The 61,215-nt window shown below is 39.1% G+C and overlaps 2 protein-coding genes and 1 long non-coding RNA gene across 6 annotated transcripts; 2 read left to right on the top strand and 1 right to left on the bottom strand.

Annotated features, from left to right (window-relative positions):
* Positions 1–13,343: 13,343 nt before the first annotated feature.
* LOC131221558 (cysteine-rich repeat secretory protein 38-like) lies at positions 13,344–14,351 on the bottom strand. The gene has a single exon (XM_058216842.1). It carries the CDS (start codon positions 14,282–14,284, stop codon positions 13,424–13,426), a length of 861 nt encoding a protein of 286 aa, XP_058072825.1. The 5' UTR covers positions 14,285–14,351; the 3' UTR covers positions 13,344–13,423.
* A 22,209-nt stretch (positions 14,352–36,560) lies between these two features.
* On the top strand, positions 36,561–41,597 carry LOC131221560 (uncharacterized). Of its 4 annotated transcripts, none has more exons than XR_009159414.1 (5): positions 36,561–36,778; positions 38,975–39,121; positions 40,449–40,536; positions 41,115–41,184; positions 41,321–41,597. XR_009159414.1 is itself a non-coding variant. In XM_058216851.1 (5 exons), the coding sequence occupies exons 2-5, from the start codon at positions 39,105–39,107 to the stop codon at positions 41,471–41,473; spliced, it is 315 nt and encodes a 104-aa protein (XP_058072834.1). In that variant the 5' UTR covers positions 36,561–36,778; positions 38,975–39,104; the 3' UTR covers positions 41,474–41,597. The 4 variants fall into 4 exon arrangements, 3 of the variants coding, with proteins under 3 accessions (XP_058072834.1, XP_058072835.1, XP_058072833.1); XM_058216851.1 differs by having other exon boundaries at positions 40,462–40,536; XM_058216852.1 differs by lacking the exon at positions 38,975–39,121 and having other exon boundaries at positions 41,115–41,200.
* A 120-nt stretch (positions 41,598–41,717) lies between these two features.
* On the top strand, positions 41,718–54,366 carry LOC131221563 (uncharacterized). Its single transcript, XR_009159418.1, has 3 exons — positions 41,718–41,951; positions 51,050–51,116; positions 54,350–54,366. It is a non-coding gene; the product is annotated as an uncharacterized LOC131221563 (long non-coding RNA).
* The last annotated feature ends 6,849 nt before the right edge of the window (positions 54,367–61,215 follow it).

Genomic DNA, 61,215 nt, shown 5'->3' on the forward strand with positions numbered 1-61,215 from the left:
TATGGACTTTGAAAGTTTTTAATTACGGATTAAATCTGTACTATTGATGCTACAGATTTAATTCGTACCTAAAACTTAATTAATCCGTAGCTAAAACCTACATCCTCACCAAATCCATATTAGATATTGATGGTGCTTAAGAGGCTCCAGGGGGCCATTGGAATATAAGTTTTTGATCTAAGCCATCCATAAATTCTAATATATAATTTTAGTGGATGAGCCGAAAAATTATGGAGATTAAAGGTATAAGTGACCACACCATAAGAAATAATAAAAATTAAATTTTTATTGTTAATATGTTGTATGGTCTTTTTGCAGCTTAGATCTAACTCATTTTTTGCATGAACCTTTAAAATAATACTTTAAAATTAATGGACGGAGTGGATAAATAACATATATCACGGTGGGCCCCACGGTCCTAAAACCCACGGCTTAAAGGGCCGTCTGTCACGCGCCCTTCCCAAAGATGAAATCCAAATCCATCCACCCTTTTCTCCCGCGCGCAGACCTCCAAAAACCCCATTTCCATTGCCTTCTCTCCATCTCTCTCTCTCTCTCTCTCTCTCTCTCTCTCTCTCTCTCGCTTTCCCTCCCTCTCTCTGCCACTCCCTCTCCCTCTCGCGCACTCTCCCTCCCTCTCTCTGGCTCATGGAGAATCCAGAGGTTTGAAATTGGGATATTTGTGAGAGAAACTTAGAGATTCAAGGAGTTTATGTATAGCGAAGCTCTCTGCGGCTTTAATGGCGGACCTGCCGCATCCTTATGCAGTTCTTTGAAGGGAATGCTTGCAGATTTCAGATCTCTCGTTTCTTCTTTTAAAGGTATGTTCCTCTGTTTTTCCTTTATCTTGTTACGGCCGTGTATTTCGAATGAATGCTAGTGAAGATATCTAGATTTGGAGCATTTTTCTGTGTTATTTTGAGCTTTCAGCGTCGAAATTTGAACTTCGGCTGTAGTAGCTAACGCTTGAAGATTTTATACAAATGTGATTAATTATCACAAGGAATATATGGTACTGTTACACCGAATTTATACAAATGTGGCCTTAATTCGCTAATCCAGAATGTAGATTTTATAGGACCCACCACAGATTTGGGGTGAACGGAAACTCTTCCTGATTGGAAGATCCTAGCCCTAACTGGAGTGTCATCCCTGTTTGGTAGCATTCTCCCCTGTTTTGCTGCATCCTCTGATTGCTTCTGGTATTGGTATTTGAAGATGCCTATTCTGCCAATATATGCTATTGTGGGGTCGATTGCTTCAGGGCTGGTGGTGCTATCTGCTGGTGGCTTGGTTTCTAGTGTTTCACTAGTAGAGGTGTGGCTAGAGAATCCAATGCTCTCGAGGAAGCCTGGCTTTTCCTGCTTTCGGGTTTTTGGTGCAACGGAGAAGGCTTGTTTGGGTGACAAATTTGTTAGTAGACCCTTCCCATCATCCAAACCTCTTTGAGGACAAAATTTCCTATTTTGTGTTAGGGCTGGAGCTGCTGAGTTTTGGTTACATCCTTCGAACTGGTGCTAATCGGAGGATTTAGGATTTAGAGTCTAATGGAAGGTTTTTGGTTAAATCATTGGCTCAATTGTCCAATGGCAACTCGGGTAGAGCCATAACATTCTCAAAGATCTAGATTGTTGCTACCCCATTGAAGGTTAGAGCTTTTGTTTGCACAACTTGACTTGATACAATGCTGTCAACCACCTCACCAAAAAAAGGGATGATTATGCCAGATAAACACTTGTTTTGTTCCACCAATGAACAGTCGGGCAATCATCTCCCTCTTTACTATGACTAAGCGAGAGAATTACAGTTAGTTGTCATCTCCAAGTTTAGGATGGTTTGGTTCTTTCCCAATACTATCCTGGATACAACCAACAGCTGTTCCACAATGGCTTAGGGCCCTATTGGTCACATCCTCAGGAGCACGGCTGCTCATGCTGTTTTGTGGTTTCTATGGAAAGCTGTCAACTAAGCCTTTCAACCTCATTACATCTGGGCGAAGGCTGACTCCAGATTCACAAGGATATTCCTCTGCGATGTTGAAAGCTAGTTGGACTAAGGTGTTGTAATTTAATTGGAAAAAATCAAAGTCTACTACTTAGAATCCTCCACCACTCAGGCTCTTCAAGGAAAACTTTGATGGAAGCCCACTAGGCAAACCTAGGCTTGTTGTTGTGGGGGTTTAGCCCGCAACAGTATAGGAGTGGTTCTTGTGGATTTCCCCAGCCCCATTGGCTTCAACAATTCAAACTTAGCCTAATTGTGGATGGGCTTGCAAAGCTTAGGGCTTTGAGGAATGAGCTTCATGACAACAGGAGATGATTTTTATGGCCTATGGGTGTTTTGCATGGGTAGCTTGGTGTTCTTTTAGTTGTTGTTCTTGCTCATAGAAGGCTTGGTTTTGCTTCTTCTATTGTATCCCTCTTTATTCTTTTAATAAAGTTCTCAGTTTACTCATAAAAGTATAAATAATAATAATAATAATAATAATAATAATAATAATAAAAGGAAGCCTGCATTCAGTAAGGCCATAAAGATACCGATCTTAACACCCATCACCTTTGTTGTGAAAATCCTACAACATACGATCATATTGTTTCGTCATTAAAAAAAAAAAAAAGGTTTGCACTGAACTTGAGTCCTAATGATAATTAATATGTAAATTTGGCATAGTTAAGTTTTTTCTTATGATGATTAAATAGTTTAGGTTAGTGTTATGTAAGAGACTAAAAGGCTATAACATGGAAATGCAGGTACCATAATAGGATTGGCCTATTTCTGATGGCAGATTGGTCTATGTTGTCCTATTGCCATGAAATGTTATGATTTGATTATAATTATTATTTCTAACAGTAGAATGTTATTTATTTGAAACTATATTACTTTTCCATGGCATTGACATCATTGCAATTTGTAGCCTGTCCCAGCTATTTGGTATCTTATTCTGCCCAAGTCAAAACAAGAATTATCATGATTGCTTGCTGATAGTTCAACAACCAGCTGCACACCTAACATTAACCATCCTTTACCCAGGCTGGGGACCAGCTGATGCAATCACTGCCAGGTGGAGTTTGTGATTCAAGTAGTTAACCATTTCAAAGACTAAAGCCACCTTCATTATTCTTGGAAACTTTTGTGGAGGAATTGTAAAGCTGTGGAGAATATGTACAGTTTACTCAGGTTCTTTCAGCTTATGTGTGAATTATTTAAATTGTTCTACATGTTAAGAATCATTTATCTTTCTTCCTTTCATCATCATCATCACAATCAACATCATAGCCTTATCTCTTTTGCTTTATTTTCCAAAAAATAAAATAATTTTACAGCTTACAACATGACTTAGTGATTAAAACAACAGGTTGGCAAAAGGTTTTCTGACCTGATTTGAGTTTATGAACATTAAGGATCATACAAGCATAAGACCACTATGAAATGCAACAGGTGTTATCCAAATATGTCAACAGGGGACCAGAAAATCCCACAAAAGAGAATCCTACGACATAATCATATCAAAAATACGCCAAAGTGTTAAAAACAAGGATCAATCACGTCTATTAATAAAAAAAATCTTAGACTCGTAAAAAAAAAAAAGAACTGATATTCAAATGAAGAACTTAGTTGGATACTTAGCTCCCACATGCACCTCACTCAATAAATGCTCTCATTTCAATATTATTCTCAATAAAGAATAAGGATAACACCGTTCAAGTTTAAAATTATGATAAAAGTCCAGTCGACCTATGATGAGGCTATAATCATAAGAAAGGCATAGTGGGGCCTAAACAGTTTACCAACCAAATAGGATTATGCCTTAGTTTGCGATGAGTACTTGTGCCATGGTGAGATCAGGTTTGTCAATAGTGGAAATAGTCTGTTTCTACATCTGCCCTCTACTCATTCGATAAAATGCCTGAAAAGGATGTTTCTTGTTAATGGTTGTTGCTAATTGAAGCCATGCATCGGTCCAACTGAGGATCCTAACTAGCCCTAAACAAATCTGAATAAATAAATAAATAGTTTTGTATTGGTTGGAAATGAATTTCCATTGTACTCATAAGGCTATTCAAGTGGTTTGCTCACTTGCACAAAATCATTTACGACTTAAACCATTTACCACCATCCAAACAACCACTTAGGTATTGTTTCAAATTTTCAGATATTTGGCATGGAAACCTACCCGTCTTGTCAGGTTTTGTAGACGTAGTTTGTTAGAATGCAATCCTTTATCTAGACCCCCGTTGGTTCCAAAGCCCATTTTTAATTGTAGGTTTCAATATGAATCTTCATTTTTGGCTTTTGGTTATGGAAATTGTTAATACTTGTCGTTAAAACCTCAGTTTTAGAAGTCTTACAATTTCATGTCTGCATTTTGTTTGCTGATTCTCACTATATTTTAGCTTCTCTCTTCTTCTTTTTATGGACGGTGTGAATAAAACATCATTGTGGGTAGGTGGACGATGTGAATAAAACACATACATCATTGTGGGTCCCATGTGGGGCCCACCATAATGTTTATCTAACATCCAATCTGTTGATAAGGTCACGTAGACCCAGAGAAAGAGGGAAAACAAATTTCATGCTGATCCAAGACTTCCGGGACACCCAAAAAGGGGTGCAATGGCAGACGTCCAATCCCACTATTTCCTGCCTTGTGGGCCACCTGAGCTTCAAGTACGGCTGATTTTGGGGGTGGCCCACTGCCCTAAGGGTCAGATAAAAATGGACGGTGTTGATGATCACAACACATCATGGTGATGCCCACGGCTGGGACCGTGGTCCCTACTATCCGTCCGCCAAAACGTAATAGTAGGCGTTGCCTGTTTATTTATTTATTTTTTTTTGAAATCATGTTTTCTCACTGTTTTTCGTGCGTGGGACCCGCATCGGAAGAGTCCACCCCGCCCATTAGTTCCCATAATTCAAGACAAGCCAAACAAGCCCAATATTCGATATATTTTAGCGTATCAAAACATTAGGGTAAATTTCAATGGTAGTTAGACACACTATTTGTTATACTATGGCCCACCAGAAAATTAGATTAGCTTCACTTTTCGGCTCAACGCCTAAAATGAGCTGGGGAACAGAATAGACGGTGTGGATTGGATCAATGCATCAGGGTGGAGCCTGTGTGAGCGGCCCACCCAAAAGCCTTAAAAATCCTTTTTTTTTGTTGCTCTGTGAACTCACGTCCAGCGTCCCTGGACGCTGGACGGACGGCGTGAATATGCAAATTCTTCAAGGTGGGTCCCACATGGACGTGGCCCACCTAATAGGATCCATTTGATATTCGTGTCATCCCATCACCCTAAGGTAAGGCCCACATGGTTTAGACGGTGTAGATCCTACACGTCCATTAAGTGGGTCCCACAAAGGTGGATGACTTGGATAAAATGTATACATCAAGGGGCTAAAATCAAAAGGGCTAAAATCAAAAGAAAAGGAAGAGAGAAAGAAAAAGATCAAGTGATGGAGGAACCCCTACACTATGGGCCCTCCCTTCCATAATTTAAAACATACATCAAGGTGGGTCCCAATACATATAGGCCCACCGATCAAAATCAACGGTGGAGATCCTTTCTCCACCAAAATGTATAGTCTAGATGATCCTATTTATGTAAGGAAGATAAACATCATGATGGGGTCCAAGGAGAATGGCCCCATCATGGAATGATTATGAGGATCAAGGTGACCCATCGGCCATATGTAGGGTCCAAAGTGAGATCCATACCATCAATCGGTAGGCCTTACTTGGCCCATCATCAAAACATGAAAATCTAGCCTATAAAAGCACCCACCGTTCGATCTTCTTGGTCCGATGGAATGCCGATCTCCTTGTGCTTCACTTTGATGGAAGGTGATGAGAGTTGAATGGCTAAGATGAAGGATTTGGGATGGGAAATTGGGCCACACACAACTCACTTTCTCTCCATGGGAAGGCTTAGACGTCCACTTTTTTTGTGCTTGAAAAATGTGTTTGAGAAATGACAGAGAGAGGGTTGTAGGGAGAGAGAGGTGAGTGATGGATGTGAGGTGAGTGATGGGTGAGATGAGAGCTTGGTTGACTTGGTGGTTGCTTGACTTGTGAAGAAAGAAAGTATGGGTGCTCTTGTACTTGACATGAGGTGATTGATTGATTGATTGATGGGACATGATGTAGAGATTCTCTTTGGATTGCAAACGCGTGGCGTTTTCTTCGAAATAAACGCCAGCCCACATCTCCCTGCCAGGGTATCGAATCGGTATGCAAGACGCGGCGTTGGAACCGTGGCGATGGTGTGGTCGCAATGGTATAAGTCTCAGATTAAGCTAACTCAAATATAAAGGATACGACTCAGGGTCGTGCACAAACATCGATTATAAGTTGTAAGTTGCCGGAATTCGACGGAAATGATCGCGGGAGTCGACGAAATAGTACGGACTAGCATACGGGTCTTACACAAACTTTAACCTATAACCTATAACCTAAACTTATAACCTATAACCTAACCTTAACCTTAACCTAAACCTAAAACCTAAACCTTAGCCTATAACCTAAAACCTAAACTTAAACCTAAAACCTAAATGTATTCTCAAATCTCTAAACCTAAACCTACACCTAATCCTAATCTCAACTCCCTAACCTAAACCTAAACTTAAACTTGAAAACCCAAAACCTAAACCCGAACCCGAATTCTTAAACCTAAACCTTAACATATTCTCAATCCCCTAAAGCTATAACCTATAACCTAAACTTAAACCTAAACCTTAACCTAAACCTAAACATATATCCTTAACCTAAACCAAAACCTATAACCTAAACCTTAACTTATAACCTATAACCTAACCTCAACCTAAACCTAAAACTATAACCTAAAGCTATAACCTAAAACCTAAACCTAAATCTAAAACCTAAATGTATTCTCAAATCCCTAAACTTAAACCTACACCTAATCCTAATCTCAACTCCCTATTAAACCTAAACTTAAACTTGAAGACCCAAACCTAAACTCGATCCCAAACTCGAACTCAATTGATGTAATAATGTAGCCTAATCACATGGCAACAAACAAGAAAATCTTACTTTGTTGGCAAGCATACTCAAACTCAAGCATCACAATGCATCTATTTCCATCTCCATTATCTCTTATAGCATAGATTATTTGAGATTTGCATTTATCTCATTTTTAGAGTCATGTCCTAACAAAATATGATAATATTAATAGACAACGTGGACTTGTCACCAACATTATTCCAAGACCCATATAACTTCTCCTTATAGGAAGTTGGGTAGGGCACATGCAGCTTGAATCCATCAAAGGAGATAAGGATCACCTCTCATATGTTCTCTCTCTTTTCATTAGTTTGGGTTTAGATGGATGTGAATATGATGAAATATATTATATAACAAGTGGGGGAAAAAAATAAAGACGTTTTTTACTTACAAAACATTTCGTAGGTAAAAGTCTCATCTACGTTTTTTACCTACGAAAGTTTTTGTATGTAAAAGTCTTATCCACATTTTTTACCTACAAATATTTTCGTAGGTAAAAGTATTATAAAATATTTTTACCTACGAATGAATTCGTCAGTAAAACTCTTACCGCAAACCTTTTCAAGGTAGTGGGAAAACCCCTAGAAGTAAATTTTAAATCATTATTCCCGACGAATGTTTTCGTCAGTAAAGATGGCTTTTACCTACGAAATTATATTTCCTAGGTAAAAGTAAGCTTTTCGATTTTATTTTTTTTGGTTTTTCAAAAATTCAAAACACCCTGTACCTGCGAAAATGGTCGTCAGTAAAGATGGCTTTTACCTAAGAAATATAATTTCGTAGGTAAAAGTAACCTTTTCGATTTTTTGTTTTTTCAAAAATTCAACACACCCTTTACCTACGAAACTTTTCGTAGGTAAAGATGGCTTTTGTAAACATAGCTTTTACCTACGAAATCTAATTTCGTAGGTAAAAGTAACCTTTTCAATTTTTTATTTTTTCAAAAATTTAACACACCCTTTACCTATGAAAATTTTCGTAAGTAAAGATAGCTTTTACCTACAAATAATAGTAACTTTTTCAATTTTTTTATTTTTTCAAAAATTCAAAACACCCTTTACCTACGAAAATAAAGATGACTTTTACCGGCAAAAAATTCTTATAGTGATAGCAAAGGTGACACCCATATGATGGATGACATACGTCAAAGGTAGGCCCACATGATGAACAACCCATATTGAAGGTGCCCCCCACATGATGAATGGTCCACATGGTGGACCCACACAATGCATGGTTCAAATCAAAGGTGGACCCCAGATGATGGATGACCCACATTAAAGTGTGAGCCAAAATGATGGACTCTCCACGTTAAGTGGGCTCCACTTGATGTATGGTCCACATCAAAGGTGGGACCAACATACTGGATAGTGGACATCAAAGGTGGGCCCACAGATAGACAATTGGCATCAAAGGTGGGCCCATATGATGAATGATCCGTATTGAAATGGGGGCCCACATAATGAATGGTCCACATCAAGGTGGCCCACATAATGGATGGAGTGGGCCACACATGATGATGGCCCACATCAAAGCGTGGCCTTTTGTGATGGACAATCTGCATTAAGTGGGCCCAACCTAATGGACGGTCCTGTCGTCCACATCCAAGGTCTCGCATGATGGATGACTCATATCAAAAGTGCCCAACATGATGGACGATCCATATAGAAGGTGGACCACACATGAGGGATGGTGGACATCAAAAGTAGGCCCCACATGATGGAAAACCCACTTCCAAGGTGTGGCACACATGATGAATACATTTAATGTGGGTTTCACATGATGGGTAGTGGACATTGATATAATGGAGCTGTAATATTTAAAAAAAATATCAATTACCGTTAGAAAAAACTCTCATTTGAATGTTTTACCAAATGCGCTTATTTTATATAAGGTTTTTTTTTTTTTTTTTTTGAAAACCTGATTTTATTAAATAAACTTATTTAAAATAGGAGCTAAAACAAAAAATAAAAAAATAAAAACTTATTAGAGTAACTCTTATTTGAAAAGCTCTCTCATTAAATCAGAATAGAGATGCCAAACGAGCCCTTACTGTTGACTAATTTTGTATCCACCATCCACTGGATAATAACAAATCAACCTATTAAGACATCATATCAGTATACTTTTGGTTTCATAAAACATAAAAAATGGTGTCCGCCATCCAGACGGCTCAATATGAGTTTCCCAAATGTGAAAATTGTAAGTTCCTTGGAATAAGCTATCACCGTCTAGTACTAGCATAGAAGTTTTCGTTGTCCCTGGGACTTCCACATCCACAAGGGTTCTTTCCTAACCAAGACCATAGGATTACTACCACGGAAATGGGAACCGATTGGCTACTCCCCCTGACACCAGGCAATGGCTGGTGGTCGGTGCTCCGTGGGCCCCACCATGATGTATGTGTTTCATCCATGACGTACATCTATTTTTACATATCATTTTACGGTATGAGACAAAAAATGAGGTATATACCAATCTCAAGTAGACCGCATTATAGGAAACAATGTTGAATGAGTGTTGATCATTAAAAACATTTTGGGGGCCAAAAAAGTTTTGGATCAAGCTGAACAGTACAGTGACCTTAGGAGGATTTTAATGGTGGATATCCAATTGCTATTGTTTTTATATGGTGTGGTCCACCTGAGATTTATATCCCTCTCATTTTTTGTATCAAGCCATAAAATGATCTGTAGCTCAACTGGCAGACTAAGTGGAGATACGTTGTTTCAACACTTGAGGTGTCACGCCCCAAACCCGGAAATCGGATTCACAGGAATCCTGATCACCGAACCCGGTGCCGACAGCCTCCGTAGTACCCCATTCTCGGCCCCCAGCGTACATATGCCAGGTTCCGATCCTGGGATCCTACAAGAAAAATTTTCCAACATACATTTGTCTCATGAGAAGCATAACCACAAGTATACCCAAATGATAAAGGCGACATCATCATCAGATATCCACTAATATAATCATTTGGATACAATGCAGAAAGGGAAATACATATATATCGAAATCAAAGCTCCAGAGGACAGCTGTATACTCCAAGCTTAATGCTGTTGTAACCTAACGCCACCTGCACGCATCTATTGTGCATAAGCTTACAAAAGTTTAGAGGGTGGTAAAAGTGTGTGCACAGGATAAGTGCCAAGTATACTATAAAGCCCATAAATCATACATCATCGGAATAAGCGAAAATACTGACAAGACATGAATCATACGGTATCAAAGTAAGCGAAAACACTGACAAGACATGAATCATACGATATCAAAGTAAGCGAAAATATACTGGTAAGTCCATGAGTGCTATCAGTCGTACGAAGGCTATGCGATGCAAAACATAATAAGACAATAACAGATGCTGGGGATGCAATGCAATATGCAAATCCTGACGAGCTACGAATACCATCAACCTCATCTAGGCCATATAAGTGCAAAAATATAGTAACACAAAATGCTAAGTACTGCAGATGCAATGTAATATGCGGTGCGAATGAAATGACCATGCTAAAATGTGAAGTCGGGATGATAGTACGTAGTATCCCAGGCTATGGGGTCCACCACAATGGACTTCTATCCAAACCAGTCTCATACCTAAATTTCGATAGTTCGACTCAATGTGGTAAACTCCTGATCTTAGGTTAGTCGTTCACCCAATAAAATTTGTAGCCATATGATGGTACACGTAACAAATAGTTATGCACCACCAATATGTTGATTAGGCCATAGAGACCCAGAGGAAGGGAAAAAATAAAGATCAGCTTGATCCAAAACTTTTATGGCCCCCAAAAAGTTTTTAATGGTTGAAATTCATTCAACACTATTTTCTGCAATGTGGTCTACTTGAGATTGGGATATACCTCTTTTTTTTTTTTTTTTTTTCTCATGCAATAAAATGATCTAGAAAAATAGATGGACATAATGGATGAAGCAAATACATCATGGTGGGGCCCACAGAGCACCGACCAAAGGCAGATTTCCAGCTAAAGCCTTTAGGGTGGGGCAACCGCATCTGTGAGAAATTTACCTCGCTCGTTTGTCTTTCGAGCTTATTTTATAATATTTTACCTGACGTTCGGTGATGAAAAACCCAAGTGTGCTACGCGAGGCAAACTTGGAGAGAGAAATATGTACCGTTGAAACCTTACTGAGCTCCACCTTGATTTTATATGCCATCCAAACCGTTTATAAGGTCATTAATACTGGGATGATGGAAATTATAAAAAATTTAGACTAAGTAAATCTTTTATGGCCACAAGAATGTACAACGGTTCTCACTGAATACCAACTGTTTCCTCTCGTGTGGTCCACTTGAGTCTGGATCCACTTCCTTTTTTGTAAAATATCTTAAAATGAGCTTGAAAAACGGATGAACGGGTAGATTTCTCACAGACATGGAAGTAGGCTCCACCCATCATCCTTGCGCAGGAACTTCCTTGCAAAAGGCTTTTACAGCAAATCCGCGTCCGCCATGTGCGCCTCACCGTCGGCTTTTAAAATCTCATTCAACGTATCTGTCAGCATCAACTTTTAAAAGTGTTTTGTCGTTCAACGCATCCTTCAGCTGTGAGCGGAGCATTGTCGAACGACCGGAACAGATGAGCTTATCCATCCAGAGTCCGGATCCTCTGTCATCAGGTCAACAGAGAATTCCTGATACCCAAATTCTCATTGGTCCACGTCACCACTCACTAAAAATATAAAAAATATATAAAACAGCTTCAGACGCCAAACCATTAGGGTAACAGGAATTCTCTGTTGACCTGATAACAGAGGATCCCGACTCATCCAACTGACATCAGCGTTGAATTTAGATAAATGACTCGTCTGCCCGTTTCCAATTTTAGGTCATTTTGACAAAACATGTAATCGCTATTCTTATTTTTACCATTACGGTAAAGGGATCTGCCCGATTCCACCGTCATGTTGACCCGTATCAATATAGAACACCTATTACAGATCGAAATTTTCCATATTCAAACGAAGGTTACATCTTCTCTAACAAAAGTCAGAAATTTCAGGTAGCCCACCATGAACAAAGTAAACTGTTGGTTAAAACAAGTTCTTCTAATCGTCTGTTTGTTTTGAATGATATGGCCCACCTTAGTTGCGAAATAGCCTGACGCTAGACCTGAAGATCTAAACCATGTAACCCATTTGATGGAAAGATATAATGTCACATATGTGTTCCACATGGATAGGTGTATTTGCCTGTGGATGGACAGGGCTCTCTGAACCCGTGAATCTGGAGAAAACATACCGTTAGTCTCAGATTTAAAGATTCTAAACATATGATATTTCGTTTGCATTTTGTTGAAATTAGCCGTTTCTTTCATTATTAACCAAAATCAGAGGAGATTTCTTATTGTGATTACCTATCTGCCGTGGGGTCCGTTAGAATAAACAAACCACATACCCCAAATTTAGTCGGCTTGTTTGCAGTTTAAAAGACTTCAACTCATTAGATTTGGCCATGACTCTCTTGAGTCAGTCTCAAGAAATCAACAAAAATTGATATGACTCTCCAACAATCTAAAACATTAATGTACCATTGTTAGCTGGATCATCCACAAAACCTTGACCTACAACACATTTTGCAGGGCTACTGTGATGTGTACATGACATCCAAACCGTCCATTTTGTGCACCCCCTCATTTACCATCCAAAATCAGATTGAACCGAAATTCAGGTGGGCCAGATCATCAGAAACTGTTGGAATGAAAACTCCCTCCATTAAAACCTTTTAATTGTGTCAATCCAAAATGCAGGTGGGCCATATCATGTGATGTTTGAGGTTTTGAGGCATGATTTTGTATGGTGTGGCCCAACTGAGTTTTGGGTTGGCTTGATTTGCTATGATGGACTGTTAGATGTTATGCACACATAACAGTGGTCCCAAAATGGCGATGTGGGCTAAGAAACATAGCTTCTTTTTTTTCTATTTCTTTTCTTTTCTTTTTCTTTTTTTTTTTTTTTTTTTTTTAATGTGGAAGTTTAATAAAATGCATCCCAATAAATTGTAATGCCATACGTAGGAACTTTAGCCTTAGAATATGGGTAATCTTTGAAAATTAGAGTGGTGTTAATCCCATCTAATACAACTTGATACCATTTAATCCCATAGACCAAACAAGCCCTTACTTTCTAAGGTGGATGGAGATAAATAAAAAATTTCAGTTTGGTTCTTCCAAAACTTCAAAATTTGGGTCAGTTGTTTTGAACATGGACGGTCGCAATGATCTTTTCGTATTGATCAAAGGGTTGAAATATTGAATCTGAGAGTTTTCTTCTCTCATAGCCTCATTTCATTGAAAGAATCCCATATGCAGCAGCTAGAGTCCACTGCGCATCTAAATTCTCTACAAAAAAATATAAGAGTGATTGCATATGTAAAATTCTCTACAGAAACATACCCTTTTCATCTCCATTGCGAGTATCAGTTTTGCGGTTTGTCTCTGAAGGGGGTGTTGAAGGAGGCGTTGAAGCTGGAAGGGGTGGCGGAGAGATCTCTGGTGAAATATCAAAGAAAAGGTATGGATCATACCTTATGTTACAACTCACACTGTAGATATTCCCTCCTGTTTTGTTACCACAACAGACAGGAATCTGATTGATCATCACTTGCAGACATGCGGTGCAATCGCTTTCCGATAAATCTCTGGTACACTGAGCTAGACCATATAAGTTTTGAAAGTCGGTCAGATCGACGGACCCAGTCGCGAATTTGGACGGCTTTGAAGAGGCCTTGAGTGTCAGATCTTTCATCAGACTTCCTAATTGCTGATTAAAAGTCGTTGCATTGGTTGTGTTCTCAACACGGTAAAGCAAAAGCCTAAAGGTAGTATCACGTTCGGAGGGGATGGACTGATATGAGTAACGTAAAATGCAATTGTAGTATCGGATGATGGCTTGCCTTTTGTTGGGACAGCGCTGGATGATCTCAACCGTCGAATTTTTTAGGCATGCTCGGCAATCTTCTTCGGTTGCACCGGTCATGCATTGAGAGTAGCCATAGACGATGTTGGGGTCTTCCCCGTAGGTAGCGTTGTAGTAGCCTGTGAGATTGATGGACCCATTTGGAGATAACGAAGGGAGTAGACGGTTGAGATTGGTTTCGAATTGGCTCCCGGAAGTGTAATTTGAAGCATCGGATGGACAGACGGTGAACAGTGGATCTACGGCTGTGATGGGATCTTGAGAAAGAAGTAGTAGGGAAGAAATTAGAAGTAAATGGAAGGATTTTGATACAAGAAAATGCATTTTGGAGAGAAGTGCATTGAGGTGTGGGGATTGATAAGAGCTTTATAAGAAGCGTTGAGGTTTCTCCGTGTTTGGCACGTCCAAGAAAAGGAGTGTATTTCAGTCCTCACGCGCTTATGGTCGCACGCGGATTTCCTGCCTTTTCCTGCGCAAGGATGCTAGGTGGGCCCCACCGAGATGTTTGTGAGAAATCCACCCTGTTCATCCGTTTTCAAAGATCATTCTAGGATATGAAACAAAAAATTATATGTACCCAAAACTTATGTAGGTCACACGAAAGAAAACAGTATGGGTTGAGTGTTGATCGTTGAATCCTTCTTGTGGCCATAAATTTTTGTGTTAGGCAATTTTTTTGTTTTTTGTTTTTTTTTAATTTTTTGTTGTATTTTCAGTTCATCTCAATGGTAATGACCTTATAAACGGTTTGGATGGCATATAAACATCAATTGGAGCCCATAAAGGTCTCAACGGTAGATAGTTATTTCCCCAATTTTCCCTCTCTAGTGACTCACTTTAGTTTTGGATTCACCTCATTTTTTGTCACATGTAGTATAATGATTTCTAAAAACGGATGGACGGGGTGGATTTCTTACAAACATGTCAGTGGGCCCCACTCAGAATCCTTGAACAGGAACTTCAGGAAATCCACGTCCTTCTTACAGGGAGTGGGTTCAGATTCGGTAGTGACCCCTCACAGTACCGAGCTCCCTGTGGTTAAGTGCTTGAAAAACCATGTGAGACCCACCAGGATGCGTGTATTCGATCCATTTCGTACATCCATTATGAAATCCCATATCACGGCATAATCCAAAAACTGAGGCAGATCCAAATCACAGGTGAACCACACCATTGAAAACAGTAGTGATTGAACGCTTATCATTAAAAAAATTTAGAGGGCCACAAAATTTTTGGATCCAGTTGATATTTGTGTTTGGCCTTCAACAAGGTCTGTGTGACCTAATCAACAGGTTAGATGGCAAATAAGCATTATAGTAAGCCCTATCAATGGTTGGCATCCAAGTATCACTGTTCTCATAGTGGGTCTCATATTCGAGATTTAGATTTGCCTCATTTCATGACACATGCAGTACCATGAGGTCCTAAAATGGATAGACAACATAAATAGTACACATATATCATAGTGGGGCTCACAGAATTTTTCCCCACCAACAAGTATCCAGCTGGGTAGAGGAGGGGTCACTAAGTGGAGTCGGGCAAATTCTTAAAAGAAATATTAGTTTTGCATTCCACCAACTCTGTTTAGGCCACTAATTAATATTGTAGCTGAAATAAGTGCTCTTTATGATAGGCTAGGATATGTGATTCTTTATGCATCAACCCTGTAAATTTCCAAATTAGATCGACTATGGTAGTGAATGGCATTCTATGATCAGGAGTGTTGAATCCTTGGGTGGTGAAGATTTAGCTGAAGAGAATCCAAAGGGCCTGTCCGAAACATAAGATTAAAGGGCATTGAATTGCATTAGGTGAAATTAATATTATTTTTGTGTAATGGCTTTGTTAGAAAATATCATGGTATGTTGCCAGTTCAATATGATATTTGGGATCAAATTCTACCTTTAATTAAAACCCATATTAAGTAAAACTTTTATTTGATTGTGGATCATGCAATGTATTTAATGGGCCAAAATTCACACAGATGGTAGTCACCTATATGCATATGAAATCGGTTGCATAAAGGGCGTATATGAACGTATTAAAACACATGCATCCCTGTGGGGCCACAGATGTAGTACACTTCAAATTCCACCAAAAATATTCCCCCGTAGCAAGAAGTTATCTTGTGCTGGGATTGGATAATGTAACACATGGAGTCTAATCCCTTTCATCTCTTTTTAAACCTGAGAGGCAATTTACATTTGAACAAATGCAATTGTAAACCACTTAACCCTACAGTACGGCTTTCATCCATCCATCGATTTTGCCATATCATTTAAGTTTATAATCTAAAAGATAAGGCAGATCTAAAATCAAGTGGACCACACCACAGGAACCAGCATTGGCAATGATGCCCACCCTCGGTACCTTCCTATGACTCACCCTGATGTTTATTTGCCATCCAACTGGTTCATAAGGTCACATAGACCTAGATGAAGGGAAAACACAAATCTCAACTTGATGTAAAACATCAGTGGTCCTCGAGAAGTTTTCAACGGTAGGCATTTAATCCCCACCATGTGGTCCAATTGGCCCTTGGATCTTATTCTTTTTTGGGCTTACTTTCTAAAATGATATGGAAAACTGGATGGACGGTGTGGATAAAATCATACATCACGGTGGCCCCTCAAACCCTGCTTGGGACAGGCGGGTACCCAAACTGCATACGCTCTCACCTTTAAGGAAAAAAGTCAGGCACGGGTGGAATGTTGGTGCACCAGCTTTTAGCCATACGTGATCCTCTTTTACAGGACAAGATTTACTGAGGCCCCTCCCATGGGGAAACAACACGTGTTAAAGATTGCAACGCATGTGAAAGATCCATGCCACACGTGGGCCGTACCATGAACATCCCAAATATCAAAGGTCAGGATAGTAAACGCATTGTTTAAGCCAAAATGTACCAAGAATATGGACCGTCGCACTTCTTCGGAACCCTCTTCTTCTAGTAAGTTTGACTTGACTGGTCCAACATTTGTACATGGAATGCTCGATTTACACTTGCGCGGTGAACGGTCAGGAATCTAACACGTGTGGCGTGCACCCGGATCTCTGAAACGTGTACGAATGGCACTCGTTGAACGACGATAATTTTGAAAATGCAGTAATATTTTCAAAGATTTTGTTTTTGCATGGGACCCACCTTCCGGAGTCATCCAGGACGCGGATTCTATTCGAGACAGTGTCGCGGAAAGTTCATTCACTCAAATGCTAGGTGGGGCCTAACATGTCGTCTGCAAGAAATTCACAACGTCCATCTGGATTTTCTGCTCATTTCAAAAGATAAGCCAAAAGTTAGGTGGATCCAAACCTCAAGTTGGCAAATCGAGAGGAAAGAGTGAAGATGAAGGACCTGTTTGGCCGCGTGAATTATGGTCGATTACATGGGATGGAATTATAGTCATCCCATGATTTATGACTTGCAGTGGATTGTCGGTTGCATATGGTGTACACCTCTATCCCATGTGCCGCCGGTGAACTGTTTGCGTTTCATCGGATATCGAAAACGGCGTCCCTCCTCACAATTTCACCCACTGTACGGATAACTATGTGAGACCTACCTGATTTATGTCTTTTATCCGCTCCGTCCATCCATTTTATTAGATAATTTTATGTGTTTAGCCTAAAATTAAAGCACACCCAAAGTTCAAGTGGACCACACCATAGGAAACAGTATGAATTGAACTTCTCCTGTTGAAATTTTTTTTGGGGTACAGAATTTTTTGATCTATTTGATATTTATTTAATTTTCCCTTTATGTCTTTTAGATCTTATGATCATTTTGGATGACAAATAAATTACACTGTGGGTCTTAGGAAGAATTCAACGGTGGGAATCATTATTCCCACTCTTTCCTATGGTATGGACCAGTAGAGCTTTTGATATGCTTCAAGTTTTGACTCAATGCCTCAAATTAGCTGGAAAAATGGATGGACAGTGTGGATAAGCTGCATACATTCGCTATGGGCCCCAGTACATGAAAAAAACATCTTAAATTCATAAGCAGCGTATCACGGTGGGATTTCAAAATCCCACCAACTCCATCACACGTACAAATCCCTCTTAATATGCCGAGAGATAGTCGCCATCCAAACACCACTCCATCCGTCACATTAGGGATTAAAGAATCCCATCCACCGTAATATCGATTAAGCCAACTACCCAAACTGGCCCTAAAGGACCATGTTGAAACAATCATATGGCTAAAGAAGTTACTTATCATACTATGTTTTTTATTTACTTATTTATTGTTTTTCATTTGGGGTTCAGTTAATCTGACATAGGAAGGACATGTAGAGGTCAAGCATGGTCTTTCCATAGAGTTTCTCTGGACTCCTAATAGAAACTTTTTAAATCTACGATTAAAAAATAGTAAAATAAAAATAAATTCTAAAAAATTCATAATTTGACTAATATTTGAATAAGCGAGTTTACACCCCTTTAAATAAGGGTACTAAGCCATGAAATAAGTTTCAGAATTAAACTTCAACTAAAATTCTTAGAATTGGTGACTTAATATAAATAGTAATCTTACTACTTATGGACAGTGGTGATTCCTATTAGTGTGCATGGATTTCGGTGAAAAATAGTAAGTGTCCTATTTGGCTTATTATATGCACTTCTAATGTTGTGCACAACTTTTAATTAATGCTGAAGAGTTATACTAAAACTTACTATAAATAGTAAAAATGAAAATAAAATAGGAATTGGACCATCGATCTAATGGCATTTCATGGGGGCAACCTGACATAGTGGGGTTGGGTAGCTAAACTAACACGTCCTACCTAAAATTATATATGGTATGTCTGGTAGCGCATTCTAATTTGCGAGATACGATCCATTTTAAGTTCTAAAAGTACGGATCACTTCTGTTGTCGACTAAGCCTTTTCTGATTCATCTTAGCTATGAAACTGTCTGCAACCCGCTTTACATCATAATCCAAATGGAAATGACCTTATGAATGGTTTGGATGGCTTATACATATCAAGTTGCACCCAATTAAGTTATTCATCTAGGTGCACACAAATAGGTTTGAACCAAAGTTATTTCCCTTCCCACTTTTTCGTCTTTTGCCCCACTTGAGTTTTATACCGGCTTCAATGTTGGTCTCATCTCTCAAAATGAGATGGAATAACGGATCCACAGCTGAATTTCTGACAACCATCACGGTGCGCAGCCTCTACTTTTTCAATAAAGAAGTATAAAAAATAAGGGAAAATAAGGTAGTGACCACCATTTTTCTGCCAAAATGTCACACGTTAAATAAATTTAAGTCGTACAAAAGGTGATATTTATAATGAAAATTAGTTCTTTTTAAATTTTGCTTATTAAAGAGGTCGTATATTGAAATAAATGGACGGATAACATTATAATGGAATGTACAAGACAGGCTCACGTGATAAATGGATCAACACAATGTTTCTTCCAAGTGTTCTCCATTATCTATAACACATTTTTTGCGGATGAGAAATCCTTGTAAGACAGCTTCACAGAAAAATGACGCAAGATCGTATGCTTGGTATGCAGCCTTGACCTTTTTTAATAAATAAATAAAGTAAAATGCATGCAGCGCATTGGACCTGTCAATTCCAAGGTCGTGGTCAAGAGGCGACCGCAGCTTTTCCAACTTTTGTTAGGTGTGGAATAGGGACGTGGCTTCGGTGGATACCCGACCTTAAAACCTACATTGATATCTGTGATGCCGCGTTCCGGTCGTTCATGTCCCGTCGGATAGCTGACAAGTAATGGAGAACACTAAAGACTCAAGAAGTGGTGGGTGATGAGTGGGGACTCTTGACTAAGTCAGATGTACAAACTCATAGTAGACTCATTGTGTGCCTAACACGATCAGGGTAGTTGTCCATACCTTGTTCCCATAGTAGGGGTTCAATTTATAAGTCTTATGGGTCAATTAAGTATTAGGGTGAGTTTGATGGAGGGACCTGTATCGTAGAATCAACCAGCCTTTGGATATTTCTCCGATTATGCCTCAATGGGCATGATCCTCGGTTGAGATCTTGCTGGGCAATCCCGCCCATATACAATGGGGATCCTCTCCGGATGTTTTCTATTCTGAGGTTGTGGTTAGTATCCAAGGCTGAGGTCGGTACCAGAGGCTGAGGTCAATGGTCAAGGCCGACTTCCAAGGTTGATGCCCGAGGCCAAGGTCGGTACCCAAGGTTGGTGTTCGAGGCCAACCTTCAAGGTTAGTGGCCGAAGATCGAGGCTAACCTCTAAGGTTGGTGGTCGAGGCTATCGCGTGGGGTTGAGGTTGGCAGTCGAAGTCGGGATTTGTGGTTGCCACTTGGGTTGGTCCCAGAGGTCGGGGTCGATGCCTGAGGTCGAGTTAGTGCCCCGACCCTTCTTAGGGAGCTTCTCGTGACAATGGCCTTGCTATTTCCTAGACAATAGGCCAGTTCAATTTTACCCATAACAACTGCCTCCTTATTTTTGAGTTCGACTTTTGTGAGCTCGGGAAGTAATGAGGTCTGGATTGATGCGTGAGTGAGATATTTCGAATTTTAAGGGAGGCTAGCTCACCTTCCAGGTATATTTGGACTTTTCAGTTTCCATTTAATGCTGGAGTAGGATAGAGACGACGCTTGTTATGATAATTGAGGACAATATCATGACCGCGCTCCGTACGAGGAGATGTGGGAGTGGTGAGCGCCAGATATTCCTCAAGCAAGTTATGAGCTAACACCGGTCGACCCAAAATTAATGCAGGCTGAGGATGAACCCCTTGCTGCCGCATGGACAGGAACGTGCGCTAATGCATCTTTTCACATTTTGGCAATTAATGCACGCATTTAATGCTTCTGCTATGGAAGCCTTATAAATAGGGAGGGGTTGCCCTCATTTCCTTTACTTGCTAGCTTACGTGACTCCTGTGCCGATTCCTTCTCTCCTTCTCTTCTTTTCTTCTCGCCGGATCCGGTCATTAGGCGATTTTCGGTATGTTTTCTTCTTCGCATTCTTTGTCGTGAACCTTCCTCTCCGATTTTCTCTTGTTCTTCTCCTTCATTTCTCCCATTTAATGTTGTTGGAAGGTTTCGATAGAACGTCTGTATAAGGGGCTTTCCATGGGGAATTCATCACTGAAAAGCGTGGATTCCCAGTTAGGTGCCTCCTCAAGCAAACCATCTCTAGTGATGGCAGCTCGGGAGTAAGAAGTTATATCTACTCCATGAGCTTAGCATTCGCTAGGGGTCTGCCTTTGGAGGTGGGACCTTTTGGATCAATGCTTCGGGAAGCAGACCTGGCCTTGTTGGGAAACAAGGTTGAAAATATCCTCCAACTCGACAGTCTGCTCCCCGGAAGCCTTGTACGCTTCCACAGCCACCACCTACACTGTAGGGATCAAAGACTCGACCTCCACCAGTTTGGCCTCCACCTCAGCTAGCGCAACCTTGACTATTCTCTTTGGCCTGCCAGCTCGGCTATCTTGTCTCGTTCCTCGATTAGTAGAGCAACAATTGTAATGACCTGGATAAAATGCAACCAATCTATGCATGCATGTCAAACCACATACACCATGCACCCTTCATATGTTGCACACATGTGACACACATGCGAAAGACAAAAGAAATAAATGGGTATAAACGTAATTTTTTCTTTTTTTAAAAGAAAAAAATGTGTGATATGTGGGAATACTGCCAAAAAAATTGAGAAAAAGCTATGGACTTTGAAAGTTTTTAATTAAGGATTAAATCTATACTATTGATGCTACAGATTTAATTTGTACCTAAAACTTAATTGATCCGTAGCTAAAGTCTACATCCTCACCAAATCCATGTTAGATATTGATGGTGCTTAAGCGGCTCTATGGGGCCCATTGGAATATATATTTTTGATCTAAGCAATCCATAAATTCTAATATATTATTTTAGTAGATGGGCCAAAAAATTATGTAGATTAAAAGTCTAAGTGACCACACCATAAGAAATAATAAAAATTAAATTTCTATTGTTAATATGTTGTGTGGTCTTCTTGCAGTTTCGATCTAACTCATTTTTTGCATAAACCATTAAAATAATACTTTAAAATTAATGTACGGATTAGATAAATAACATACATCACGGTGGGTCCCACAGTCCTAAAACCATAAAGGGTCGTCCGTCACGCACCCCTCCCCAAGATGAAATCCAAATCCGTCCGCCCTTTTCTCCCACGCGTGGACCTCCCAAAACCCCATTTCCATTGCCCTCTCTCCATCTCCCAGGCTCCCTCACCCTCTCTCTCTCTCTCTCTCTCTCTCTCTCTCTCTCTCTCTCGCTTTCCCTCCCTCTCTCTGCCACTCCCTCTCCCTCTCCCTCTCCCTCCCTCTCTCCGCCTCAGGGAGAATCTAGAGGTTTGAAATTAGGATATTTATGAGAGAAACTTAGAGATTCAAGGAGTTTCTGTGTAGCGAAGCTCTCTGCGGCTTTAATGCGGACCTGCCGCATCCTTATGCAGTTCTTTGAAGGAAATGCTTGCAGATTTCAGATCTCTTATTTCTTCTTTTAAAGGTATGTTCTTCTGTTTTTCCTTTGTCTTGTTACGGCTGTGTATTTTGAATGAATGCTAGTGAAGATATCTAGATTTGGGGCATTTTTCTGTGTTATTTTGAGCTTTCAGCATCGAAATTTGAACTTCGGTTGTAGTAGCTACCGCTTGAAGATTTTATACAAATGTGATTAATGATCACAATGAATATATAGTACTGTTACACCGAATTTATACAAATGTGGCCTTAATTCGCTAATCCAGAATGTAGATTTTATAGGACCCACCACAGATTTGGGCTGAACGGAAACTCTTCCTGATTGGAAGATCCTAGCCCTAACTGGAGTGTCATCCCTGTTTTACTGCATCCTCTGATTGCTTCTGGTATTAGTATTTGAAGATGCTTATTCTGCCAATATATGCTATTATGGGGTCGATTGCTTCAGGGCTGGTGGTGCTATCTGCTGGTGGCTTGGTTTCTAGTGTTTCACTAGTAGAGGTGTGGCTGGAGAATCCAATGCTCTCGAGGAAGCCTGGCTTTTCCTGCTTTCGGGTTTTTGGTGCAACGGAGAAGGCTTGGTTGGGTGGCAAATTTGTTAGTAGACACTTCCCATCATCCAAACCTCTTTGAGCACAAAATTTCCTATTTTATGTTAGGACTGGAGCTGCTGAGTTTTGGTTACATCCCTCAAACAGGTGCCGATCAGAGGATTTAGGATTTAGAGTCTAATGGAAGGTTTTTGGTTAAATCATTGGCTCAATTGTCCAATGGCAACTCGGGTAGAGCCATAGCATTCTCAAAGATCTAGATTGTTGCTACCCCATTGAAGGTTAGAGCTTTTATTTGCACAACTTGACTTGATACAATGCTGTCAACCACCTCATGAAAAAAAGGGATGATTATGCCAGATTGACGCTTGTTTTGTTGCACCAATGAACAGTCGGGCAATCATCTCCCTCCTCACTATGACTAAGCGAGAGAATTACAGTTAGTTGTCATCTCCAAGTTCCGGATGGTTTGGTTCTTTCCCAATACTATCCTGGATACAACCAACAACTGTTCCACAATAGCTTAGGGCCCTATTGGTCACATCCTCAGGAGCACGGCTGCTCATGCTGTTTTGTGGTTTTTATGGAAAGCTGTCAACTAAGCCTTTCAACCTCATTACGTCTGGGCTAAGGCCGACTCTAGATTCACAAGGATATTCCTCTGCGATGTTGAAAGCTAGTTGGACTGAGGTGTTGTAATGTAATTGGAAAAAATCAAAGTCTGCTACTTAGAATCCTCCACCACTCAGGCTCTTCAAGGAAAACTTTGATGGAAGCCCACTAGGCAAACCTAGGCTTGTTGGTGTGGGGGTTTAGCCCACAACAGTATATGAGTGGTTCTTGTGGATTTCCCCAGCCCCATTGGCTTCAACAGTTCAAACTTAGCCTAAGGGTGGATGGGCTTGCAAAGCTTAGGGCTTTGAGGAATGAGCTTCATGTTGACAACAGGAGATGATTTTTATAGCCTATAGGTGTTTTGCATGGGTAGCTTGGTGTTCTGTTAGTTGTTGTTCTTACTCATAGATGGCTTGGTTTTGCTTCTCCTATTATATCCCTCTTTATTCTTTTAATAAAGTTCTCAGTTTACTCATAAAAGTATAAATAATAATAATAACAATAATAATAATAATAATAAAATAAAAGGAAGCCTGCATTCAGTAAGGCCATAAAGATACCGATCTTAACACCCATCACCTTTGTTGTGAAAATCCTACAACATACAATCATATTGTTTCTTCATTAAAAAAAAAAAAGGTTTGTACTGAAATTGAGTCCTAATGATAATTAATATGTAAATTTGGCATAGTTAAGTTTTTTCTTATGATGATTAAATAGTTCAGGTTAGTGTTATGTAAGAGACTAAAAGGCTATAACATGGAAATGCAGGTACCATAATAGGATTGGCCTCTTTCTGATAGCAGATTGGTCTATGTTGTCCTATTGCCATGATATGTTATGACTTGATTATAATTATTATTTCTAACAGTAGAATGTTATTTATTTGAAATTGGCAATTTGTAGCCTGTCCTAGCTATTTGGTATCTTATTCTGCCCAAGTCAAAACAAGAATTATCATGATTGCTTGCTGATAGTTCAACAACCAGTTGCACACCTTACATCAACCATCCTTTACCCAGGCTGGGGACCAGCTGATGCAATCACTGCCAGGTGGAGTCTGTGATTCAAGTAGTTAACCATTTCAAAGACTAAAACCACCTTCATTTTTCTTGGAAACTTTTGTGGAGGAATTGTAAAGCTGTGGAGAATATGTACAGTTTACTTGGGTTCTTTCAGCTTATGTGTGAATTTTTTAAATTGTTCTACATGTTAAGAATCATTTATCTTTTTTCCTTTCATCATCATCATCATAATCAGCATCATAGCCTTATCTCTTTTGCTTTATTTTCCAAAAAATAAAATAATTTTACAGCTTACAACATGACTTAGTGATTAAAACAACAGGTTGGCAAAAGGTTTTCTGACCTGATTTGAGTTCATGAACATTAAGGATCATACAAGCATAAGACCACTATGAAATGCAACAGGTGTTATACAAATATGTCAACAAGGGACCGGAAAATCCCACAAAAGAGAATCTTACAACATAGTCATATCAAAAATACGCCAAAGTGTTAAAAAACAAGGATCAATCACGTCTATTAATAATAAAAAAAATAAAATCTTGGACTCATAAAAAAAGAAGAACTGATATTCAAATGAAGAACTTAATTGGATACTTAGCTCCCACATGCACCTCACTCAATAAATGTTCTCATTTCAATATTATTCTCAATAAAGAATAAGGATAACACTGCTCTAAGTTTAAAATTATGATAAAAGTCCAGTCGACCTATGATGAGGCTACAATCATAAGAAAGGCATAGTGGGGCCAAAACAGTTTACCAACCAAATAGGGTTATGCCTTAGTCTGCGATGAGTACTTGTGCCATGGTGAGATCAGGTTTGTCAATAGTGGAAATAGTCTGTTTCTATATCTGCCTTCTACTCATTCGATAAAATGCCTGAAAAGGATGTTTCTTGTTAATGGTTGTTGCTAATTGAAGCCATGCATCAGTCCAATGGAGGATCCTAACTAGCCCTGAACAAATATGAATAAATAAATAGTTTTGTATTGGTTGGAAATGAATTTCCATTGTACTCATAAGGCTATTCAAGTGGTTTGCTCACTTGCACAAAATCATTTACAACTTAAACCATTTGCCACCATCCAAACAACTTAGGTATTGTTTCAAATTTTCAGATATTTGGCATGGAAACCTACCTGTCTTGTCAGGTTTTGTAGACGTAGTTTGTTAGAATGCAATCCTTTATCTAGACCCCCGTTGGTTCGAAAGCCTATTTTTAATTGTAGGTTTCAATATGAATCTTCATTTTTGGCTTTTGGTTATGGAAATTGTTAATACTTGTCGTTAAAACCTCAGTTTTAGAAGTCTTACAATTTCATGTCTGCATTTTGTTTGCTGATTCTCACTATATTTTAGCTTCTCTCTTCTTCTTTTTTTCCAGTTTCGTGAGGCAGATTTCTAAATCTTGCAGACCTTGAACATGTTAGCTTACTTGAATTTCTCTGTTTTGTTCTTTACATAGTTTCTTGTATCAGTTGCACAAAGGAGCTGCTCATTGTCACAGCCATGACGTGTGCTACACAGGTTACCTTTTTGTTGGTTATTCACTGGTGGGTACAAATATTTGCTAATCTATAATGCATGTTTAGATATGCAGATGCTGTTTATAAATACTTTTAATGCACTCTTTGAACATAGCAATTGTGTTGTTTCTTTTTTCCATGAAATTTCATTTATTTATTTATTTTGTTAATTTCTTCTTCCTCATCTTCTCATGTGATGCAGGACATAGAAAATTAAATATGATATGCAAGATTTCAGGCTTAGATCCTACCAATTCAGAAACAATCACACAAATTTCACGGTCCACATGAAAATCCAAACATTCAATTAAAAAGGGGAATCTATGCGAGTCCAAGCCGACACAGGCTAGGACTGGACCAATAAAAATTATAAACCAAACGATGTCAAAGGAAAATAAAATCAACTACTCATGCATAAAAATCAGTCCCTAATCCAAGGGATTCCCTAATTTCAATTCAAGGAATCCTAAGGTGATAAAAAACAACAAATCAATTAGGGATCATGTAATCTAGGGTTAGGATTCATGAAAAAAGGCTATGAGAGGATAAAAGAGGATAAAAACCGGAGCCAAAAGATGATCCCGCGTGTGGACAGCAACAATGGCCCAGATAGACGTATGTGTGATCCCGGCCGCACGTGTGTGGGGCTCAATATTCAGAAAAAGGCCACATTGGCCCTGGTCGGCCAGGGATGAACTCCAAACCTCCCAAATCTCAGCTCTATCCGATGTACGGTTTGTGCGTGGTGCTCCGCCAAAGTTTCAGCTCGCCTGCGGTCCGAAATCTGGAAACTTGCTATAATGAAGAAATCCGATGCAACAAAAGGATAAATTTGAAGTACGGATGGTGGGGGAAGATGGAAAAAAGATGATGGAAGATGAGGGTGAATTGGGATCGATGTGGCTTCGCACCACGGTAGTTAGCCCTTCGAAAAGGGAAGGCTTCGCACCCACTTTTGAATTCTTTCACCTGTGAGCGGAGCATTGTCCAATGACCGGAATAGATGAGCTTATCCATCTGACATCAGCGTTGAATTTAGAAAAATGACTTGTTTGCCTGTTTCCAATTTTAGGTCATTTTGACAAAACATGTAATGGCTATTCTAATTTTTCCCGTTACAGTAAAGAGTTTTGCCCGATTCCACCGTCATGTTGACCCGTATCAATATAGAACACCTATTACAGATCGAAATTTTCGATATTCAAACGAAGGTTACATCTTCTCTAACAAAAGTCAAAAATTTCAGGTAGTCCACCATGAACAAAGTAAACTGTTGGTTAAAACAAGTTCTTCTAACCGTCTATTTGTTTTGAATGATATGGCCCACCTTAGTTGCGAAATAGCCTGACGCTAGACCTGAAGATCTAAACCATGTAACCCATTTGATGAAAAGATATAATGTCACATATGTGCTCCACATGGATAGGTGTATTTGCCTGTGGATGGACAGGGCTCTCTGAACCCGTGAATCTAGAGAAAACATACCGTTAGTCTCAGATTTAAAGATTCTAAACCTATGATCTTTCGTTTCCATTTTGTTGAAATTAGCCGTTTCTTTCATTATTAACCAAAATCAGAGGAGATTTCTTATTGTGATTACCTATCTGCCGTGGGGTCCGTTAGAATAAACAAACCACATACCCCAAATTTAGTCGGCTTGTTTGCAGTTTAAAAGACTTCAACTCATTAGATTTGGCCATGACTCTCTTGAGTCAGTCTCAAGAAATTAACAAAAATAGATATGACTCACCAACAATCTAAAACATTAATGTACCATTGTTAGCTGGATCATCCACAAAACCTTGACCTGCAACACATTTTGCAGGGCTATTGTGATGTGTACATGACATCCAACCGTCCATTTTGTGCACCCCCTCATGTTCTATTTACCATCCAAAATCAGATTGAACCGAAATTCAGGTGGGCCGGATCATCAGAAACAGTTGGAATGAAAACTCCCACCATTAAAACCTTTTAATTGTGTCAATCCAAAATGCAGGTGAGCCATACCATGTGATGTTAGAGGTTTTGAGGCTTGATTTTGTATGGTGTGGCCCAACTGAGTTTTGGGTTGGCTTGATTTGCAATGATGGACGGTTAGATGTTATGCACACATAACAGCGGTCCCAAAATGGCGATGTGGGCTGATACGAGTAACGTAAAATGCATTTGTAGTATCGGATGATGGCTTGCCTTTTGTTGGGACAGCGCTGGATGATCTCAACCGTCGAATTTTTTAGGCATGCTCGGCAATCTTCTTCGGTTGCAATGGTCATGCATTGAGAGTAGCCATAGACGATGTTGGGGTCTTCGCCGTAGGTAGCGTTGTAGTAGCCTGTGAGATTGATGGACCCATTTGGAGATAACGAAGGGAGTAGACGGTTGAGATTGGCTTCGAATTGGCTCCCGGAAGTGTAATTTGAAGCATCGGATGGACAGACGGTGAACAGTGGATCTACGGCTGTGATGGGATCTTGAGAAAGAAGTAGTAGGGAAGAAAATAGAAGTAAATGGAAGGATTTTGATACAAGAAAATGCATTTTGGAGAGAAGTGCATTGAGATGTGGGGAATGTTAAGAGCTTTATGAGAAGCATTGAGGTTTCTCCGTTATGGGCACGTCCAAGAAAAGGAGTGTATTTCAGTCCTCACGCGCTAATGGTCGCACGCGGATTTCCTGCCTTTTCCTGCGCAAGGATGCTAGGTGGGCCCCACCGAGATGTTTGTGAGAAATTCACCCTGTTCATCCGTTTTCAAAGATCATTCTAGGATATGAAACAAAAAATTATATGTACCCAAAACTTAAGTAGGTCACACGAAAGAAAACAGTATGGGTTGAGTGTTGATCGTTGAATCCTTCTTGTGGCCATAAATTTTTGTGTAAGGCAATTTTATTTATTTATTTATTTTTTTAATTTTTTGTTTGTATTTTCAGTTCATCTCAATGGTAATGACCTTATAAACGGTTTGGATGACATATAAACATCAATTGGAGCTCATAAAGGTCTCAACAGTAGAAATTTATTTCCCCAATTTTCCCTCTCCCGTGACTCACTTTAGTTTTGGACTCACCTCATTTTTTGTCACACGTAGTATAATGAGTTTTAAAAACGGATGGACAGGGTGGATTTCTTACTAACATGTCAGTGGGCCCCACTAAGAATCCTTGAACAGGAACTTCAGGAAATCCACGTCCTTCTTACAGGGAGCGGGCTCAGATTTGGTAGTGACCCTCACAGTACCGAGGTCCCTGTGGTTATATGCTTGAAAAACTATGTGAGACCCACCATGATGGGTGTATTCGATCCATTCCGTACATCCATTATGAAATCCCATATCACGTCATAATACAAAAACTCAGGCAGAACCAAATCTCAGGTGAACCACACCATTGAAAACAGTAGTGATTAAACGCTCATCATTAAAAAAATTTAGAAGGCCACAAAATTTTTGGATGAAACTAATATTTGTGTTTTGCCTTAAACAGGGCGTATTTGACCTAATCAACATGGTAGATAGCAAATAAGTATTATAGTAGGCCCTATCAATGACACATGCACTACCATGAGCTCCTAAAATGGACAGGCAATATAAATAATCTACATGGGGCTCACAGAATTTTTCCCCACCAACAAGTACCCAGATGGGTAGAGGAGGGGTCACTAAGTGGAGTCGGGCAAATTCTTAAAAAAAATATTAGTTTTGCATTCCACCAACTCTGTTTAGGCCACTAATTAATATTGTAGCTGAAATAAGTGCTCTTTATGATAGGCTAAGGATATGTGATTCTTTATGCATCAACCCTGTAAATTTCCAAATTCGATCGGCTATGGTAGTGAATGGCATTCTATGATCAGGAGTGTTGAATCCTTGGGTGGTGAAGATTTGGTTGAAGAGAATCCAAAGGGCCTGTCCGAAACATAAGATTAAAGGGTATTGAATTGCATTAGGTGAAATTAATATTATTTTTGTGTAATGGCTTTGTCAGAAAATATCATGGTATGTTGACAGTTCAATATGATATTTGGGATCAAATTCTTCCTTTAATTAAAACCTATATTAAGTAAAACTTTTATTTGATTGTGGATCATGCAATGTATTTAATGGGCCAAAATTCACATAGATGGTGGTCACTTATATGCATATGAAATCGGTTGCGTAAAGGGCCTATATGAACGTATTAAAACACATGCATCACTGTGGGGCCACAGATGTAGTACACTTCAAATTCCACCAAAAATATTCCACCGTAGCAAGAAGTTATCTTGTGCTGGGATTGGATAATGTAACACATGGAGTCTAATCCCTTTCATCTTTTTTTAATCCTGAGAGGCAATGTACATTTGAACAAATGCAATTGTAAACCACTTAACCCTACAGTACGGCTTTCATCCACACTGTCCATCGATTTTGCCATATCATTTAAGTTTATAATCTAAAAGATAAGGCAGATCTAAAATCAAGTGGACCACACCACAGGAACCAGCATTGGCAATGATGCCCACCCTCGATACCTTCCTATGACTCACCCTGATGTTTATTTGCCATCCAACTGGTTCATAAGGTCACATAGACCTGGATGAAGGGAAAACGCAAATCTCAGCTTGATGTAAAACATCAGTGGTCCCCGAGAAGTTTTCAACGGTCGGCATTTAATCCCCACCATGTGGTCCAATTGGCCCTTGGATCTTATTCTTTTTTGGGCTTCCTTTCTAAAATGATATGGAAAAATGGATGGACCGTGTGGATAAAATCATACATCACGGTGGCCCCTCAAACCCTGCTTGGGACAGGCGGGTACCCAAACCGCATACGCTCTCACCTTTAAGAAAAAAAGTCAGGCAAAGGTGCAATGTTGGTCCACCAGCTTTTAGCCATACGTGATCCTCTTTTACAGGACAAGATTTACTGAGGCCCCTCCCATGGCGAAACAACACGTGTTAAAGATTGCAACGCATGTGAAAGATCCATGCCACACGTGGGCCGCACCATGAACATCCCAAATATCAAAGGTCAGGGTAATACACGCATTGATTAAGCCAAAATGTACCTAGAATATGGACCGTCTCACTTTTTCGGAACCCTCTTCTTCCTGTAAGTTTGACTTGACTGGTCCAACATTTGTAAATGGAATGCTCGATTTACACTTGCGCGGTGAATGGTTAGGAATCTAACACGTGTGGCGTGCACCCGGATCTCTGAAATGTGTTCCACTTAGCCATACGAATGGCACTCGTTGAACGACAATAATTTTGTAAATACACGACTAATATTTTCAAAGATTTTGTTTTTGCATGGGACCCACCTTCTGGAATCATCCAGGACACGGATTCTATTCGAGACGGTGTCGCGGAAAGTTCATTCGCTCAAATGCTAGGTGGGGCCTAACATGTCGTCTGCAAGAAATTCACCACGTCCATCTGGATTTTCTGCTCATTTCCAAAGATAAACCAAAAGTTAGGTGTATCCAAACCTCAAGTGGGCAAATCGAGAGGAAAGAGTGGAGATTAAGGGCCTGTTTGGCCGCGTGAATTACGGTCGATTACATGGGATGGAATTACGGGATGGAATTACAGCCATCCCATAATTTATGACTTGCAGTATATTATCGGTTGCATATGGTGTACACCTCTATCCCATGTGCCGTGGTGATCTGTTTGAGTTCCGTGGGATATCAAAAAGCGGGTCACTCCTTGCAACTTCACCACTGTACGGATAACTATGTGAAACCCACCTGATTTATGTCTTTTATCCACTCCGTCCATCCATTTTATTAGATAATTTTATGTGTTCAGCCTAAAATTGAAGCACACCCAAAGTTCAAGTGGACCACACCACAGGAAACACTATGAATTGAACTTTTCCTGGTGAATTTTTTTTTGGGGTAAATAAGTTTTTGATCTATATGATGTTTATTTATTTTTCCCTTTATGTCTTTTAGATCTTATGATCACTTTGGATGACAAATAAATTACACTGTGGGTCCTAGGAAGAATTCAACGGTGGGAATCATTATTCCCACTTTTTCCTATGGTATGGACGAGTAGAGCTTTTGATATGCTTTAAGTTTTGACTCAATGCCTTAAATTAGCTGGAAAAACGGATGGACAGCGTGAATAAGCTGCATACATTCACTATGGGCCTCAATACAGGAAAAAAAACATCTTAAATCGATAAGCCGCGTATCTCGGTGGGATTTCAAAATCCCACCAACTTCATTGCACGTACCAATCCCTCTTAATACACCGAGAGACAGACGCCATCAAAACACCACTCCATCCATCACATTAGGGATTAAAGAATCCCATTCACCGCAATACCCATTAAGCTAGCTACCCAAACTAGCCCCTAAAGGACCACGTTGAAACAATCATATGGCTAAAGAAGTTATTTATCATACTATGTTTTTAACTTACTTATTTCTTGTTTTTCATTTGGGGTTCAGTTAATCTGACATAGGAAGGACATGTAGAGGTCAAGCATGGTCTTTCCATAGAGTTTCTCTGGACTCCTGATAGGAACTTTTTAAATCTATGATTAAAAAATAATAAAATAAAAATAAATTCTAAAAAAATTTATAATTTGACTAATATTTGAATAAGCGAGTTTACACCCCTTTAAATAAGGATACTATGTCATGGAATAAGTTTCAGAATTAAACTACAACTAAAATTCTTAGAATTGGTGACTTACTATAAATAGTAATCTTACTATTTATGGACAGTGGTGATTCCTATTAGTGTGCGTGGATTTCGGTGAAAAATAGTGAGTGTCCTATTTGGCTTATTACATGTACTTTTAATGTTGTGCACAACTTTTAATTAAAGTTGAAGAGTTATACTAAAACTTACTATAAATAGTAAAAATGAAAATAAAATAGGAATTGGACCGTCGATCTAATGGCATTTCATGCGGGCAACCTGACATAATGGGGTTGGGTGGCTAAACTAACAGGTCCTACCCTAAAATTATATACGGTATGTCTGGTAGCTCATTCTAATTTGCGAGATACGATCCATTCTAAGTTCTAAAAGTCCGGATCACTTCTATTGTCAACTAAGCCTTTTCTTATTCATCTTAGCTATGAAACTGTCTGCAACCCGCTTTACATCATAATCCAAATGGAAATGACCTTATGAATGGTTTGGATGGCTTATACATATCAAGTTGCACCCAATTAAGTTATTCATCTAGGTGCACACAAATAGGTTTGAACCGTAGTTATTTCCCTTCCCACTTTTTCGTCTTTTGCCTCAATTGAGTTTTATACCGGCTTCAATGTTGGTCTCATCTCTCAAAATGCGATGGAATAATAGATCCACAGCTGAGTTTCTGACAAGCATCACGGTGTGCAGCCTCTACTTTTTCAATAAAGAAGTATAAAAAATAACGGAAAATAAGGTAGTGACCACCATTCTTCTACCAAAATGTCACATGTTAAATAAATTAAAGCCGTACAAAAGGTGATATTTATAATGAAAATTAGTTCTTTTTAAATTTTGCTTATTAAAGAGGTCGTGTATTGAAATAAATGGACCAATAACATTATAACGGAATGTACAAGACAGGCTCACGTGATAAATGGATCAACACAATGTTTCTTCTAAGTGTTCTCCATTATCTATAACACATTTTTTGCGGATGAGAAATCCTTCTTGCAAGACAGCTTCACAGAAAAATGGCGCACGATCGTATGCTTGGTATGCAGCCTTGACCATTTTTAATAAATAAATAAAGTAAAATGCATGCAGCGCATTGGACCTGTCAACTCCAAGGTCGTGGTCAAGAGGCGACCACAGCTTTCCCAGCTTTTGTTAGGTGTGGAATAGGGACGCGGCTTCGGTGGATACCCGACCTTAAAACCTACATTGATATCTGTGATGTCGCGTTCCAGTCGTTCATGTCCCGTCGAATACCTAACAAGTAATGGAGAACATTGAAGACTCAAGAAGTAGTGGGTGATGAGTGGGGACTCTTGACTAAGTCAGATGTACAGACTCATAGTAGACTCATTGTGTGCCTAGCAGGATCAGGGTAGTTGTCCATACCTTGTTCCCATAGTAGGGGGTCAATTTATAAGTCGGTCAATTACATATTAAGGTGAGTTTGATGGAGGGACCTGCATCGCAGAATCAATCAGCCTTTGGATAGTTCTCTAATTATGCGTCAATGGGCATGATCCTCATTGAGATCTCACTAGGCAATCCCACCTATATACAGTGGGGATCCTCTCTGGATGTTTTCTATTCTTAAGTTCTGGTCAATATCCAAGGCCGAGGTCGGTACTAGAGGCCAAGGTCAATGGTCAAGGCCGACCTCCAAAGTTGATGCCCGAGGTCGAGGTCAATACCCAAGGTCGGTGTTCGAGGCCAACCTTTAAGGTTAGTGGCCGAGGATCGAGGCAGACCTCCAAGGTTGGTGGTTGAGGCTATCACGTGGGGTTGAGGTTGGCAATCGAAATTAGGATTTGTGGTTGCCACTTGGGCTGGTCCCGGAGGTCGGGGTTGATACCTGAGGTCGGGTTCATGCCCCGACCCTTCTTAAGGAGCTTCTCGTGATAATAGCCTTGCTATGTCCTAGGCATTAGGCCAGTTCAATTTTACCCATAACAACCGCCCCCTTATTTTTGAGTTCGACTTTTGTGAGCTCGGGAAATAATGAGGTTTGGACTGATGCGTGAGCGAGATATTTCGAATTTTAAGGGAGGCTAGCTCGCCTTCTAGGAATATTTGGACTTTTCATTTTGCCATTTAATGCTAGAGTGGGATGGAGACGACGCTCGTTATGATAATCAAGGAGGATATCATGACCGTGCTTTGTACGAGGAGACATGCGAGTGGTGAGCGCCAGATACTCTTTAAGCGAGTTATGAGCTAACATCGATCGACCCAAAATTAATGCAGGCCGAGGATGAACCCCTTGCTGCCGCATGGACAAGAACGTGCACTAATGCACCTTTTCACGTTTTGGCAATTAATGCACACATTTTATGCTTCTGCTATGGAAGCCTTATAAATAGGGAGGGGCTGCCCTCATTTCCTTTACTCGCTAGCTTACATGACTCCTGCCCCGATTCCTTCTCCCCTTCTCTTCTTCTCTTCTCGCCGGATCCGGTCATTAGGCGATTTTTGGTACGTTTTCTTCTTTGCATTCTTTGTCGTGAACCTTCCTCTCCGATTTTTTCTTGTTCTTCTCCTTCGTTTTTCCCATTAAATGTTGTTGGAAGGTTTTGACAGAACGTCTGTATCAAGGGCTTTCCATGGGGAATTCATCGTTGAAAAGCATGGATTCCCAGTTAGGTGCCTCCTTGAGCAAACCATCTCTAGTGATGGTAGCTCGAGAGTAAGAAGTTATATCTACTCCATAAGCTCAGCATTAGCTAGAGGTTTGCCTTTGGAGGTGGGCCCTTTTGGATTGATGCTTCAGGAAGCAGGCCTGGCCTTGTTGGGAAATGAGGTTGAAAATGTCCTCCAACTTGACAGTCTGCTCCCCAGAAGCCTTGTACGCTTCCATGGCCACCACCTGCACTGCAGGGATCGAAGACTCGACCTCCACCAGTTTGGCCTCCACCTCAGCCAGCGCAACCTTGACTATTCTCTTTGGCCTGCCAACTCGGCCATCTCGTATCGTTCCTTGATTAGTACAGCAACAATTGTAATGACTTAGATAAAATGCAACCAATCTATGCATGCATGTTAAACCACATACACCATGCACCCTTTATATGTTGCACACATGTGACAAACATGCGAAAGGCATAAGAATAAATGGGTATAAACGTAATTTTTTTTTTTTAAAGAAAAAAATGTGTGATGTAAGAGTACTACCAAAAAAATCGAGAAAAATATACGGACTTTGAAAGTTTTTAATTACGGATTAAATCTGTACTATTGATGCTATAGATTTAATTCGTACCTAAAACTTAATTAATTCCTCACCAAATTCATATTAAATATTGATGGTGCTTAAGAGGCTCCATGGGGCAATTGGACTATATGTTTTTGATTTAAGCCATCCATAAATTTTAATATATAATTTTAGTGGATGAGCCGAAAAATTATGGAGATTAAAGGTATAAGTGACCACACCATAAGAAATAATAAAAATTAAATTTTTATTGTTAATATGTTGTGTGATCTTTTTGCAGCTTACATCTAACTCATTTTTTGCATAAACCTTTAAAATAATACTTTAAAATTAATGGACGAAGTGGATAAATAACATATATCAAGGTGGGCCCTACGGTCCTAAAACCCACGGCTCAAAGGGCCGTCCGTCACGCGCCCCTCCCAAAGATGAAATCCAAATCCGTCCTCCCTTTTCTCCTGCGCGCGGACCTCCCAAAACCCCATTTCCATTGCCCTCTCTCTCTCTCTCTCTCTCTCTCTCTCTCTCTCTCTCTCCCTCTCGCGCACTCTCCCTCTCCCTCTCCCTCTCCCTCATGGAGAATCCAGAGGTTTGAAATTGGGATATTTGTGAGAGAAACTTAGAGATTCAAGGAGTTTCTGTGTAGCGAAGCTCTCTGCGGCTTTAATGGCGAACCTGCCGCATCCTTATGCAATTCTTTGAAGGGAATGCTTGCAGATTTCAGATCTCTCGTTTCTTCTTTTAAAGGTATGTTCCTCTGTTTTTCCTTTGTTTGTTATGGCCGTGTATTTCGAATGAATGCTAGTGAAGATATCTAGATTTGGGGCATTTTTCTATGTTATTTTGAGCTTTCAGCATCGAAATTTGAACTTCGGCTGTAGTAGCTAACACTTGAAGATTTTATACAAATGTGATTAATTATCACAAGGAATATATGGTACTATTGCATCGAATTAATACAAATGTGGCCTTAATTTGCTAATCCAGAATGTAGATTTTATAGGACCCACCACAGATTTGGGGTGAACGGAAACTCTTCCTGATTGGAAGATGCTAGCCCTAACTGGAGTGTCATCCCTGTTTGGTAGCATTCTCCCCTGTTTTGCTGCATCCTCTGATTGCTTCTGGTATTAGTATTTGAAGATGCCTATTCTGCCAATATATGCTATTGGGGGGTCGATTGCTTCAGGGCTGGTGGTGCTATCTGCTGGTGGCTTGGTTTCTAGTGTTTTGCTAGTAGGGGTGTGGCTGGAGAATCCAATGCTCTCGAGGAAGCCTGGCTTTTCCTACTTTTGGGTTTTTGGTGCAACGGAGAAGGCTTGTTTGGGTGACAAATTTGTTAGTAGACCCTTCCCATCATCCAAACCACTTTGAGGACAACATTTCCTATTTTGTGTTAGGGCTGGAGCTGCTGAGTTTTGGTTACATCCCTCGAACTGGTGCCGATCGGAGGATTTAGGATTTAGAGTCTAATGGAAGGTTTTTGGTTAAATCATTGGCTCAATTGTCCAATGGCAACTCGGGTAGAGCCATAACATTCTCAAAGATCTAGATTGTTGCTACCCCATTGAAGGTTAGAGCTTTTGTTTGCACAACTTGACTTAATACAATGCTGTCAACCACCTCACGAAGAAAAGGGATGATTATGCCAGATAGACGCTTGTTTTGTTGCACCAATGAACAGTCGGGCAATCATCTCCCTCTTTACCATGACTAAGCGAGAGAATTACAGTTAGTTGTCATCTCCAAGTTCAGTATGGTTTGGTTCTTTCCCAATACTATCCTGGATACAACCAACAGCTGTTCCACAATGGCTTAGGGCCCTATTGGTCACATCCTCAGGAGCACGACTACTCATGCTATTTTGTGATTTCTATGGAAAGCTGTCAACTAAGCCTTTCAACCTCATTACATCTGGGCTAAGGCCGACTCTAGATTCACAAGGATATTCCTCTGTGATGTTGAAAGCTAGTTGGACTAAGGTGTTGTAATGTAATTGGAAAAAATCAAAGTCTACTACTTAGAATCCTCCACTACTCAGGCTCTTCAAGGAAAACTTTGATGGAAGCCCACTAGGCAAACCTAGGCTTGTTGGTGTGGGGGTTTAGCCCGCAACAGTATAGGAGCGGTTCTTGTGGATTTCCCCAGCCCCATTGGCTTCAACAATTCAAACTTAGCCTAATTGTGGATGGGCTTGCAAAGCTTAGGGCTTTGAGGAATGAGCTTCATGAAAACAGGAGATGATTTTTATAGCCTATGGGTGTTTTGCATGGGTAGCTTGGTGTTCTGTTAGTTGTTGTTCTTGCTCATAGAAGGCTTGGTTTTGCTTCTTCTATTGTATCCCTCTTTATTCTTTTAATAAAGTTCTCAGTTTACTCATAAAAGTATAAATAATAATAATAATAATAATAATAATAAAAGGAAGCCTGCATTCAGTAAGGCCATAAAGATACCGATCTTAACACCCATCACCTTTGTTGTGAAAATCCTACAACATACGATCATATTGTTTCTTCATTAAAAAAAAAAAGGTTTGTACTGAACTTGGGTCCTAATGATAATTAATATGTAAATTTGGCATAGTTAAGTTTTTTCTTATGATGATTAAATAGTTCAGGTTAGTGTTATGTAAGAGACTAAAAGGCTATAACATGGAAATGCAGGTACCATAATAGGAATGGCCTATTTCTGATGGCAGATTGGTCTATGCTGTCCTATTGCCATGAAATGTTATGATTTGATTATAATTATTATTTCTAACAGTAGAATGTTATTTATTTGAAACTATCTTACTTTTCCATGGCATTGGCATCATTGCAATTTGTAGCCTGTCCCAGCTATTTGGTATCTTATTTTGCCCAAGTCAAAACAAGAATTATCATGATTGCTTGCTGATAGTTCAACAACCAGCTGCAAACCTAACATCAACCATCCTTTACCCAGGCTGGGGACCAGCTGATGCAATCAATGCCAGGTGGAGTTTGTGATTCAAGTAGTTAACCATTTCAAAGACTAAAGCCACCTTCATTTTTCTTGGAAACTTTTGTGGAGGAATTGTAAAGCTGTGGAGAATATGTACAGTTTACTCAGGTTCTTTCAGCTTATGTGTGAATTATTTAAATTGTTCTACATGTTAAGAATCATTTATCTTTCTTCCTTTCATTGTCATCATCACAATCAGCATCATAGCCTTATCTCTTTTGCTTTATTTTTCAAAAAATAAAATAATTTTACAGCTTACAACATGAATTAGTGATTAAAACAACAGGTTGGCAAAAGGTTTTCTGACCTGATTTGAGTTTATGAACATTAAGGATCATACAAGCATAAGACCACTATGAAATGCAACAGGTGTTATCCAAATATGTCAACAAGGGACCGGAAAATCCCACAAAAGAGAATCCTACAAGATAATCATATCAAAAATACGCCAAAGTGTTAAAAAACAAGGATCAATCACGTCTATTAATTAAAAAAAAAATCTTAGACTCATAAAAAAAAAAAAGAACTGATATTCGAATGAAGAACTTAGTTGGATACTTAGCTCCCACATGCACCTCACTCAATAAATGCTCTCATTTCAATATTATTCTCAATAAAGAATAAGGATAACACCGCTCAAGTTTAAAATTATGATAAAAGTCCAGTCGACCTATGATGAGGCTACAATCATAAGAAAGGCATAGTGGGGCCTAAACAGTTTACCAACCAAATAGGTTTATGCCTTAGTTTGCGATGAGTTCTTGTGCCATGGTGAGATCAGGTTTGTCAATAGTGGAAATAGTCTGTTTCTACATCTGCCCTCTACTCATTCGATAAAATGCCTGAAAAGGATGTTTCTTGTTAATGGTTGTTGCTAATTGAAGCCATGCATCAGTCCAACTGAGGATCTTAACTAGCCCTGAACAAATATGAATAAATAAATAAATAGTTTTGTATTGGTTGGAAATGAATTTCCATTGTACTCATAAGGCTATTCAAGTGGTTTGCTCACTTGCACAAAATCATTTACGACTTAAACCATTTACCACCATCCAAACAACCACTTCGGTATTGTTTCAAATTTTCAGATATTTGGCATGGAAACCTACCCGTCTTGTCAGGTTTTGTAGACGTAGTTTGTTAGAATGCAATCCTTTATCTAGACCCCCGTTGGTTCCAAAGCCTATTTTTAATTGTAGGTTTCAATATGAATCTTCATTTTTGCCTTTTGGTTATGGAAATTTTTAATACTTGTCGTTAAAACCTCAGTTTTAGAAGTCTTACAATTTCATGTCTGCATTTTGTTTGCTGATTCTCACTATATTTTAGCTTCTCTCTTCTTCTTTTTTTCCACTTTCGTGAGGCAGATTTCTAAATCTTGCAGACCTTGAACATGTTAGCTTACTTGAATTTCTCTGTTTTGTTCTTTACATAGTTTCCTGTATCAGTTACACAAAGGAGCTGCTCATTGTCACAGCCATGAAGTGTGCTACACAGGTTAACTTTTTGTTGGTTATTCACTGGTGATGGTTGGTACAAGTATTTGCTAATCTATAATGCATGTTTATATATGCAGATGCTGGTTATAAATACTTTTTATGCACTCTCTGAACATAGGAATTGTGTTGTTTCTTTTTTCCATGAAATTTCATTTATTTGTTTATTTTGTTAATTTCTTCTTCCTCATCTTCTCATGTCTACTACTGATAATGCAATCATATTGGTGCATGTCATAATCTCAAAGAAGGGCTTCTTCCGTGCCAGAAACAATGTTTCCTGCAAACCATGTCATTTGATTTTGAATTAGTATTTGGACTCTTGCATGTAAAACCAGGTTATTCCATATCAAATGCTTTTTAGTAACCAATGGCATGATTGTGTTAGATTTCTTCAATATTTCATGCCAATCTCCAATGCACTCTCTCCATGAGGTTGTTTAACACTTACAAATTGACAAGTGGTTTTAGGGTGTGTTTGGATGCTCAATTTAACAGAATTGCAATTGCCCAATTCAATATTAGGATAGACGAAGTGACCAAAGTATAGGTGCACCAATTTTAGTTCACAATTCTACATAAACCAATGTTTTGATTTCTCGCAGCTGCAATTCAATGCCTGAAGAGAAAAAAGCTATATTAATCGCAGGTGGAGCAGCTTGGGAACTTCCAATTGTGAGTTCACGACCAGGTCATCCGCTATTTTGATGAATATGGTTTAGTTGCAGACTGTTCTGGTGCTTCAACAGACAAATAAAACAAAAAAGAAAACTAGAAAATGTTGGCGAATTCATACCCATCCTGTATGTAGATGATTATACTTGAAGGTGCAAAGGCAACAACAGAAACTGTAGATGCTCTGAGGACAGGAGCATCAGCAATGAAGTCTATCCAGATCTCCTTGCAAGTTAAATCCTCACCATCAAAATTCTCAACACCCATATCACAGATAGTAATTGGCTAGGGGGTGGAATTCATCAAGTAGTTGTAGGATGGAGGAGTTTAAAATTCATCAAGACTCCTCTTCTAATCCATCACATTTAAAGATTCTATTCCTTTTTGTTATTTTGTTTTGTATTTCCATTATCCAACCGTAAAAAACAACCGTAAAAAAAAAAAAAAAAACACATCAACGTTGTATTTTATGGTTGGATAATGGAAATTGTTCCATGTAGGTTGGAAAAGGATGCAAGGTTGACGGTTTTTTTTTTTTTGATGTGACTCTCTTGGATAACAAGGTTACGTGCTTGGTGCTATGAACCACTCTTTTGCAGTGCTGATTCCAAATATGGATGGACTAGTGTGAATTTGAACCAGGGCTTGTTCATGGTGGTCCGCACTTGGTGAACATCCCAAAAATGAGCCCTTCGCTAATAATATTCCACGGTTCGAGGTCCCTATTGTTGTGATCCATCCTGTTCCAAGTCCAGTAAGAAATGAAGGTGTTTTTATTTCTCTTGATGTGGGCTCATCTGTTCTACATTTTTCAGCTAAGACACATCATTCGTTCTCCTTCTTACAATTAGGATACAAAGATGCTCCAAATAGTTAACATGTTTGCATTGTATATCATCCTATACTGCAATTTCAAGTGTAAATATGAAACTCATGGCATATGATTGTTCACTCCCCAAGTATAGGGTTGTGATGTAGTAATAAACTCGGTAAGACCGAGGTCGAATCCACAGGGACTGAAACTTGTACGTTTCCTGAAACTAACTAGAAATAGAACTAGCCTAAGATGCAATCTAAATCAAATATAAATTGATGAATAATGGTGAGAGATTAATGTAAAACTTAAGGAATTTAGAGGAGTGGAAACTAGGGATTCAGAGGATCCACTTGTAGGGATTAGGGAGATCTTATGCCTGCATCAAGGATTATGGAATTTAAACTGAACTTACTTGATCTGGTTTTCAAGAGATGAAAGGTATATGAATTAGAATGGATTCCATCACCAAACCATGCCCAGGAGACAGAGTAAACAATAGAATTAAACTAATTACCAACCAATTAACAATGTATGAAGATCAGGAAGGTACTGTCATCCTACCATGCCCATGGGACAATGATGAACAACAGGGTTTCCTGACGTCATAAACATCAAAAAGGGAAAAAGAAATATTCAAAGCCATTGCAGACCCATTGTAATTTTAGTCACAACAGATCATTAAAGACTAAGAAAAACATTCCTTTAATAATCAACACAAATCAAATTCAGTTTATGAATTTAAGTTAAAAGCTTGAAATAGTATCTCCCATCTCGCTACAGGCTTCACCTCTTAGCCCTAGCTAAGGGGTTTAGCCACACATAAATGGGCTAAAATAAACAAATAAACAAATAAACAAAAGAAAAAGAATAGGGAAGAAAAACCACAGCAAGGAAAGTAAAAAAAAACTTCTCTCTCTCCTCCCTGTCTTCACGTTCCCATCTCCCCCTCTCTCTTGCACGTCTCCTCCTTTTTAAAGATGAAAGGCCTCCTTTGGAGCTGCTGTGGAGTCCCAAAAGAAATAGGCTGCGGAAGAGGTCTTTACGCACAGCAGTCCACCAAACTGGAAAGTCGATGGCGTGAATGACCCTTACGCAGTCAAATTCGGAGCCTCCAAACTTCCATTTTCCTTGCAATCTGTCCGTAAAATCAACATCCCTTGGGACGTTTTTGAATGAGCTACATGATGGATGGATCAGATCTTCTATCCGATCATTGCCATGATCGTGCAATGGCCAAAAAAAGAACGCCCAGTGTCCGGCGCTAAAACAGGGATTGCGGATGGCACTTGCGCTGTTTCGATGGTGGGGCCCAAAATCAATGTCAGACAAGAAATCCACCACGTCCATTGCGTTCTCCTCGAAAAACCGTTCGGGACAAGCTGATTTGTCTCGAGTTTGATGCGGCCCATGGTACCAGATCTTCTAGTCGTCTGTCCTCCGTTTGAATGGTTGAAATCCGCTTCATGCTATCTTCTATAATTCCTCCACCTAGGAGAGGGTCAAACCACCCCTCTAGGACACATTGGACGGTCTAGATCATGAAAAAGGATGATGGATGGAGCTCACTATCAAAACCCAATCACAGGCACGTACGTCACTGGACGTTTTTTCACTATTTGCATGTTTTGTACAAAAAATTGGTGGGGCCCACTTATGATGACATTCTTGGAGATCCACTCCCTCCATCAGCTCCTATACATAGTGTTAGCCCATGGCTTCCAGTTTAAAGTAGATCTGATTTCAGGGTGGGCCACACGCTTAACCAATGTATGGACAACATTCACCGTTAAAAAAACAATGGGCTTCACGTAAGCCATGCATGGCACATCTATTTACAGATTTGCCATTCTGTTTTGTTATATCTTCTGCCGTCAGTATCTTCTGATTGCACCATCCAAAAGAAGTAAAATTTGACAAATATCCACCGTTTTTAGTGCTCTTTCCATCAGTTCAGTTTGGGTCCAGATCTCCCAAGGATGTCCAAGATGCTTTCTTAATGGTTATTATCCTCTGATCTCTCTGTTGGGCCACTTTCACAAGGATCTAATAGCTGAAATTTGACGTGTACGGTTAATTTATGGTCCTCAGGCCATGTATGAAGTTTCGAGCCGAGTGGATGGTGGAAACCCTATTATCTTGCATTCTGACTAACTTTCAGGCCACTTAAGCTTCAGTTTCTCAATTTTCTCGAATCTCTGGCGTGTATATCCATCGATCTCGGTCCCTTGGAGTTCATTCCTTGCTCTGGTGACTTCGGAGCGTTAAATCCATACTTTTAATACTCTTTTTCAATCAAAGCTCCTTATTACATCCTACAACAAAAACACGATTAAATTATAATATTAGGCATTATCGTGTACGTAAAATCAGGCAGTAATCGGGGTCTGATATACAATATTCGACCCTCAACACAACCCCCAACCAGCATTTTGCTAGTCCCGAGCAAAGTATGCGAAAAATAAGTCGAGAATTATAGGACAATCTCTATGAACTCAAGTGATTTTTGAAAAGCAATCTAAATACGAGAATTCTAAGATGCATGACTGTTGGGCATTACTTCCTCCTGGAATAAAGCGCACAATAAAGTTCATAATCAAGTTTAAAGTATTTATGCATTAATTAGAACAATTCTAAACAATGAGTACCATGAGTGTATAATGAAATCTCGGCTTATCATCATTAAGTTCACTTCTCTATTTCAGGATATCATTAGTAACCAATAAGAAGATTCATGATAACCAAAACTTGCCTCACAGATCATCTTTTCATTCCTTCAGCTTTTGATTTTTCTATTAAAAGTAACGCCAAGAACGGGAATCAAATCCTCACCTACAGGGAGCAAACCTATGATGAAAACTGTACACCCAAATTTTTCACATATCATTCATAGGGAATTAAATCTACACCTATAGGGAGCAAACCTATGGCGTCGACCATTTGCCCAATCCTTTCAATTTCTCAGGTTGGTTCCCTTCAAGCTTAATGAGTACCAAGTAAATCCTTCAATATCAAACTGAAACCTTAATGTGAAAGCGAGATGTGACATGTGAGATCATAACTCAATCAATGTTTACAACTTCTAATCAGAGATTAACACTTCAAACTTAACTGTGAAATCTAATATAATAAATAATTGAATCTAAGAGTCATAAATTACCAACATCACTCATCTTGTAATTCTAAATCCAAGATGGTTGTCAAAATCACTTCGGATTCATAAAAATGTCAGAAAATTTTTTTGAAAAATTTCACAATTTTTGTTCAGGACTAAGAAAACACTGATTAGGAAACCTAATCTCCCACCCCCAACCTAAAATCTACATTGTCCTCAATGTAAAAGAAATAAGCATGCAATGCACATGGGACAACGAAAATATAAGAGGAGTGATGGAAAGATAGTACCTGGACGAAAGAATCAAGAGGCTTTCCAAAGATATCTACGTAAGAGCGGGTCAGCACAAGAGAGAAACCAATAAAAATAAAAATAAAATCCTACCTATACCACTTTCGCAGGTGCTCTCGATTGCATTTAGCGTATGCAACAAGCCTTTAAACCCCTAGGTTGCCCCTAGTGGACGAGTTGTAGTCTCGTGAGGGTTTGCAGTAATGTTACCCACAAACATTGAACTAACTAATGATAAAAACGAAATGAAATGAAGAGCTGGGTTGCCTCCTAGGAGCGCTAAGTTTACCATCTATCCTAAAACAGCATAAAACAAACTACCCTAGTCCTAAGAAAGCAAGGAAAAACTACTGAGTCAAGCCGCAAGGTTCCTCTTTCGGCCAGTATCTTGATAAGTTTCTCAGTAAGTTCCTCAACAGGATCATCCAAAAGCCCTTTTTGTAATAGGCTTGGACGCCTTGGAGCATGACCTTCCATAGAAACTTATGTATCTCATAAGAAATTTTCTGTTGAAGTGCTTGAGGTATCCAAAGTATATATGATTCACCTGTGTCAGAAAAAGTTGCAAAGTTAGTATCCCATGGTGAATCAGAGACTACAGGTAGATCAAATTGAGAAAAATTTTCAGGAAGTGGTGTAGTCTCAACACATTCCGAAGTAGCAAACTTCAGTTTAATTTTCAGCTCCTCCTCCCCTAATGGTAAACATTCAGGGTCTGTGGAAGAAGGAGCTTCAGAGTAAGGGTTCACTCGGTCAGTGATGACTACCGAGATGTTGTCTTGCAAGGCATTTACTATGTCTCTTATCATGGGATCATTTGAATCTGCAAAGTGTGCCAAACAATCATCAAAAGAGTTGGGACATTCAGCTGAGGGTGACTCATTTTCCACATTAAAGCTTGTGATGATCTGCCCAAGGAATCCATTGTCTTTAAAGGTAAACGGAGGTGTGCTCTCTTGCTCCAGCCCTACACAGGTAGATGGAAAATCAATAGGGGAAGCATCGATGTGATCACTTTGTTCATTGAAACTACTCAATCGAGGTGTTGAATTGTCAAACGTGTACAGCTCAGATGGTGGCCTCAACTTAGTGGTTTCAATTTCCAAGGTCGTAGCGAGCAACTCGTCCTTCTCTCGAATCATATCATCATTTAATTCAGAGGAGTGGTCCAAACATGTTTCACAAGAGTTAGAAGGGTCGATTATAAGGAGCTCATCCTCTACCTTAAAATCAGACATGTCAGGTGAGGGGAGTGGCTCATTATGACCGACCACTTCATGTACATCTTGATCATTGACCTGGACCAAACTTGAGATTGATTCTAGGGGACTTTGGGCTGTATATTCATGATCATCATCCCAATAAGCATCATCGTCTAATTCCGTGCAGTACACACTTGGGATGGGGTCGCTCTCCTCACATTCTACACCTAAGTTTGGTTGAGGTTTGAAAAAACTAACCTCTACGTCATCATTGAGATCCTGTGTGTCATGTGAGGAAAGTGTGTCATCATCACTGTATTTAAAAGATACCCACGCATCTTGACCATTCCTTTGAACAGTCATTGAGATCAACTCATCGGGAAATTGAACCATATGCTCATTGATAGAATCCAACTCCTCATTTGTAATTCCAGAGTTCTTCCAAAGCGAGTTAGGATCACTTTTCTCGCATTGTATTTCTGGAATGAATTGTGGTTGAGATAACCGAGCCTCCTCTATCTTATCAAGGCGCGAATTAAGCGCTTCCAACGATTTTCTCATTTCCGTGAGATAGGCCAGGCTACGCTGAGCTGAATCCTCTTGGATTGTTTCTGGTTGGATATCAATGGTAGGGTATCCAAGAGGATAATCATTATAACATATAGTTGGTTCATCTTCCAAATTTTGATGTTTCCCCTGGTAATAGTCATACTGATCATACATGGGAGAATATGATGGTTGATAATAATCCTCGTTTCCATAATTACGATCATATACGGCCCTATTAACAGATGGAACATAACGTTTTAGTCGGTTCTCAATGTCTGTTCTTGATGGAGAAAAATCTTGAGGTATACGTTGAATTCCACAATCCTCAGGCATTCCCCAATATCTCTTATCCATCTCGGCATATGCATGTACCCACGCTTCCATGGTAGAACCCTAACTCTGAGTCTAATTCTAAGAAAAATAGAAGAAAAGATCCTACAGAAGTATGAAAAGTAAGAGGAGGAGAAGTTAGAAAGAAGGTACCAAATGAGAAGTTCCTATGTTAAGATCCTGTAAAAGAAAATAATAGAAAGTTAGTTTTTAAAAAGGAGACCTAGAATTAGAAAGTTTCTAAAATAGAAAATCGAAGCCTAAAAATAAAATAAATGAAAGATGAGTTAGTTTCTAAAATTAGAAAAAATTTCTCAAAAGGGCAATAATTAACCTAGTTTCTAAAAACAAAAGATGAAAGTTTAAAAATAAACTAGTTCCTAAAATATAGAAAAATACTAGAAAATAGAAAATTTTCAAAACTCAAATCCTAATTCTAAAAATAGAAAAAGTAGAGGAATTAGAAAGGGATTACCAGTTTAGAAGTTATTTCAGGATCCTACAAAACAGGAAAACAGGTTAGTTTCTAAAAATAAAATAATAGTTTCTAAAAAATAAAATAAAATAAAAACCTTTAACCTAAAGTTAGTAAAATCCTAATCCTAACCTAATTCTAAAACTAATTAATTTCAGAAAAACGTAACCATCAGTCCCCGGCAACGGCGCCAAAAACTTGTTCACTCCCCAAGTGCAGGGTTGTGATGTAGTAATAAACTCGGTAAGACCGAGGTCGAATCCACAGAGACTGATACCTGTACGTTTCCTGAAACTAGGTAGAAATAGAACTAGCCTAAGATGCAATCTAAATCAAATATAAATTGATGAATAATGGTGAGAGATTAATGTAAAACTTAAGGAATTTAGAGGAAGGAAACTAGGGATTCAGAGGATCCACTTGTAGGGATCAGGGAGATCTTATGCCTGCATCAAGAATTATGAAATTTAAACTGAACTTTACTTGATCTGGTTTTCAAGAGATGAAAAGTATATGAATTAGAATGGATTCCATCATCTAACCATGCCTAGGAGACAAAGCAAACAACAGGATTAAACTAATTACCAACCAATCAACAGTGTATGAAAGTTAGGAAGGGTACCATCATCCAACCATGCCTAGGAGACGATGGTGAACAACAGGGCTTCCTGACGTCATAAACATCAAAAAGGGAAAAAGAAATATTCAAAGCCATTGCAGACCTATTGTAATTTTAGTCACAACAGATCATTAAAGACTAAGAAAAACATTCCTTTAATAATCAACACAAATCAAATTCAGTTTATGAATTTAAGTTAAAAGCTTGAAATAGTATCTCCCATCTCGCTACAGGCTTCACCTCTTAGCCCTAGCTAAGGGGTTTAGCCACACATGAATGGGCTAAAATAAACAAATAAACAAAAGAAAAAGAAGAGGAAAGAAAAACCACAGCAAGGAAAGTAAAAAAAAACTTCTCTCTCTCCTCCCTGTCTTCACGTTCCCATCTCCCTTTCAATCGTCCTCCTTGTTCTAGCTAAGCAAAACTCCACGTCCCAGCTTTTTCTCAATTCTCCCCCTGACGTCCAGCCCAAGCCACGCTCACGTGCCACCTCTCTCCCTCTCTCTTGGCCTCCACGGCTGCCCACGCCAACTTAGATTTTTCCATCCCTCTACTCTCTTTCTTCTTATAGGCCACGGCATCCTGTGTGCGGAGCCTTTACGCACAGCAGAAGACGTGCGTGCGTAATAGGGCTTACGCTGGATGTTGGTGGGCCCCACTTCTTGGTGTCAGGTGAAAGATCCACGGCGTCCATTAGATTCTGCTCGAAAAACTATGTAGAATTGACTGGTTTTGGGTTAGATTCGGTGTGGCCCATGGAACGTTTCATTGCACCGTCCGTCTTCCGTTTGGATAAGAAATTCACACGATCGCTTGTATGGGACCAGAAAGGAATCATATACAGGGTCTTGGCCATCCTCCAGAGCAAATGGACGGGTCAGATCATCTAATGGAATGATGGGTGGGGCCCACTGTCAAAACCCAAGTGGAACACGTACGTCACTGGACGTCCCAAACTGCTCAATTTGGATATTCTGCGCAAAAAATAGGTGGGGTCCACTGTGATGCCACTCTGGTGACTTCGGAGCGTTAAATCCATACTTTTAATACTCTTTTTCAATCAAAGCTCCTTATTACAGACTGCAACAAAAACACGATTAAATTATAATATTAGGCATTATCGTGTACGTAAAATCAGGCAGTAATCGGGGTCTGATATACAATATTCGACCCTCAACAATGATTGTTGCAAGTAGTACAATAGACCAGCCGGTGCCGTGTGTGAGGTTCCAAAGGGAGCCACAGGGGTTGTTTAATGACTGATGCTATGCATTTCAGTGGTTGGCAGTTTCTTTCCAGCTGGCAACCAATCACGTCTAGAAAGCACTTAAAATTTTAATTGATTGTTTTGTTTGCTTCTCCAACTGGAAATTGGCACTGTTTATGGTCATCAATCATTATATAGCCCAGGTTGCATGAGAATGTCATTAACACTTAATGAAAGAAGGCAAATGGAATGCTTCAGTTTTGTCTGCTTCCCCAACTTTAAAAAAACGTTTGTGAATGAAGAGGCTCTAATCTTGAATGACGGCAAAATGCTCGGCTATGAAAAAATGCCACACAGTTTATGTGCAACTAATTCTTACAGAGTTCTCATCTGAGACCTTTCCAATTTCTGATTGGGTTTTATTTTTTAATTTCTCAATGATATTGTCTTAAAAGTTGAACTGAATGATGTGCAATTTCAGTTTTAATAATTCATTGCTTTGAAGCATTTCTGGACATTTTTGTTATGTGTATGCACGATATGCACATGATCTTATTTTCTTTCTTTCTTTTAAAAATAAAAAATAAAAAAATCTCCAATGAATGTGGATGCCCACCTAGGACCTCTTACAAGTATGCCATGTTGACCCATTGATGCTGTGAAGGAAACACTGTTTGCATGTAGTTTCTTGACATTTCGTGTTATACCGATAATGGTAGAGTGAGGGTTTCAACAACAAATCTTGACTCCGATTTTTCTAGTTATATACTTGTAAGTTAGATTTATCTGGCATTTAAAGTAGCTGTTAATTATTTTAATATCTAGAATTCTGTTTTTCAGGAGCCACAACTGCAATATAGTTGTTTGTTTATTTATTTATTATTTTAAGATGTTTAACTCGGAGGTCATGAAATTGATTTCCCATGTGGTGTGGGTGTGAGTGTGAGTTTGTGTAAAAATAAAAAATAAAAATTTTCGTCTTTCATTCCGATTGGATTATTTTGAATACATTTTGCTGGAGATGTACAAATATCTTTCATGTCAAAATCATCCTTGCAAGTTGTTGGCTTTGACTCGGGTTCTCTTCTAGAAAGATGAGTGCAAAATAAGCTTCACTGACTCCTTTGCCTATGGACTTTTGGCAGTGGACACAATTTCATGCCCAAGTATAAATATGTTGGAATATATCTACATGCCACATGAAATGAAGAACCTCCCTCTACATATATCTAATCTCTTCTAAAATCTACCTCTCATTTGTAGGGATATGAAGATATCAAGCGAAGAAGAATGCCAGAGCTGCAAACATTTAACCCAATGTCCAATTTAGGTTGGTTTCTCAATTATTTTTTTTTGGTTTTTTTGTTTTTGTTTTTGTTTTTGTTTCAGGCAAGCATTCGGCATGCCATGTTAGGCATCACTTTAGGTGGTCCCCACATTGTAAGGATTTTATAAGACTTTTGGCATGCAACTGGATGATTAATAGCATGACTTGGCTGTAACTTGGAACCAAATCTTTTGATAGATGCAAATCTGACAGTATATGCACCTTTGGCCCACTTTGAACCATCTTGATAGTTTTGGAAGAAGTAGGCATCACACACATGTTGAAGGAAATGAACACAAAGAACTTTACATTAGAGCTATGCGACATTCAAAACTGTTCTTACTGAATTTTCTTTATAACATACAGAAAATGAAGAAATAATCACTCTTTAGATTTGGATGTTGAAATGCTTCATATTCTAGTTGATACAAACATCAATTTCTTTAGGATTAGACCTGTCTCCATCTTCCTCCAATGGCTCAACTGCTTTATGAAACTTAGTTAATAAAGTAGGATTAGAAGGTACAATAGAGACAAGCATCCCTAGTGAAGAGAGGTCGACATCGACCATGGCAGTTGGTCTGATGATTTGCATCCTTCACCCTAGATTTGACAATCATTGTGTATCAATAGGCTCTGCTATCTTCAAAGTAGAATGCTCATTCTTGAGCTGGTAAAACTATGCTGTGAGGACCATGGAAGAGGTACAAAGAGGGAATTAGAAAAGTGGAGGTACTTTTGTTATTAGGAAAGACTCTAGGAAACCAAATTGGTACAAACCTATGTTGTATCCACATAAGGTTCACAATTTAAGGGATGTGGTTTGCATGGTGTCCATGACAACAAGTAATTTGGTGGTGTTGGGATGTGGATTGCGTGGCTGTTGGAAAATATTTTACAAAATAATAATGAAAATGAAAAGATAAAAAATAAAATTAATTAACACTAGGTTGAAGTTTTGGAAGTAAGAATACACTGGGTAGAATACTGATAACGTAAGGCCTAGGTGTAACAACCCTAAATTTTGGTACATTATAAAAAAACTAAATTAAATATTTAAAAATTTTATTTTTAAATAAAAAATAAAAACAAGTCAATAGTTGAGTTGGTAGTGAAATTCTTAATTGAGAGAGAGGTTTAGGGATCGATTCTTGAAATAGTAATAATAAATTTTTTATTTTAAATATCATAAAAAAATTCAAATTCAAGATAAGGGAGGATGTGCTTATCCTATCTTATGAGAATTTTCTTTAAAAAGGGATACGGAAAGTTTCTCCTTAAAAAAAGGAGATAGGAAGCCCTAAAGTAAAAGGAAGAATAAATTCTAAGAAGGCTCGATCAGGTAAGTTCTAATCGTTAGTTCTTTTTAACTTTTTATTATGTTGTTAATTTCTTCTTGATCTATACAATGGATGGCGTGGATCATCCACACCATCATTGTATAGGTGTGTAGAGTCAATTTTAATAAAGTGATGTTTTTATGATTTTGGTCTAATTAGTAATATTTTAGGAATAAATAAAATGGATGGAATTTGATTATGCTAAGACAGATCTGTACGGATCATATGATCCTTAAGGCCAAAATATACAAGGGCCATAATTTTTAGATCAATATAACAATCAGATAGGCCACATTAGTCAGATCTAAAAGTGTTTAATAAAGGAATCTTAGATTTTTGCGCAAGTGTTGGTATCACTTGGTGTAGAAGGTCGAGATGGGCCATCGGTGTATGTGTAGTTAGATCCACACCATCCATCTAATGTGTAGAGGCAAAACATGATAATACCTCAAGAATCTGAATGATCTGACCATCCGATGGACCACCTCGATCAAGTAATTATCATTCAATTTTATAATCTTAAAAAGGAGAAAAAAATAGAATAGAAATTTTAATTATTTGATTATTTTGGATCTGGCCACCTAGGATGTTAATCAGAGGTGGGCCTCACCATGTAATAAAAACATATGAATAATGATGTTGTTGATATAACTGATAGGATTTCTGAATTCAAACCAACATAATTACCCAGTGGATTCTACACTACCAGACTCAGGTGAGTAACCCAACTTGTCTCATAATTCATTAAAATTAAAATAAATCATTGTGATTGTTTGATTGATTTACTGGTTTGAATATTTTGATATGATAATTGTACGATAAATTTATATGTGAATATTTTAATCAAGACAACTATGCCAAATATGAAAAATATGTATTTACATATTATCCTTCATTCATTACATTGCATAATGCATGGTCGATCCTAGGGGCCCTCCTTGGAAGAAATGTCGATCCTGGTAGAGCGTTACCAGATGCGGGCTATGCCCAAGCCTACCGAAAGGTGGAAGCCTACCCAACGGGTGGATGCGGGTTGACGACCTCCAACCCAAGTAGATGGACGATCACCCCATCTGATGCATTCATATATCATTTTACATTTATATCATTGTACATGTATTTATGTATTATTTTAATTGCTATGATTATGAACCATGCTGGGTTATATCACTAAGCCTGGCCAGCTTACATTTTTATTGATGGAAAAACCGTACAGAGGAGCCATTAGCAGATGATGTGACGCAAGAACCGGAAGGATCTACTATACCTGAACACGATATGCCTGAAATATGGCCATACCTATCCAAGGATGAAGTGGCGGCATTAGAAAATTTTTAATTATATGTTTTATTTTGTTAGCACAGTTTAATTAACGAATAATGCATACTGACATTTATTTTGAGACTTCAAACAATTATTTACATTTATTTCTTTGTAATAATGTTAGCATGGAATAAATATCATTATATTATAATGGTATAATAAATTAATAATTTTAAGGTTCATTTTATTTTAAGAGTCGTCAAGATTTATATATGTTTAGTTGATTGGTGCTAAGTATTATGCATGTGTGATTGAGATTATGGTGGACCTTATATTGAATATAATTATTATCTCTGATTAAACTGATTAATGAATTAAATTAGTACACTTTGTGTACGAGTTACAAACTGAAACTCGGGTCTGAGGGTGCACACTCTGTACTCGGATTTCGGGGCGTGACACTAGGTGTAGAACCAGCTGTCCATTCCATTTCAAGCAACTTTCAGGCCGCTAGTGTCGGCCATACATGTTTCTCTAGGTTTTCAACCATCCTATTTTTTTTATTTTTTATTTTTCCGTGCATTTAGTTTTCATCCTTCTTCAGTTGATTGATTCTTTCTTTTTATGTTGCAGAGTCCTCTAGTGGTGGTTTGCTCTCATATTTTTCTTTGTTTTCTATTTATGGTGGATGAAGGTTGCACTTGGCCATATGCGAGTGCACATAGACTTGCTAAGATTTGTATTTCAGTATTATTGTAATTATAATTGATTAAATGAATGAATGATTATGTAAATGGTAAACGAATGAATAGATGATTATAAATTTTTTTAAATGTAGGCTATAGCAACGGATATTGACCGTAGCTGTTATTCAATTCAACATATTGCTACGGATCCTGCACTACTTTTAACACCAATACTATCCGTAGCTATAGTGCTTTTGGCTACGGTAATACTTGCTACGGATTATACCTATAACTATTTTAATCTATAGCTACAGATTAAATCCGTAGCCTTTTTCGAGTTTTCTCGTACTGGAGGTCTAGCATTCCAAATACTCTACTCATCTGGACCATTCAAATCTCATAGTACTCACATTTATCAATTAATCAATGTATCCTCACATCAATCTAAATCGTCCAAAGAGTTCAATCCCTAACCTACTCCCCAATAGATGGTCTAACCAATCAAAACCATTCAGTGATGAACTGTATCGTCTAGACTGTTGAAATGGAATCTGCCATGTGGAGTGCCTATTTAGAAATCTAAACTATTCATTATCCAAACCATCTGAGCACATATCTAATGAATGGTGTTTTAACTACATATCTTTGCTTATGTGCACATTCTTTTAGATAGAAGTAGATGTATTAGCATGAGATATGTTTACGTATGTTGGAACTTTTTAATTTTAGTGTTAAATATAGTAATGAAATTAGTAATTAACATATAAGTTTTAAAAAATTATTTTTCATGCATGAAACACCAAGACACGTATCTTGCTTCACATATGAAGCACGTGCATGCACATTTATGGCATTGGTCATATAAATAGGGTGTAGCGATGAGCTTACAGCATAAGCGTGGGTCCAATAGAGTTTGAGTGTGGGCTACCTTTAAAATCATAAAACAATAGTTGTTGTATGCATGATGCATAGGTGTGAATCAGCCAAGACTCATTCTTAGACATTGTGCACATTGAGTGTATACGTCGGGTTTATACTGCATAAGGTTTAGTCCATCACTTCAAATTAGGTAGGTAATCTTAACTTGAAGTCTAAAATTTTCAGTTAATTGTAATGTTATTTTATTCCAAAAGTTTAATAGGAATATTGTTTAAATTAATTATTTATGTGATTAATCTTTTTATTTAAAATTTATTTAATTATTTAACTTAATTATTGAAAATTTGAAATATACCTTAAAACGATTGTTGAATTAAATCGGTTTGATTCATAATTAAATTTTAATTTAATATTCAAATTATATATATATATATATATATATATATATATATATATATATATATATATATATATATATATATATATAAATGAATCTTAATTAGCTTAGAATATAATATAACTTAATTAATACATTATTGAAAGTATAATTTGATTTTTTTTTTTTTTAAATCTAATTTTAATTCTAAACTTTTAGAAATTAATGGGATATCTCAGAAAGCATCGCCTTGGCCCAAGAACTCCTCTAGGATATCAACAAAAGAGTGAGGGAAAGCAACATCATCATGAAGATCGACCTCGAAAAGGCGCACGATAGGATGGATTGGAATTTTCTGAAAGCTATCCTCCCGAAGTTTGGGTTCAACCAGTAATGGATCAGTCTAGTTGATAAGTGCTGGTCGGGACTGTGGTTCTCAGTTCTTTTTAATGGAGAGGCTTGTGGATTCTTCTAATCAAAGAGGGGCCTGCGGCAAGGGGACCAAATCTCGCCCAGTCTTTTCATCTTGTTGATGGAAGCCCTTAGCAGAGGCTTCAAGGCAATTGTAGAGAACGGCTGTTGTGCGTCCTCAAGACCTCCAGTGGGAATCAAACCATCGCCCATCTCCTCTTCACGGATGACACAATCATTTTCATAAATGACAGCAAAAAATATCTTTCAGTTGTGCTATCCTTCCTCAACAAGTTCCTACATACATCAGGGCTGAAGATAAACAAAGGGAAAAGTAGTATACTTCTTCCCTCCAAGATGATAGAAACGCGGAGTAGAGAATTGGAGAGGCTTACAAGGATAACATTCACACATCTTAAAGTTTCCCTAGCTAGAGGCAGACTAAGACTAGCCCCCTATTAGCCCCTTTAAGAGAAAGATCCTTAATAAGATCTCAGGATGGAAGGGATGGTTCTTAAACCAGGTGGGAAGAACGATTCTCATAAAACACATTTTGAGTAGTGTCCCAATCCACTCCCTTGCAGCTGCAGCAGTGCCAAAAGGAATGCGGGATGCTATCGAAAAAGGGTTCGCGAATTTCTTTTGGGGGTGGACAGAAGGTAAGAAAAACTGCCATTGGATCATATGGAAAGGGATTGCAGCCCTCCAAACAAGAGGGAGGGCTGGGCATTAAACTCCTCAGAGACGTGAGAAAAGCTCTGATTATAAAGATGGCTTGGACGACCCTCTACGGCTTCAAGAACAACTTGCGGGCCAACTTCATGAGATCAAAGTATAGCGTGCAAGACCTCCCTCAAGACCCCACCACGCGTGATGTTGGCTCTCCCTATTGGAAAGAAATCCTGCAGTTTGCTGACTTGGTGAAAGAAAACACTCACCTATCGCTGGGGGAAGGGGCCTGCAACTTCTGGTCGGCAAATTGGTCAGGCCTTGGTATTCTCGGGAAAAATGTCCAGCGACAGATTCCCCTAAATATCCAACATTTGAAAGTAAATGATGTGATTGGGCCTCATGGTCTCCTTCAAAATGCCCCTTTCCCTTCCTTCCTCTCTCCCAACATCCTCAAGCACATCATCAGGCAGGGTATTTCTACCCAACAGGGGCAGGACCATTTTATCTGGACTGAAGAGCCATCAGGGAAATTCTCCATCAGATCGTCTTGGAAGGAAATCCGCTTGGCAGGTTGTAGAAGACATTACGCCAAGTGGATTTGGCTGGCCAGATTACCTCCAAAAATTGTGATCTTTACGTGGAAAATTCTCAATGGAGCCATCCCTGTTGACATCAACGACAAAAAGAAGGGGGCGATTCTCGCCTCTTGCTATTCCTGTTGCTGCTATGATGGGAACTGTAAGGAGGAATCTCTGGATCACCTTTTCGCTAGCGGAGACCTGGCAAGTAGCTTATGGGCTCATTTCTCCTCCATCCTCTCTGTCTCATTCCTGGTTGGTCAATCTGCTGCGGGCTGCACCGCACAATGGTGGAGCTTGGCTAACGAAAATTCTGAGATTGGGATTCTTTGAGGGCTGGCCCTGGCTCTTATTTTCTGGGAGATTTGGACCGCCAGAAATGGCAGACGCTTTGAAGATACCCAGATCAGAGAGGTCCTATCGATAGAAAGAACACACAAATGGCTTTCCACTCTCGTCTCCTCCTGCCCATCGCCCCACCGCAAGGACACAACCAACAATGAAGCGTTCAGAGATCTAGGCATCCCCATTGCTGATCCCATCAAACCTCCCATGTCTTTTATCAAGTGCAACAGACCAACAGAGGGATATGTTAAATTGAATGTAGATGGGTCCTCTCACAGTAACCCGGGGCCGTCAGGAAGTGGGGGTGTTTGCAGAGACCACAAATGAGATTTAATCTTCGCATTCTCAAGAGGATACGACATTCGATCCAACTTTGAAGCTGAAATGAAGGCAGTGGTGGATGGGCTTAACTTATGCATGACCCATGGTTGCACTAGAATTGAAGTGGAGAGCGACTCGCTCCTTTCCAATTCTAGTAGGACCCCGTGGAACATTTTCTTCTATAGAAGGAGGATCAAGTTCATCCGGGGAATTGCCTCGGTCTCTATCAACTACATTCGTAGGGAGGTGAATAGAGTGGCTGACGGGCTTGCTCGTTTGGGTAGCTCAGAACAGTCAGACAGGGACTACGTGTAGATTGCTGATCTCCCTATCCTGACCCGAGGAAAGCTAGTTACAATTAGGGAGACTGCTGATCTCCCTATCCTGACCCGAGGAAAGCTAGTTACAATTAGGGAGACGTAGATCTCCTCTCCAGGTTCAATAGGCAAGATTGAGCTTGTCTTCCTCCTCCTCTCCTTTGTTGCGGAGTGCTTTTCTTCCTCTGAAGGTCAGAGGCTCACCTAAGTTGAGGATTTAGGCCTGCCTCTGTGCTGTGTGCTGATGTGTTGCCAAGCTCTGGATTCCATTCTGTATTATTTTGCGATTTTCTTTGTGGTTGTTTTTTCAGGTTGTCTCTCTGGTTGTGCTTAGCAGTCTTCCCTTGTTTTGGCTTGTCTTTATGATAGGTGTGGCCGGGGTCTTTTTGTTGGGCCACCCGAATGGCCGTCATTTTCCCTCATATCAATACAATTCAGGTGGTTTGATTTAATCCCTCATATCAATACAATTCAGGTGGGTTGATTTTAAAAAAAAATGCTACCTAAAAAGAAAGGAAAAAAATAATTTGTACTATACAAAAGTTGTAGAATGTAGGCTTTACTAACCATCAAACATGTTGAAATTCGGCAGATCTGACCATGGAATCTAATCACCCAAAACTCTCAATTATAAGGAAGAATGATTACAAATGGACCTTGAAATTTCACCAAATCTGGACCCTAGATCAGCCCATAAAAGATTGCCAACAAGGGGTCAACATACATTCAGATCTTGACAGTAAATTCTGACCCAAACGGACGGTCAGATTTTGGACTGTTAAAAAGGTTATTTTCTGGATGGGTTCAAGATTAAGGTCAGCATCAAACCCTAAGATTCGTCCAAACAAATAATTAGTAGGATGTATTACCTATATTCATAACATGCATCAGCTTGGAACTCTCTCTCTCTCTCTCTCTCTCTCTCTCTCTCTCTCTCTCTCTCTCTATATATACTCTCTCTCTCTCTCTCTCTCTCTATATATATATATATATGCTCACACACAACTAGTTGGACAGGCCAACTAGCTGTCTGAATCAAATGCTAATCAATGTTAATAAATGATGCCTATGGAAAAGTTAATTAAAGAGGGAGAGGAGTTGCTGGCTTGGGATGGCCCCAACATGGTGTTTGTGTAAAATCCACTCCATCCATTAGATAAGTCACCCCATGTTATATCCAGAGCCTGAAAATCAGTCCCAGATGTGGTTAAGGTATACCACAGGATCGAAAATAATGTGCAGGGAAAGCTAACCCTTGAAATTGTTTTCCTTGGTATTGCCCACTTGAATCATGTATGGGCCCACATTTTAGGCATCATGCCTATCAATTGGTGTGGCGTCTAATGGTTAGAGTGGATTTTACATTCTCATCAAGTTGAGCCTGGTAACGATCAAGAGTTAACCTCTCTCCCAATTGTTTTCATTAGTATGGCCCACTTGAATCACGTGTCAGCTTGATTTTTTTCATGCTCTGAGCCCTACATGGAAATACACATCCAATGATCAGAGTGGATTTCATAGTACACATCAGGGTGGGCCCAGTGCAAAATATAGGGCGTGCATTGCTATCAACAGATAGTTCTTAGAAACGTTGGACGTTACCGAGAAGTGGGACGGGATCCTTGTTACCTGAATGATAAGTAGTGAGGTGCTTCCATGCCATTCATCGGTTTCTACGCATGCCACCCTGGGGCCCACCTTCATGTATGAGTTGTATATCCATGCCATTCATCAGTTTCTACGCATAATCTTAGCTTATGTTCTCAAAAACGAAGCAGTTGTAAATCTCAAATGGACCCCACCAAAAGAAACAATAGACATTGAGAGCCTGCCATTAAAAACTTCCCAAGGCCCATCGTAATGATTTTTTGAAATCTAACTTGCTGAGAAGGTAAGAAAGACCTGGCTAAAGGGAAAGCACACATATAAGCTTGATCCAAAACTTTGTAGCCCTGACGAAGTTTTAATGGTTAATCACTACCGTTCATTGTGGTGTGGTCCACTTGAGATTTGGATATACTTCATTTTTGAGATCATGCCCTAAATTGATCCGGAAAAACTAATGGACGTCTGAACGTAGCCCCATGGTCAGTGAAACACCCGATACGGTGTGACCTAGGTTACAAACTAACACCCGAGTTACAAACTGACTCGGATTGGGCAGCGACACAACCACCCACGCTGGTGCTGTGTTGACGTGGCAAATTCTGTGGGCCAACCATGATGAATGTGTTATATCTACACTGTGCATCCATTTTCTTAAATTATTTTAGTGCATGAGCCCAAAAATCAGCAAAATCCAAAACTCAATTTGACCACACCACAAAAAGCAGTTGCGTCAATGACTCCACCGTTCAAATCTTCCTAAGGCTGGCCATGATGTTTATTTGACATCTTACCTGTTCATGAGGGCACACAGACATGGATGAAAGGAAAACAATAATATCAGCTTGATCCAAAACTTCTAGCTCTTAAGAAGTTTTTAATGGTGGGCGTTCAATCCCCATTGTGTGGTTAACTTAAGAGTTGGATCTGTCTATTTTTTACGTTACTGGTCTAAAATGATCAGCAAAATGGATGGTCAGCGTGAATAAAACTCATACATCATGGCGGGGCTCATGGAGCCTTCTCTAAGTAGCAGAGGAGTATGTTCGTTTCCATTATTGTACCGGGGGAGATAAATTTAAACAAGAGAGTGCATTTAATGAAGAGATAAAAGAGGAACGTGTTTCTTTCCAAAGAAAATACATATGTTATGTGTTTGGACTAAGCGCCGCATATGTAAGACATCCAATCTGTTGATTAGGTAACATCCCTTGTAAGCAGGTGACGATAATTTTTCATGGTAATCAATAATTTAATATTCATCTGAAAAAATTAGACAGTTAGAAATCCATTCCAACTGTCCATATTC

Source organism: Magnolia sinica, chromosome 12, assembly GCF_029962835.1.
Source record: "Magnolia sinica isolate HGM2019 chromosome 12, MsV1, whole genome shotgun sequence".
NCBI lineage: Eukaryota > Viridiplantae > Streptophyta > Magnoliopsida > Magnoliales > Magnoliaceae > Magnolia > Magnolia sinica.

Excerpts from the sequence above, each read along its gene's own strand:
- LOC131221558 (XM_058216842.1), bottom strand. The coding sequence starts at position 14,284 with ATGCATTTTCTTGTATCAAAATCCTTCCATTTACTTCTAATTTCTTCC.
- LOC131221560 (XM_058216850.1), top strand. The coding sequence starts at position 36,739 with ATGCTTGCAGATTTCAGATCTCTCGTTTCTTCTTTTAAAG. Across the intron at positions 40,537-41,114 it reads TTTTTGTTGGTTATTCACTG|CTGCAATTCAATGCCTGAAG; the intron begins GTGATGGTTGGT and ends GATTTCTCGCAG. Across the intron at positions 41,185-41,320 it reads CAGCTTGGGAACTTCCAATT|ATGATTATACTTGAAGGTGC; the intron begins GTGAGTTCACGA and ends TCCTGTATGTAG.